Consider the following 72,089-nt stretch of genomic DNA (forward strand, 5'->3'; position numbering starts at 1 on the left):
AATAAGTGTCTTGTTGGGTATCTGTGCACAACAGTGGTGTGTGTTTGTGTGTGCGTGCTCAGTCCTGCCTTACCCTTTTCAACCCCGTGGACTGTACCCACCAGGCTCCTGTGTCCATGGAATTTTCTAGGCAAGAATACTGGAGTGGGTTGCCATTTCCTTCTCCAGGGGGTCTTCCTGACTCAGGGATCAAACCCACATCTCCTGCATCCCCTGCATTGGCAGACAGATTCTTTGCCACTGAGCCACCTGAGAAGTCCTCAACAGGGGTAGTGCTATGAAAGAGAAACTAAGTTTTGCTCAATACATAACCAGTGTTTTTTGCAGGAAGAAAGTCATAGTATTGGAATTGCAAGGGACTTTCATTGCAAGGGAGAAGTTGAGAATTAACCAGTGAAAGGAATAATGAAAGGCATAGCAGATAGAAAGTGTTGAGCATCTGAAGGAGCAAGCAAGAGAAGGGAAGTTAAAACCACTGGGAAGAAAGCAAGAGATGTAGTTCGTAATCTCTGACTTTTAGTCCTCTGTTCCAAATCTGTTCTCTGTTTCCAAGGATACCTTAAGATAAATTTATCTCATTTCCAATAGATATCACTCATCTAGCGTCCATAAGGAAAGACAGGGCTGTTATTTTGGCTGGGTGACCACAATTGTTATTTTCAAGAATGAACAAAGTGTGAGTAGTAACTTTTGTTTTTTAATTGAGCAAAGGAAAGTGGGAATTTGTGTCTGAAATGTCTATACATTCCAGACTTTCTGAAATGCTCCCATCTGGATACCCAGATGGAAGTGTCACAGAAATGGTGGGGAAGGGGGAAGGGTTAGTGATTTTTTTTTTTCTTCTGGGGGTTAATGTGAAATTACAAAGGAATGAAACTCTCTCCCAGCACTGTCAGAGGTTCTGAGCACTAGGAGCCATTGAAGTTAGAGGGTCAGAGATAAAATAAGTTCTCCAGTGACGTTTATTCTCAACACATTAGGTTCAGTGCATCCTTGAGCTCCGAGCTAAAATTTTTATTGGCTCTTTCATCTCAGCTGAATCACTTATTCCCCCTAGAATCCTGATGTTCATACCTGGAACAGCCTCTTCCTTTGCTGGAAAAAAAAAAAAAAAAGGTGCCAAGAGACTGCATATTTTAGATTGCTAATCAGAGAGGAGCTGCACTGTTCCCAGCTTCCATCAGGAAAGTGTGCTCATGTGTGTTCCAGACGTCCTGTCGCCATCTCCACTCAGCCCTGGACCACATGAAGGTCGTTAAACCTTCCATGTATGGCAGCCTATTCCATCCAGACTCCTTCTTTTGCTCTGTGATTCAGTCCAGCTAATGAACAACCCTTCTGGGTGAAGAGAAGAGAGGACATTTTTCCTGAAACTTAAGAAACCTAAAACAAATAAATTCCCCAGCCATTTTTCCCCCCTCTTCATTAAGAACCAGTTAGACCATCTCTATTTTACTCCCCAACTCAAATGAATCCCAGTTGGGATTTATTAACAAACATTTAAAAGCGCTTAGGACAAAGGAAAAATCTTTTGTGGAAAGAGATGCTGTGTTATGATTAGTTTTTAAGTCTAGCTTCCTGAAAACTACATAAAGTAGTAAAAGGGTTCTGAGAACAAAGGAATAATGCTCTACTGCAGCCTTGAGTCTTTGGGTTTGACAGATAAGGTCAATTTAATTTCAAAAAAAAAAGACCAAAAACCTCTCATGACATATGAAAGCAAAAGAATCTGAGTCAATGTGTGATATTTTAGGTCAAAGCTTGGGCCTCATTCTTTTTATTATATTTCATATTTTTCTTTGCCATTTTGGCACTGGAAAGAATGCTCTCAATTTCCAAACCCCATAACAAAATAAATATGTATTTAGTATACTACTTGAAATTACAGTTCATGCTTTGATGTTTAATCTTTATTTTTAAACAAATAAGCAGTATCATGAGTCCTGATTTGAAAACAACCTAGGCCAGGAAGTGTAAAGAATGTGTGTTTGCTGAGGGCTATGGCAGGGGTGGGTGATGGGGCGGGGAAACTGTAATTTCCTTTGCAATCGAAGTCAACATTAATCTTCAAATTATTGCATAAATGCAATTCATGTTGCTTCAAATCTTGCTGAAGTTTTTGCTTATAGAGTAAACTGACTAGGAAATATTACAATTGACAATGATAAAGGATTAATACTTTTTTTTGTTTACTTCTGTGTCTCTAGCACTAAAATAGTGCCTGGCACATCATAAGTACTCAGTGAATATTTTTGTGAAAGGTTGTTGTGTAGAGGGGGCTGTATGCTTCACTCAATATTTCCATGAATAGGTGGTATCCTAGCTTCTTGAAACAGAGGATTACTTGGTGGTGTGATTTGCTTCTGAAAACTTCAGGCAAGACTACCATGTTGCATTTTTAATTACACAGTGGAAATGTGTAAGTCCAAGAAAAACTAAAGAAATGAAAGCCCTCCTAATTTTGACTTCCTCTTAGGGAATTAGAGAATGGAGAAATGGCCCACCCAAGAGTATCCTTTGGAAAGAAGGATCCAAAAACAAAATAAGCCTGAAAAGGTTTTTCCATGTGAATAAGCCTCAATTATTCTGTCTACATCATTGTAATTAACACTCCTTATGGAACTTCAGGCTTCCACTGGCGGCTCAGTGGTAAAGAATCTGCCTGCGATGCAGGAGACACACGTTCAATCTCTGGGTCAGGAAGACCCCCTGGAGAAGGAAATGGCAATCCACTCCAGTATTCTTGCCTGGAAAATCCCATGGACAGAGCAGCCTGGCGGTCTACAGTCCATGGGGTCCTGAAAGAGTCAGACATGACTTAGTGACTAAACAACAACAATATGGAACCTCAGCCACCACCCAAGCTACATAGACGTACAGACATTGCAAGTGGAATTTTGGAACTACAAAGCAAAATGATGATCTACCTCCAATATTTCTTGTACCCTAGTTGCTATTATTCTGGAGCTATAATGTTTACTATAAACACAACACTTGGGTTGACTTGGGTTGAGCAGGAGTTTTTTCCTATGACCCTCCTATCCCCATGGGCTAATATTGATAACTCAAAGATACAAAGGGCTTGTATGTCCTCGTAGCCCAAATTAAAAGTGATTCCCCACTTAAGTCTTGAATCACCAATCATCATCACATGCCTTTGAAGGCTATTTTGACAAATCTAAAACAGAAATGGTTTTGTTAAGAGCTAGCACATTGACCTGTTTTCTGATCAGTATCTGAGCTGACAGTTTGAAAAAGAATGGTATTGAAACTCAATTTCACAACATGTTTTACTGGTGGAGGAAATGAAAAGCAACCAAAAAAATTAGCAGCAGAATGAGGGGGAGGGCCTGCCCATAGAAATTTGACATCTTTTCTAGTATCTGTAGAAGGACTAGGGAATATGGTTTAAGAACTGACTGTGAAATAAGAACTTGAGATCATGTCAAGTAGTTGATGATCTAAAAGCTCAGCCAGTACCCACTTATATAATGCCAATTTTCATTCTAGACTGAACATCCTAATCTTTGAACACAACTAATACTAAATAAGGGATTCATTGTGGAAATGGAACCTGTTCTTTCAGTCATTATCACATAAGTTGGGTGAAGATAAATTATGCCATCAAACTCCCAGTCACTGGAACACCCCTATCTTTAGGGACTTAGAGCAGTAATAAATCAATTCCCTTAGCGGGCAAGTGTGGCCTCAATATTCTGCATATTTCTCTCAGTCTCTGATTTTCCTAGGACTTTCTCACTAGCTTCTCAGGCTCTTCGATGTTTTAAAGGAATTTTTAGAAATTGAAGTACAGGGGTCTGCCTGGTGGTTCAGTGCATAAGGCTCCACACTCCCAGTGCAGGGGGCCTGGGCTCGATCCCTGGTCGGGAAACGAGGTCCCACATGCCGCAACTAAGGCCTAGTCCAACCAAATAAATTAATAACAAATAAATAATTTTTAAAAATTGATGTATAGTTGATTTACAATGTTGTATTAGATGCTAGTGTACAACAAGTTCAGTTCAGTCACTCAGTCATGTCTGACTCTTTGTGACCTCATGGACTGCAGCACGCCAGGCTTCCCTGTCCATCACCAACTCCCAGAGCTTACTCAAACTCATGTCCATTGAGTCGGTGATGCCATCCAACCATCTCATCCTCTGTTGTCCCCTTCTCCTCCCACCTTCAATCTGCCCCAGCACCAGGGTCTTTTCTAATTAGTTGGCTCTACGCATCAGGTGGCCAAAGTATTGGAGTTTCAGTTTCAGCATCAGTCCTTCCAATGAATAGTCAGGACTGATTTCCTTTAGGATGGACTGGTTGGATCTCCTTGCAGTCCAAGGGACTCTCAAGAGTCCTCTCCAACACCACAGTTCAAAAGCATCAATTCTTCAGCACTCAGCTTTCTTTATAGCCCAACTCTCACATCCATACATGACTACTGGAAAAACCATAGATTTGATTAGGTGGACCTTTATTGGCAAAGTAATGTCTCTGCTTTTTAATATGCTGCTTTTTAATGATGTCTTTTTAATACACTGGTCATAACTTTTCTTCCAAGGAGCCAGCATCTTTTAATTTCATGGCTACAGTCACCATCTATAGTGATTTTGGAGCCCCCCAGAATAGTCTGTCACTGTTTCCATTGTTTCCCCATCTATTTACCATGAACTGATGGGACCAGATGTCATTATCTTAGTTTTCTGAATGTTGAGTTTTAAGTCAACTTTTTCACTCTCCTCTTTCACATTCATCAAGAGACTCTTAAGTTCTTCTTCACTTTTTGCCTTAAGTGTGGTGTCATCTGCATATCTGAGGTTATTGATATTTCTCCCAGAAATCTTGATTCCAGCTTGTGCTTCTTCCAGCCCAGCGTTTCTCATGATGTACTCTGCATATATGTTAAATAAGCAGGGTGACAATATACAGTCTTGACATACTCCTTTCCCAATTTGGAACCAGTCTGTTGTTCCACGTCCAGTTCTAACTGTTGCTTCTTGACCTGCATACAGATTTCTCAAGAGACAGGTCAGGTGGTCTGGTATTTCCATCTATTTAAGAATTTTCCACAGTTTGTTGTGATCCACACAGTCAAAGGCTTTGGCATAGTCAATAAAGCAGAAATAGAGTTTTTATGGAATGCTCTTGCTTTTTCGATGATCCAACGGATGTTGGCAATTTGATCTCTGGTTCCTCTGCCTTTTCTGAATCCAGCTTGAACATCTGGAAGTTCATGGTTCATGTACTGTTGAAGCCTGGCTTGGAGAATTTTGAGTATTACTTTGCTAGCATGTGAGATGAGTGCAATTGTGCAGTAGTTTGAGCATTCTTTGACATTGTCTTTCTTTGGGATTAGAATGAAAACTGACATTTTCCAGTCCTGTAGCCACTGTTGAGTTTTCAAAATTTGCTGGCATGTTGAGTGCAGCACTTTCACAGCATCATCTTTTAGGATTTGAAGTAACTCAACTGGAACTCCATCACCTCCACTAGCTTTGTTCGTAGTGATGTTTCCTAAGACCCACTTGACTTCACATTCCAGGATGTGCGGCTCTAGGTGAGTGATCACACCAGCATGATTATTTAGGTCATGAAGATCTTTTTTGTACAGTTCTTCTGTGTATTCCTGCCACCTCTTCTTAATATCTTCTGCTTCTGTTAGGTCCATACCATTTCTGTCCTTTATGGTGCCCATCTTTGCATGAAATGTTCCCTTGGTATCTCTAATTTTCTTGAAGAGATCTTTAGTCTCTCCCATTCTATTGTCTCCCTCTATTTCTTTGCATTGATCACTGAGGAAGGCTTCCAATTTGCCTTGATTCATGGACCTAACATTCCAGGTTCCTATGCAATATTGCTCTTTACAGCATCTGATGGTACTTCCATCACCTGTCACATCCACAACTGGGTATTGTTTTTTATTTGGTTCCATCTCTTCATTCTTTCTGGAGTTATTTCCCCATTGATCTCCAGTAGCATATTGGGCACATACAGACCTGGGGAGTTCATCTTTCCAGACCCATAAAGATATAGGGACTAACCTAAAGCCACATAATTTGGTGCAGTTTGAACAAGGAACTTCAGACTTTTCATCCAGCATGCTTTCTATCTCACCTTGATTATTTCTTTGTCCACATCCTCTGCAAAGATGTATCAAAGACCAATTGCATTGACTTTACTATGTCTTCCATGTGGGCTACAGTTGTTTCTCTTTTGGGTCATCTAAAATAACCCAGTGAAGTCACTGGAGTCTGGGACAGAGAGAAGAAAGAAAGGGGGCAGAAAAAAATGTTTGAAGAAATAATAGCCCCAAAGTTTCTAAAACTGACAAAAACTATAAATGCATAGATCCAGGAACTCAGTGAATCCAAGGCACGATAAATATGACTACAATTACACTGAGACACGTAGTCAAATTTCTTAAAACCAGTGATAAACAGAAAAGTATTAAAAGCTATCAGGGAAGCCCTAAAAGCAGCTAGAACATCTTTAAATTACTGAGAGAAAAATCTGTCAATCTAGAATTATATGAGCCAATAAAAATATCTTTCAAAGACTGAAGAAAAATATAGATTTCGCCAGACATTTGAAATCACAGAAAATTATCACCAGCAGATCTCAGTACAGGAAATGTTAAAAGAGGGGACTTCCCTGGTGGTCAGTGGTTAAGAATCCAACTTGCAATGCAGGGGATGCAGGCTCAATCCCTGGTTGGTGAGCTAAGATTCCACATGCCGAGGGGCAACTAAGTCTGCGCACCCACACTAGAGAGCCTGCATGCCACAACTACTGAAGCCTATGCTCTCTGCAGCCCACGTGCCAAAACTAAGACCTGAGGCAGCCAAGTAAATTTTAAAAAGAGAATAAATGTTAAAGGAAATCTTTAAGCATAAGAAGAAATATCCCAGGTGGATATATAGATATAAATGAAGGAATGAAGGAATAGTGAACACCAGAAATGGTAACTACATAGACTACATGATTGTCTATGGAGAAAATCCTATGGAATCTACAAAAAAAAAAAAAAAAAGTTACTAGAACTAAAAAGTGAGCTGAAGATTTCAGGATTCAAGATCAATGTACACAAATCTGTGATATTTCTATATACTAGCAGAAATTGGGAATTTTAAATTTATAAGTGAAGTGAAGTGAAGTCACTCGGTCGTGTCCAACTCTTTGCAACCCCATGGACTGTAGCCTAACAGGCTCCTCTGTCCATGGGGTTCTCCAGGCAAGAGCACTGGAGTGGGCTGCCATTGCCTTCTCCAGGGGATCTTCCCGACCCAGGGATTGAACCTGGGTCTCCCGCATTGCAGGCAGACGCTTTATCCTCTGAGCCATAGGAGCACCACAAATATGAAACACTTAGGAATATCTATCAAAAGATGTGCAAGACTAGTGCACTCAAAGCTACAAAATGTTGCTGAGAAAAAAAATAAAGAATGCCCTAATAAATAGAGAAATATGCCGTGTTTGTGAACTGGAAGACTCACCATTGTTAAGATGTCAGTTCTGTCAGGTTTCACCTCAAGATTCAATGTAATCCTAATCAAAATTCTAGAAAGCTATTTTGTAGAAATCAATAACCTACTTAGAAAACTCATATGAGATTCAAAGGACCTATAACAGACAAAACATTTTCAAAAAAAAAGAACAAAGTTAGAGGACTTACACTATCTGATTTCAGCTCTTATTTTAAAGCTGCAAGTAGTCAAGATAATGTGGTTTTGGAATAATGCTAGGTAAATAGATCAATGATACAGAATAAAAAGTCCATAAATAGTCCCCACATATATAGTCAATGGGTTTTTTGACAAAGGTGCAAAGTCTAATGGAGAAAGGAAAAGTTAAAAAAAAAAAAATTTTATTCCCATGCCAAAAAACAAAAAGAACTTTTGTCCATTCCCCACATAATATTAAAGAGAGATTATAAATCTAAATATTAGGCCTAAAGACCAACCTAGCCAGCATATTAAAAAGCAGAGACATTACTTTGCCAATAAAGGTCCACCTAATCAAATCTATGGTTTTTCCAGTAGTCATGTATGGATGTGAGAGTTGGACTATAAAGAAAGCTGAGTGCTGAAGAATTGATGCTTTTGAACTGTGGTGTTGGAGAGGACTCTTGAGAGTCCCTTGGACTGCAAGGAGATCCAACCAGTCCATCCTAAAGGAAATCAGTCCTGAATGTTCACTGGAAGGACTGATGCTGATGCTGAAACTCCAATACCTTGGGCACCTGATGCATAGAGTCAACTCATTAGAAAAGACCCTGGTGCTGGGGCAGATTGAAGGTGGGAGGAGAAGGAGACAACAGAGGATGAAATGGTTAGATGGCATCACCGATTCAATGGACATGAGTTTGAGTAAACTCTGGGAGTTGGTGATGGACAGGGAAGCCTGGTGTACTGCAGCCCATGGGGTTGCAAAGAGTTGGACATGACTGAGCGGCTGAACTGAACTGAAAGCTATAGAAACTTCCAGAAGAAACACAGAAAATCTTTGTGGCCTTGGGATAGGCAAAGATTGCTTAGATACAACACCAACAGCACAATCCGTTTTTAAAAAATAATCCATTAGATTTCACACAAATTAGGAACTTTTGCTCTTTAAAAGGCACCAGTGAATGAGTTTTTAAAAGCCATAGACTTGGAGAAAATATTTTCACTTTATAAATCTGACCAAACACTTGTATTCAGAATATATAAAGAATTGTTAAAACTTTAATCATAAGGAACAAAAACCCAGTTAATTAAGTAGCAAAAGATTTAAACAGATACCTCACCAAAGAGATACATACATATATATATATATATATATATATATATATGGCTAACAAGCATATGAAAAGATGTACAGCATTCATTAGTCATTGAGGAAATGCATGTTTATACCACAAGATACCACTCACACCCACCAGAATGTCTAAAATAAAGAGACTTACCCTATTAAGTGTTGGCAAGGATGTGGAACAGCCTGAACTCTCATACACTGCTATAGAGTATAAAATGGTACAATCACTGTGGAAAAGTTTTGTTTCCCAAAAAGTTAAACATATGCTATACATATGGTCCAGCCATTCTACTGCAAGGTATTTACCAAAGAAACATTAAAGCTATGTTCATACAAAAACATTGTTCATAAATGTTTATCACAGCTTGATTTGTAATAGCTGGAAAGTGGAAACAATCCAAATGTGCACCAGTAAATTGATGGGTAAGTGAAAGGCACTCAGCTGTGTCCGACTCTTTTCGACCCCATGGACTGTATAGTCCATGGAATTCTCCAGGCCAGAATACTGAAGTGGGTAGCCTTTCCCTTCTCCAGGGAATCGTCCCAACCCAGGGATTGAACCCAGGTCTCCCACATTGCAGGTGGATTCTTTACCAGCTGAGCCACAAGGGAAGCCCTGAAGGGTAAGTAACTTATGGTAAATACTCATCAATAAGCTATCAGTATATGTGCGTCAGTAGAGGTGAATCTCAATTATGCTGACTGAAAGGAGCTAGAGAAAAAAGAGTAATCCTCATGATTCCATTTATATAAAATTCTACAAAGTGCAAAATTAAAGCAGATAAGCAAGGGGAAGGCAAAGCAAAGAAGGGCAGTGCCAAAGAATGTTCAAACTACCACGCAATTGCGCTCATTTCACATGCTAGCAACGTAATGCTCAAAATCCTTCAAGCTAGGCTTCAATAGTATGTGAACAGAGAACTTTCAGATGTACAACTGGATTTAGAAAAGGAAGAGGAGCCAGAGATCAAATTGCCAACAAATGTTGGATCGTAGAGAAGACAAGGGAATTCCGAAAAACCATCTACTTCTGCTTCATTGACTACACTAAAGCCTTTGACTGTGTGGATGAAAATTCTTAAAGAGATGGGAGTACCAGACTGCCTTACCTGCCTCCTGAGAAACCTGTATGTGGGTCAAGAAACAACGTTAGAACCAGACACAGAACCATGGACTGGTTCAAAATTGGGAAAGGACTACGTCAAGGCTATATATTGTCACCCTGCTTATTTAACTTCTATGCAGAGTACATCATGTGAAATGCCAGGCTGAATGAAGCACAATCTGGAATCAAGATTGCAGAGAGAAATATCACAGCCTCAGATATGCAAATGATGCCACCCTAATGGTTAGAAAGTGAAGAGGAACTAAAGAGCCTCTTGATGAAGGTGAAAGAGGAGAGTGGGAAAAGCTGGCTTAAAACTCAACATTCAGAAAACTAAGATCATGACATCTGGTCTCATCACTTCATGGCAAATAGATGGGTGAAAAATGGCAACAGTGGCATATTTTATTTTCTTGGACTCCAAAATCACTGCAGATGATGATTGCAGCCATGAAATTAAAAGGTGCTTGCTCCTTGGAAGAAAAGCTATGACAAACATAGACCACATATTAAAATCAGAGACGTCACTTTGGCAACAAAGGTCCATATAGTCAAACCTCAGATATGCAAATGATGCCACCCTAATGGTTTTTCCAGTGGTCATGTATGAATATGAGAGTTGGACTACAAAGAAGGCTCAGAGCCAAAGAATTGATGCTTTCAAATTATGGTATTGAAGAAGACTCTTGAGAGTCCCTTGGACAGCAAGGAGATCAACCCTGAATATTCATTGGAAGGACTGAAGCTGAAGCTGAAGCGCCAATACTTTGACCACCTGATATGAAGAGCCAACTCATTGAAAAAGACCTTAATGCTGGGAAAGACTGAAGGCAAGTGGAAAAGGGGACAACAGAGAATGAGATGTTAGGATGCCATCACCAACTTAACAGACATGAGTCCATTTGAGCAAACTCTGGGAGATAGTCAAGGACAGGGAAGTCTGGTGTGCTGCAGTCCGTGGGGTCGCAAAGAGTCAGACACAACTCAGCAACTGAACAAGAAGAAGCAACAGGGTACTAGAAAGGGGCTAGGAGGGATTACACGTGGCTAGCAGAAGACATCTAGAAGTGATGGATATATTCATTATATCAATTGTGATGATGGTTTCATGGGTATATACATATGTAAAAACTTAACCAAACTGCACACTTTAAATATGTGAAGTTTATTTCATGTCAATTATACATCAATGTGGCTTCCCTGGTCATTCAGCACTAAAGAACCCACCTGCAATGCGGGAGACTCGAGTTCGATTCCTGAGTCAAGAAGATCCCCTGGAAAGGAAATGACACCCCACTCCAGTATTCTTGCCTCGGAAACCCCGTGGATAGAGGGACCTGGTGGGCTACAGTAAATGGGGTCGAGAAAGAGTCAGACGTGCCTTAGCCACTAAACAACACCAACAACAACATGCCTCAATAAAGCATCATGAAAAATGGAGGAAAAACATAAGCCAATGATCACATTGGTACATCTAATATAATATGAATAACATGAGATCAGGTGAATGAGATGCACTTTTGTGCATATGGGATTATGTAAATCTAAATAATGCAATATATGATATAACTGTACGTAAAGGTTAATAGATACACCGGAGAAGCCATAAATATGCATTTGAGATAACATATCACATTCTATGACATTTGTAGTGGGGCCTAGCATGGAAATGTAATGTGATTTTAGTAGAGGAAAACCAAAGAATACATTTTCATCCAATGAGCTTTAATTTTCTTCCTCCCTCCTGAACTAACAGTCCCAGCTCATGACATGAGTAACCTATTTCCTGCTGTGAACCACCTTGTCTTATTACTCACTTCGACCTCAATAAGAAAAACACAACAGTCAAGCCTCCATGGCTCTCAGATATAAGCTGGCAGCCTGTTCACCTGTTCACACAGCACACCATTTGTTCAGGGACATTGCAGGTTAAGTCAAGAGGATTACTCCCTGAAACAAAATACCTTCAATAAAGCCACAAAGGAGAAAACGCCACCTCTTAGAGAAGCACATTGGGTAAAAGATGTAGAATTTTTTTAAAAATTATTCTTTGCTTTTTGCAAGAGGCCAAGTCTAGGACTTGTGTTAGTGCAAACCCACAAGGAAGCAGAGATAGGTGATTCTCAACAATTCATTTGGACCTTGACTGATTTTTTTTTCAAGGTTAGTAAAACCGATCCTTAGAGAACCTTCCTGACATAATACAGGAAAAGACAGTTATATAAAATTGTGACAGTAATACGAGTCTTTTATACCATTCACTTTCCCTCCTTCCTTCTCCCTCTCCCTGCCTTCCTCCCCCCAGCTCACTCTCAGCACACACATTCTTTCTGCCACTCTTTCTTTCCTCCCTACCCACCCCAACACAGTAAATCTGTGAGAGAATACCTCTGGGCGACATTCCCTCATCTGTAAAATGAAGAGTTGCACTATCTCTGAGGCCTGTGAGAGAGCATCCAGCTTGCAAATGCTCTGAGATATACTGTTCAGTTGATCACTGGGGTTCTAGCAAAGGCCATATATTGAAGCACAGGCTAAAAACTTCCAAGAGATTGTGCTGTGTGATGTCAGAAAGTTGAAGAATTTAAAAAATTTAGTAACTCAACCTGTCTTTAAGATCTGAATGACATCAGCTGGTTTAACTGACTTTTTTCAATGGATTAAAATCATATCTGCATAAATGAGTCTCAACCCTGCCTGTCCATTAGAATCCTCTGGGGATTTAGTTAGTCTGATGGCAGGGCTGTGAAGGGTTTTGTCATTCTTTCTGTTGCTCATATTCTTAGGCATTCAGGGCAAGTCTAATGTGTGGTCAGGGCTGATAACCCTTCATTTATACTTCACCAAATATCAGGTTAAAAACAGGCCACAGTCCAACTCTCAGAAACGAATATTTGGATCTTGCTGGCTTTGTGTAGATCCAGCCTGAATCTGAGACAACACCTGGGAGTTTTGACTATTTCTTTGTTGAAACCCAGGCCTGTCATCCCCTGGATGAGTCACGCAGGCCACTGTGTAAATCAAAAAGTCAGTTTGTGCAAAGCAAGTATCTTTTCAATATTTTTAAAATTTCACAGATACTTCTTGCTCTTTGTATTAGTTCAAATAACTCAGGGGTAAATAAATTTATTTATTTATTTGTTTCAACGTAGCGCCCATAGAAATTTCTTCAGTGATCTAGATGGAAGAAAGGGTCAGCAGGGCTGTTGATTGTACCTCTTTTCTTGTCCCTATTTTTGCTAAAAACAAACAAACAAAAAAAAAGTGCTAGTTTCTGATTCATTGTCCACTGCTCAGCAAAGCACTTCCAAGATTTATTTATTTTATTTTGGCTATCCCATGTGGTATGTGGGATCCTAGTTCCCTCACCAGGGATTGAACCTGCACTTCCTAAATTGGAAGCACAGAGTCTTAACCACTGGATCACCAGGGAAGTACCAAGGGGCAAATAAATTTTGAAATAATAGTGTTCCCCCTCCTCTCTAACACAACTTCCCTGGTATAACTAATAACTAATGTCAGTGGCAGGGAGTTATTGAAATTCACACACAAGCACATACAAATATATGAATTCATGTATTGCGGTTTTGTTCTTTTTTCTTTCTCCCTTTGTCATATACAGAAAAGAGACATCTTTGTATTTTTTCCCCTGCTGTGCCTTATTCACTTAATCTATATCCTGAGAGTTCAGTAAAACCTGGTGGATTAAATACCCTCCTGCAACCTCACTTAAAATGGCAGCAGAGGGACTGAAAGGGACATGAGCTGCAAGGATAAAGGGACAGCAAAGGAGGCGAGAACAATAAAATCGCGGAGCTGGGAGGCAGATGGGGGAGCTGCAGCTGTTTCAGGAAACGGAGAGACGAGAACTGGGCCTTGGAGAGAAGCCCCCAAACCCTGCTGCTTTCCAATACAAAACCCGAGGCCACAGAATCGGGAGCCCGGATCCTTCTGCACGTGGGTGTGCAGGTGATGCTGAAAACTGGAAGCCTGGTGGGGAGTCTGCACAAGGAGCTCTGGATGCTCAGCTTCCCTTCCCACCCTGAACAAGGTAGTGGAACAACGCCTTCAGAATTCTGAGGAAAAAATCGTTACCAGCCTAGAATTCCACCCAGCATAAGGATAAACTAACGAAGGGTTGAAATCCATCAGCTAATGCCCAGGTGAATGAAGAATATGCATAGTTTATTCTGAAAGTCTATAACACCAGGCATTTTTTTAAGGCAAGAGCGTAAATTATGCTCACACTGAAGCTGGCTGCCCAACCAGTAACCTTCACATTTCGGGGTTGTTGTTTTCCGTCTTCATGTAGCCAGTGTTTCTCACCAAGCGAAGAATAACTGTTAAATTGTGAACGTAATGCTGAAAAAGAAAGCCCACAGCCAGCAGTGGCGTTGTATACAGCTGGAGAATCCAGGCGTCAGATTAAACAGCCTGTGTTCAAACCCTGGCTTTATCTCTACCAGTCTTGTAACTTGGGGCCAATTACCTCACTGCTGATGTTTAATTTCCTCTCCTGTTTGTTGTCACTCAGTCACTCAGTCATGTCTGACTCTTTTCGACCCCTTGGACTGCAGCGCCAGGCTTCCCTGTCCTTCACCATCTCCCGGAGCTTGCTCAAACTCATGTCCATTGAGTTGGTCATGCCATGAAACCATCTCATCCTCTGTCGTCCCCTTCTCCTTTCTTCAGTCTTTCCCAGCATCAGGGTCTTTTCTAATGAGTCACCTCTTCACATCAGGTGGTTAAAGTATTGGAGCTTCAGCTTCAGCATCAGTCCTTCCAATGAATATTCAGGACTGATTTATTTTAGGATGTACCTGTCGGATCTCCTTGCAGTCCAAGGGACTCTCAAGAGTCTTCTCCAACACCACAGTTCAAAAGCATCAATTCTTCTACACTCAGCCTTCTTTATGGTCCAACTCTCACATCTATACATGACTACCGGAAAAACCATAGCTTTGACTAGACAGACCTTTGTTGGCAAAGTAATGTCTCTGCTTTTTAATATGCTATCTAGGTTTGTCATAGCTTTTCTTCCAAGGAGTAAGCGTCTTTTCTTTTTTTTTTTTCCCACGGGGGCGCTTTGACTATTCTTCAGCATCTGTTACACTGACAATCTGTACATCACGTGACCGGCTCACCCCTGTGCAGAGCCACACTCAATAGAGGCAGAAACATGGACTCCAGTGTGATGTCTTGCCGTCACTGTCTCTTTGGGGCTCCTATCCCACTCTTACTTTCTAACTGCCCAGGGACCAAGGCCGAGGCCTAGAAAGGTGGCGGCCCAGGGGAGGAGGGCTGGCTGGTGGGCAGGCCTCCCAATCTGTACATGGGGCCGCAGGCAGGCTCTCAGCGGGCAGCCCAGCCCTGGGGGAAGGTGTCCAGTTCAGGGTTGGACCAACAAGGGCTCAGTGACTGACTGACACATGACGGAAGAGATTTTAAAAATAGGCTTCCTCCTTGGGTGGCCAAACCATAGGAATTTCAGTGTACTTAGGAGGCATACTTGTTTTTCCTTGAAAATTATTAAGTTGACTCCCAGTTCCAGTAAGTTTGACCCCCATGATCTCATTTCCCTGGAACCAGGTACCTGAATAAGACAGTGTCGAGCCCCCAGTCCCCTGAGCAGGAGGGCAGAGAGCAGGAATTCTGGGAGGAGCTCATTTTGATTGCTCACCTCCCCCAGTGAGCCCATCCAGTCCAGGGAGGCTCCATGCTGGGGGCAGAAGCTGTCACAGTCTGACAGGCAGCGCCCAGGCTGAGAGGGGAAACCCAGCTTCCTTCAGCCACTCTGAGCAGAGTCCTGGAACTTTGTCCCTTAGCTGAAAAAGATCTCCCTGACGTATTTTAGCTCGTCCTGGTCTTCCTCGAGGCTTCTGCTGCAGGCCGCGTCAGAACCCACGGGCCCTGAGGCAGGCCCGTCGGCCCCACAGCCCTCTTCCTCACTGTCCTCACTTCCGCTCCAGGGGGGATTTGGGGATGGTGGCGCTGGGCTGGCCGGGGAGCGCTCTGGCCTATCAGCGCCTGCCAGAGGTGGCAGCTCCAACGGCTTTTCCTGTTTTTGGTCCTCCTCAACAAGGATCCCCAGGGCAGCGTCGACAATTTCGGCTTCATTCATGCAGTGCACGGTCCTCACGGCAGGAAATCTGGCTGCAGCCGCTGGCACCGTGGCTGGTCTCCAGTTGGGGGTCTTCACCTGCGCCGCCCTCTTTTCAGACACCTGGGCTGTCATCCATGTGGGCAGCACCTGCTTTCTAGTCTCAGACTTTAAGGCTTCCATCTCTTCAGTCTCTCATGAAGAAGAACCAGGGTCCAAGCTTAGTGACTTCAGGACATCAAATCCCATTGTCTTATCACACACCAGGAACTGTAGGTCCGTTTGTCGTCAACAGGAGTCCAGCTTTAATTCCTCTGGGCCCGCGCCCTCTCCCTGGCTTCTGGGGAGGGCCCGGGAGGCGGATCCAGACGGTGGTCGGGAGCGGGAGCCCCGCCTGGCCACGGCCCCACACGCGCCGCGGCCTGCCCCGCGCTCCCCTACGTTCCCGCACTTCCCGCGTCTTTGCATTTCATGGTTGCAGTCACCATCTGCAGCCTCTCCTGTTAAGAGCTTACTAATTAACATCATCTCACTGGGTTGTTTCAGGGGTTAGATGAAATACTCTCCGTTTGTACCAGAGCATGGTACCTGGTAAAGAGCAGCAATAATAGTAATTAGTAGTAGTAGTAGTGGTAATACTAAACTAGTATTACTGGTACTAGTAGTAGTAGCGGTAGCAGTAGTGGTAACCACAAAAACGAAGAGATCTGATAAACTGGTATCGTTGACCAGTTTGGTGACTCATAAATGTCAAGGACTTGTACATGTTCGGTGTTCAGTTTGCCCTTTATTATACCAATACTCTGTCAAAAAAGAATCCTATTTCTTATTTTTCTTTCATCCATGGTGAGATGGATTTTTCATTCTACACATGGCCTTTTGGGAAAAGGCCTAATAGCTTATATCTCTATCTGTAACTATTTCTGAAACACAGCTTCAAGGTTTGAAAGCCTTCTCTTGTCTACTTCTCATTGTTAACATCACATTTAATGGTGTCTGGAAAAGATTCGAGTTCACAGTTTATAGGGGTGATCTGTCTATTCCAGGCATGTATAGTACAGGGCAGAGAGGGGGCCTGGGTTCAGAAGAGGGTACCATACATTCACGGCAATTCATGGCTCTGGGGCTTGTCCTTTACTGCATTGCAACACTGAAAATATTGTGAACCAAATACCTGGTTAATGTCGGGAAAGCAATTCAGATACAAAGTCTGTTGTCAAGAGATAAGAAAAATACCCCAGATAAGAGTGGTCACATGGAAGCACGTGGTTTTCTATTGGCTTAGCATCCCTGGTGTAAGAAGAGGATTCCACCTCTGCCAGACCAGAGGCACATTCTGAGATGGCTGTGGCAGGACATAGCTATTATCCTCATGGAGTCAGGGTCTGAGAGACTGGGAATGGTGACAGAGGAGAGAGGTGATATTCCTGCTTTTTTACCATTTTACCATTATCCTTACTCCATAGAGGGAGACAGAAAGGCTGCCTCTGGGGGTCTGTGCATGGGCTTGTCCATGTGGCTTTAGCATTGCCACTCTGCCTACTTATCTATCCTCTCCTCAGAAAACATCCACCAAGCATCACTCCCAGTCTCAAATGATCATCCTAAAAGACAGACACTCAACAAAAACTGCTGAAAGGAACACACACACACGCACACACCTCTTCTAACTCAATCATGTTTATGAGTGCTCAGCTCTTTGTGACCCCATAGGCTGTATGTAGCCCACCAGGCTGCTCTGTCCATGAGATTCTTCAGGCAAGATACTGGAGTGGATTGCCATTTCCTTCTCCAGGGGCTCTCCCCTGACCCAGGGATCAAACTTGAGTCTCCTGCACTGGCAGACAGATTCTTTATGACTGCGTCACCTGGGAAGTTCCTCTAACTCACAGACAGCACTTTAAAACATACGTGGGATTTTCATAGATGTTTTGCTGTTTGATACCAGTAACAACCCTGCATAGGGTACTTTCTTAGAGTTGAAGAAACCAAAGAGATAAATAGCTGAATGAGATCTCATAATTAGTAAGTTGTGGAGCCAGCATTTGAAGCCACATCTCTAGAGATGACATATCTTTTCCATGATGCCATGCTGCTATTCTAAAGTAATAAGAATAAGTGCATATATAAATATTTATTAAGCACTTACTGTGTGCCAAGTATATGGCTCTAAGCACTTCATATATATTAAGTTATTTAATCCTTAAAACAATCCAGTTTTACAGAGAAGGTAACTGGGGCATGGAGGAATAAAATTTTTCTTCTTCAAAATAATAGATGACTGTCCAGGGAGGTTATGTCACATTCTAAAGGGGTTCAGTACTCTTAAAGACCCCACTTTGAGTTTGTTTTCTACTAAAAGCCAAAGTATTCTGCCAAATTATTTATGTCATTTCAGTAGGTGAAAGACCTGTTAGCAGACGCCAACCAGATGCTTCTCTGGATGTTTCCAAGGCTGTGTGGGGCTCTTGAAAGAAGCAACTCCAGAGAGGAGTGACCCCTCTGTACAGTGCTCCCCTGACCTTTGTAGAAGGGGTGAGGCAGAGATGAGACTCCCCAGGTCTTCTCAAAGTGATGGATGTGCTCATTTTTGCCTCTGTACATACATCTTCTTCCTGCCGTACGAACTGTTTACTGCATCCTCACGTCCCTGTCCTCGAGGTCTCAGGGACACCTGTGATCCCAGTGCTTCCTGCCCCACACCTCAGTCTGTGCACACATGTCCTACATTATTTCAGAGACTTCCTCCCTGTGCCCTGGGGCCTCCACCTTCTAAGCCAGGTCCCTAACTTGTTCTGTCTCTCTTTCTGCAGGAAGCACTTCGACTCCTTGCCTATTTGGTTGGCTTCTTTGAGATACCCTTCAGCTCCCTGGCCTTTCGCCCACAGTTCCCGCAGCCAGAGCGGCACCGAGCACTTCTGTAAAGGTCAGTGTTGAATCCCGTTTCTGCTGGGTGAGCTCGTCTTCGTCCTGAGCTCGGTAGACACCATTTTCCTTTGTGCTCAGAGAGAGTCTTCGCTGAGAACAAGTCCAACCCTCTCTCTATTTGACCAAAGGTGTAATTGCCTGCCATAGCATCTATCTATCTTTTCCTTCGGGCCAGTGCTCCCCTGCCCACCCTCATAGATTCACTCGTTAATTTAGGAGACGATGGGCAGGGCACCCTGCGAGGAGCTAGAAATACAGGGATGGGTAAGACAGTGACTGCCATTGTCTCCCAGGGGGCTGAGCAGCAGAGAGTTCAAACACAGTGTGCGTCGTGTGGTTGGTGGACACATGCAAGGGGATGAGAGGCCCGGAAGAGGAGCACCCAGCTTATACTGGGGCGCCGCAAAGACTGCTAGAACAGCAGCCCTCAACCTTGTTGGCACCGGGAACCAGTTTCGTGGAAGAAAGTTTTTCCACAGATGAGGCAGGGGATGATTCTCTTAAGGAGCACACAACCTAAATCCCTCGGAAATCCATCGCATGCGCAGTTCACACTAGGGTTCAAGATCCTATGAGAATCTAATGCCGCCGCGGATCTGACAGGAGGCGGAGCTCAGATGATGATTTGAGCAATGGGGACTGGCTGTAAATACAGAGGAAGCTTCACTGCTCACTCACCCGCCACTCACCTCCTGCTGTGTGGCCACGTTCCTAACAGGTCTAAGCGCAGTACTGGTCCGTGGCCCCAGGGGGTGGGGACCCCTGTTCTAGAGAACACACAAAGTAGAGAGTGAAGGAGAGGAAGTGTTAGGAGGTCAAATGTGCTTGAGTGAGTGGCTATGAGGAGGAAGGAGGTGAGGGCAGAAGAGGCATTACACGCACATGCGCACGTGTGCATGCACAGGACTGGTACAGCCATGAAACTACAAGGCCGGATGGGGAATACATGTAAATCCATGGCTAATTCAATGTATGACAAAAACCACTGCAATGCTGTAAAGTAATTAGCCTCCAACTAATAAAAATAAATGGAAAAAAAAAAAAAAGAAACTACAAGGCCCTCCTAAGGTCAGAAGCAGAACATTCAAAGGACGTGTCCAAAAATGAGGCCGCAAAGATAAACAGAAGTCAGATCATGCAAAGCCTTTTGAGCCATGATAAGGCAACCGGACTCTTCTGAGGGCCCTGGGAAGCCGTGAAAGGGTTTTAGGCAGGATGGCGATCTTGGGATCAGATTTGCCTTTTGAAAAGGTCACTGGCTGAAAAACGAGGAGGGGTCTGGGGTGGAGGTAGGGGACGAGGGGCCAGCTGCACCAACAAATGAAGGCCGTGCCACATGTGTGCGCCCCTAGGGGGCCCCCAAGGGTCACTCAGCTGCTTGGGGAGGTGGCCGACCTCAGCCCTCAGCCCAGTCCCTGTCTGGGAAGAGTCACCTCTCCCCAGAGCCACGCTGCTCCTCCGGGGTAGCCACGTCAGACGGCTGACTGAGGGGACGGCATCGAGGCTCAGGCCCGGTCCCTGCAGGACGACCCTGAAGCGCGTCCCGGCCCCAGAGCGTCTCTGGTGCAGCCATGTCCCAGTTCAGGGTCCTCATCCTTCCTTCCCCACCCCCAGGCTCCCCGGGAAACTTCCTGCCTGCTCCACTCAGCATCTCAGAGCCTGTTTCCCGGGAAAGAGCTGGGATCAGGGGTGGTCCGGGGAAGACCTCCATCCCCACCCCCAGGTGGCTGGCCTGAGGCGTTCACAGGTGGTGGCACTCTGCCGGCCCTGGTGAGCTGTGGTCCTGCAGCTGTGAAGGCTTGTGGCTGGTGAAGGGGGCTGGGGGGGGGGGGGGGGGGTGTCCTGGCAGGTCCAATGAATAGCTCAGCTTTTGAGAGGTCAAGGGCATGAGATAATATTATAACGAAATGAATGAGCCCAACGAAATGAGATGCTTTCTAATGAGTGCCATTGATGCCTCGGAGAAAGACTATACAAAGCCAACTGTGAAATTCAGAGTGCCTTCAAAACAGTATATAAGGAGACTCTTATCTCCTGCATCCAGAAGGTAGGAGAAGCCAGGCCCGGGACTTCACGTGGCAGTAGCCCCAGTCCTCCAGAGCACAGTGGATTCTCAGCCCCAGCAAGTCTGCTGTGTCAGCGCAAGCCCTGAGTCAGAAAGCGTGGGACCCTGAGGACTGAGATGGGGTCATCCAGGCAGATGCACTTGAAAGCCCTGCAGCCCCAGACCCCTGGAAACCCCCCACCCTGCAGCTGTGGCCCACGGCTTTGCTTAGAGGCTAGCTGGGAAACCACACAGAAGGCTCAGCCTTTCAAGACAGTGTGTGCCCGCTCCCTAGGATGTGCCCTCCCCTCCCCGCTGGGCACCAGGCCAACCTCAGGGGCCAAGTCCTAACACAGCCCATCTGAGGAAGCACGGGGCCTGCTCGGGGATGAAGGGGACTGTCCCCCTAGAGGAAGGGGCTATGGGACTAGATCCGGGGGGAGCTGACAGGGGAGGGGACATCAGACTGGAAGAGGGAGAGCTTGCTGATGTGAAAACATGCCTACAGGCGCTCTGCACTCAACACCCCGGCAAGGACCCCTAGTGAAGGTGCCAGCATGCTAGCGGGACACGTCTTGGGAGCTCAGAGGAAAGAAGGAGTGCGCATTCAGTGAGGTAGGAATACCTGAGTGTTATGGCAGGTGTGGGAGAACAGCCCAAAAGGCACAGAAGTTCACACTGCCCAGTAGACTTCCTGCAGCAGAAACCCAACGTCAGACCAGAGGCTTCAGATAGCTAAGAAGGCATGTTCATGTCAATAGCTTACAATGAATTCATTCCACTTTTGCAGGGAAAGGTTTGTTTTTTTATTTGACTCTGCTGGGTCTTAGTGGCAGCACGCAGGATTTTGTTGCCATGTGCTGGATCTTTATTGTGGCATGTGGAATCCTTTTTTTTTTTTTTTTAAGTTGTGACGGGTGGGATCTAGTTCCTTGACCAAGGATTCAGCCCAGGACCCTTGCATTGGGAGGACAATCTTAGCCACTGGACCACCAGGGAAGTCCCAAAACTTTTTAATTTATAAGAAACCTTCTCAGTTCACTTGAGGAAAAATGCCCCTCAGTTCACTTGAGGAAAAATGCCTTTTGTGGCTCATGATCATTTTGAATATGAAGTATTTACTAAAGGAAATTTTCTTTCCTAAGAGGTCTCAGAATGCAGATTGTTCAGTTTTTCTTTTTCAGAGAAAGCTCTCTGCTGTATCTTTCTCGAGAACAAATTTGCTCAATTCTTATCTTCCTGGCTGGTGAATAGGTTTACCCTGGATAGCATTACTGCTTGGCTTTCATTATTCTATTTTCCTGGCTGTGCTGTGTAATTTCTCTCCTTGTAATTTTCCTTGGTATGCCGTGTGAATCACATACGAAGCTTGCTTTGAGTCATTTGCCATTAGTTCGGCTTCTGGGTAACATTTTCATTTTACCAGTCGTGTCTTAGACCGTGTCAAACAATAATATTGACGCAACAACACTGCAGTGACAACTGATACTGAGTGAATACTTACTCTGCATTAGGCACTGTTCCAGGGTTTTCCATAATCGACTCACTTCATCTGCACATTGACCTTGTCTCTAGTCCCCTACCCTTTTAAGAAACCTCTCATGACATAAAGTAGACAGATTGGGAGGCTTCATCTCCAGGTTACAGATGGAGACACAGAGGTCATCCTGCCTGTATGTGAGCCCTTCCTATGATGGGCGGCTCAGCCTTTCTCAGTCCCAATAAGGTGGGGCTTGGTGTCAACACTCTGAAGGTTTGGTACTCAGAAATCTCACAATACCCACTGCCTGCCCCCAACAAATAATGAGTTAGGCTGTGTGGGGTTGCCAACCATGGATGGAAATTTAGGTAACCAGGCCTCTAGTCCTGCCCTAGGAACAGGTAACATTTCCCCTGGGACTCAGTCTCTCTGTCTATCAAATGAAGGGCTAGACCAGATCAGAAATTGCATATTGGTGGCATGAGGGACACTTGGTACCCAGAGATGTGTTTTGTTAGGCTACCCATTTCATTTTGCTTTGATTTGGTTTTTCAGGGTGAGGGGGTGAATTCCTTTAAGAGGTAGCCAGTTCAGACTGTGCTCCATGACACCTTATGGTCTTAAACAAGTCGGAATTACACATTTATATACTTGCCTGGTCCCTATAGACTTTTGAGATTATAAATGCAAATGTGGGATTAAATTATCTCTGAGACTCACCAGGTCGATCTTGTATATTTCCCTCTGGAGTCCCTGAGCCAAGGAGATGGGAGACCTGCCAAGTGGTGGGGGGTGTAAACGAGGGAGCAGGAGCGGTTGCTGGCCTTCCACATTCTTAGTGTCCTGGGGTCTGAGATGCCCGGCCGGCCTTGCCTGGTGCTGCCCACTCCGCAGCACCAAAGAGGACAACGCAGCGGCGTGTCCTGGCTGGGACGCTGGAGAGGTGTGCGATGCCCTGCTCTCATGTATGGCAGGTTGGTGACAGGTGGCAGGCCTCAGCAACAAACCGAGACACTGTCTGGCAGCACCTGCAGTTGCTGGGACCCCTGCCCCGGGGCATGTGGGAGCCGCCTGCAGTCTTCAAACCACATGAGGCTGTGCGAACTGTCCCAGTGGGTGCTGGCCAGCCTCACCTGTGTTCCATCGGCCTTGACAGATACAGCTCACCTCTGGCTTTTGCTCTCTGTGGTTGTCATAGCTACAAGATTTCATTGTCCGCAATTCCTCCTCTTCGTGGTGGAGGGGCTCAAACCCACTTCCGACCAGGGGCAAACACTGAGGTCACCCCAAGATTGCACTGGTAACACCAGTTTGGCCCCATACTTCCTGGAACATAGTAAGGGCCCCATTTCTTTAACACGCATGAATGACCTTGACTTTATCTTAGAGTCTGTCTTCACTTATTCCATGCCCAGCTCTGTGACTGACACAATCAGAGCTGGTATTATCTCTCAAGCAAGATGACATTTCAAAACACGCAGGCCTCAGGTGGACGGAGATAATGTCAGGGGAGCTCAGTAGGTTTCCTCTCAGGCACTAATGAGAAACACAAAGGAGCAAATCATGGAGACTCTCTATAGAGCCCTTTGGCGAGTGCAGGAAGAGAGGGGAGGAGAAAAGAACCTCGCAGTAATAACAGCCTTTTTGAGAGGAGCTAGTGTTACTCATCTGCTCTCGAGGCCAGATCGAGCTCGGTGGGTGAGAGAACACCGTTCTCTCTTGGTGGATTTCTCCATGTGAGCTTTGGGAAAGCATTTCAAGCCGAAGAGAATTAGATCAGCCAAAGACGGTGTGCACCTATACCCCTGGCACAGGAGCCCATGAGTAAATTCTGTTCCTTTGTTTTGGCTCTCAGCTAGAATACCATGTTTAAATTAATGCTTTTAACAGCATTATTTAAGCTCTGCCAACATTTTACAAGCTGGTCTTGAGGTCGGAACTTTGCTTTAATTGTTCGTTTCCACAGAACCGCTTTGAGGTGCAGTTGTATATAGGGGAAACTGAGTCCTGCAGATACAATGTGTAAGCTGATTTAAAAAACTGTGTATTTTTACATTATTGTGGCATAAAATACTTGAGAAGCCAAGGGTCCTTGATAAAGTGTTTTTTTCTTTTCTCATAAACCTTGTAGCACTGAGCATTATGCCTTATACATACATAGTAGGCGCTCGGTGGATGTAAGTAGAATTGAGTTTATCAAATATTTATTATGTCTTCTACATTTAATTATACAGTTTTGCTAGAGTAGGAATCCTACTCTAATAGCTTCATTCCAATTCAAGTTTTGCAGGGCAGACTTAATTTGCTTAATTTATCGCAAATAGCTTGAAAAATTATGAAATGTTTTGTCATTAGCATAAGTCACTGGGAACTAGACCTAGGCTGAACATTTTTCTTACACAATGCAGTTGGTACGTAGTTTAAAGTTAAGCCAGCAGAATCCTTAAACAGGTTTTTGTAAACAGCCTTCTCCTTGATTATTGAATAGCATTAGTCTGATCCTTTAGAGTCCCAGCCATCTTAGAGCTCAAAATAAGTGTGTGACCACTGCAAAGCAAAAGAAGAAAAAAAGAAAAAAGAAGCTCACCATCTCACCAGCCGCGTGAAGAGGAGCTCCATTCCCACTTGTCGGCGTCCAGTTGCACCTTTATGAACTGCCAATGCCACATACCCAGGGGGAACTGGATGAAAGACCGGCAGGAGAGGCCTTACGGATCTCCTTAGACAGGCGCTCTTCACACCTCTGCAGCTTATCTGAGGCTCACTCCACAGAGTCGTGGAAGGAGCTCTGCCCTTCCTGAAGCACACGACGTCAAATAAACCCGGAGCTGAAAAAATGAGATGTGCAGATTCAAACCCCACATTGTGGGAATGACAGACAGAAGGTGGACAGTAAGTCTTTTTTTTTGTTATTATTAAAAGCCTGTGTATTGGGGGGATTTCCCTGGTGGTGCAATGGATAAAGTTCCACCTGCCGGTGCAGGAGACCACAGGTTCAATCCCTGGTCTGGGAAGATTCCACATGCCGCAGAGCAACTAAGCCTGTGGGCCACAACTATCAAGCCTGTGGTCTAGAGCCCAGAAACTGCAACTATTGAGCCCAGATGCCCTACAGCCCATGCTCTGCAACAAGAGAAGTCACTGCAAAGCCTGCTTACTGCAACTTGAGAAAGGAACGAAGACCCAGTTGCAGCCATAAATAAATAAATGTGAATAAAATTTTTAAAAATCCTTTGTATTTGGCATTCACTGTTTTCAGCAGAAGCCATCATCATTCACTCACTCATGTGTTCATTCACTCATTTATTCATCCCATTTAGGTGGTGCACCTACTTTGGGCATGCCAGGAGTGTAAGTGGTCTCTGACAGGGCTGTTGGAATGACTCCCTAGCCTGCAAGTCTATGAGGGACCCTGGAGGTATGAATAGTGTGTGGACCCACCTCACTGATTCACACCTTGTATATTTGGAAATATAAAGTCTTTAATTCAGTTTGCCTAATCGTCCCAGAGACTTTAGGTGAGGGTGTATGTGTTAACCAAAGGAAAGTCTCACTTGGACTAACATTATTTGTGATTCAAATTCTTTTTAAAAATAAATCTTAAAATTTCAGAAGGAGACTGTTATGGTCTGAATTGTGTCCTCCAAAATTTGTATGTTGAAGCCCTAATTCCCAATGTGACTGTATTTGGAGATAGGGCCTTTACAGAGGTAATAAGATTAGGAGCAATCATAAGGGTAGGACCCTAATCTGATGGGACCTATGTCCTTATAAGAAGAGGGAAAGACACCAGGGAGCTCTGTGAGGGCGAAGGGAAGGTAGCCTTCTCCAAGCCAGCATGGGAGCTTTACCAGAAACCAATCTGCTGGCACCTTGATCTTGGAATTCTAGCCCCTACAACCATGAGAAAACAAATATCTGTTGTTTAAGCTCCCCACTCTGTGATACTTTATGGCAGCCCTAGCAGACTAATGTAGAAACCTTGCAAAAATCCACTAAGCTCTTTTCACAGGATTGTGACACTTAGTGCAATGCTGAGCACACAGGGTGGACAATAAGCACTCGCCCAGTAAGGGGTGAAAATAGAAGCAGTGACCGATTTCTATTTTCTTGGGCTCCAAAATCACTGTGGATGGTTTCTAGAGCCACAAAATTAAAAGACACTTGCTCCTTGGAAGGAAAGCTATGACAAACCTAGACAGCGTATTAAAAAGCAGAGATATCACTTTGCCAACAAAGGTCCATTATAGTCAAAGCTATGGTTTTTCCAGTAGGCAGGTACAGATGTGAGAGTTGGACCATAAAGAAAGCTGAGTGTCGAAGAATTGATGGTTTTGAACTGTGGTGTTGGAGAAGACTCTTGAGAGTCCCTTGGACTGCAAGGAGATCAAATCAGTCAATCCTAAAGGACATCAATCCTGAATATTCATTGGAAGGGCTGATGCTGAAGCTGAAGCTCCAATACTTTGACCACCTGATGGGAAGAGCCAACTCATTGAAAAAGGCCCTGATGCTGGGAAAGATTGAAGGTAAAAGGAGAAGAGGGTGACAGAGAATGAGATGGTTAGGTAGCATCACCAACTCAATGGACATGAATTTGAGCAAACTCTGAGAGAGTGGAGGACAAAGGAGCCTAGCGTTCTGCAGTCCACGGGGTCACAAAGAGTTGGACACAACATGGTGACTGAACAAAGCGAGCACGAAGGGAGAACTCAGGGCACAGCTCTCCGACAGAACTCAGAGAACCTGGTCCACGAGGCCCTTCTGTAGGTGGGGAGACAGGAACAGTGACCCAGTGATGGAGCTTCATGCTTCGTCTCCCCTTGCTGGAAACCAGTTGCTCATCCATCTCTACTTTATGGGAAGACTCCAAAAAAGGCTGGATGATGACCCTAAAATAGCTTAAATTTGAAAACAAAAAGAAATTAAACAATTGATCTCTAGCTCCATGCACTCTCCCCTGCCTGCTTCCTCCTTTTGCTGAAGAGTAAAGAGCAGAATGACAAGTCTGGGTCACGCGCATTTCTTCACCCGTGTGTTCTTGGCCGCCCCCTCTTACAGGAAGATGCTCTGTCAGTCCTTTGGTGCTGCATGAGTTATACATAGTGATCTCTTTGGATATCAAAAAGATAAAGGCAAGACTATAAAGATGGCTTTGCTGGTCTTCTCCGTCCTACCCCTCAAACTGTGCCAACTGCTCCCAGGTTACCTGATGTCCCTCAGCACATTGATCTGACAAAAGAATCCTCATAAGGTCTTAGAGATTAAGATTAGCTAACACTTGCCACGCTATAGGTTGGGTTTGACAAAGTTTACACACAGAAGCTATTTCTTTCTTTCTACGTTTCATACCTGAAATTTGGAACACTTCCAGCAGATAAAAAATAAATAAATAATGATGCTTAATCTAGAGACATGGTCCAACTGGCCAGAATTTCTGAATAAAAAGTCCACACACAAGAAAACCCCAAATTAGCATGTTTTTCCACCCAGTTGAATGATTTCTATTAAAATAGGATTCATTAAAGTGATCAGTCTATTCATTAATTGTCATATTACTAATATTACCATGATTACACCCCACCCTCCAACTCCCCTCACTAGAACCTTGCCTCTGGAAACAATGAGATTTTATAGCGTATCATCTCTCTGAGCTGAGAGCCACTACCATAACCAGGCGTGACTCTTTCATCTTGGTGATGCTATCTGGTGTTACAGTGATTTGTGAACTTGGCTTTGAGGAGTGTCTTCTGGCTGAGCCGTGTGGCTTAAGGCAGGCTGGCTGGCCATCAAACCACAAAGAGGCTGCTTGGACATAGCCTCAGAGCTTTCACTGGGGTGCACTGCTCAGCCGCACACTGCGGCCCTCCCGAGGAACTTTTCTGGGGTCTCAGAGGGGATCAGGCTCAGGCCTCTCTCTCTTAACCATTCACAAGACTGATGTGGAAAGCCAGCATGATCATTTATGAGGAGAAATCAAACTAATAATATTAACACAGGCCCAACCAGCTCCTTCTCTCTGATCAGCACACTATATAGGGAGCTAAACTATAAGGGCAAGGTGGCTTAGAGAGCCAGGAGCCAGAGCAGAAGGGAGCAGTTAAACCTGTTCTGCAATTAGAGCCTTCACCCACATCAGGTTCTGTGTATGAGTCAGGTTTCCAGACCGTGATGCTGTGTAACACAGCTCCGTGACCTAAAAACAACAGCGTTCATCTTCCATTCACATGTTTTCACGTAGACTCCAGAGCTTTTATTTCTTCAGGCTGCAGGCAATGTTCAGGTCATCTCCATGTGTATCTTACTCTGGAACCAGACTAAAAGGGTTACAGGGGGGAACTCTTCTGGCAAATAACAGGAGCATAAGAGGCAGGCAAGTCGCATGAGGCTGTTGAAGGCCCTGCTCACATCACGCCCTAGCATTCCATTGGTTGGTCAGGGTCAAAGATCAAAGACAACCAGTGGGGAGTAGATGCCCTCTCAGGGAAGCCACAGTTAAGGGCAGAAAAGGAAGGATGAGCTGTGCACATATAATGCCACCTGCCCCCCGAGGTAGCCCAGGAAGTGCCTCTGAGCCACAAGAAGTCCCTGCACTGGGGACTAAGCCAGGGTGTCACTGAATCGCCAGGCAGTGCCGGGGCGGGTGGGGGAGGGGGTCCTCTCGGGTGACTTTCCTTCTGCTCAACACAGTCCTTCCTTATAGACGTTATGCATTAAATTCAATTACAGTCCTGCTGACTGACGACCGTCTCTTAAGGTGACTTTGCCTCCTCAGCTCTGACGCAGGAGGTCTCGAGTCCATAATTCAGCTCCAAGGTGAACCTTCTTTCCCTCCCTGTCCAGCTGCTTTGGGGTGCTTCACTACTGCCCCGCTGGCTCCTCCATGAGACAGCTGGACCTCGAGGGCAGGGACCATGGATTATTCATCTTAGAATTTGCTGTGGAGACCCGGGTTCGATCCCTGGGTCATGAAGATTCCCCTGGAGAAGGGAATGGCTACCCACCCCAGTATTCTTGACTGGAGAATTCCATATACAGAGGAGCCTGGTGGGCTACAGTCCATAGGGTTGCTAAGAGTCAGACACGACTGAGCTACTAAGACACACATGGTTTGGTTGGTTATGTCCACCCCAAATTCATATGTTGAGACCTTTCAACCAGAGGCAGTGTCATTAGAAGATGTCATTAGGAGCCTTTGGGAGGTGATTAGGTCATGAGGACGGAGCCTGGATACATGAGACTTTTGCCCTAATAAAAGAGACCCCACAGAGCACCCAGCCCCTTCCACCAAGCGAAGAGCCGGGGAGAAGGTGCCGTCTGGGAACCAGGAAGCTCTCACTAAACACCAGATCTGTTGGCACCATGATCCCAGAGTTCTCAGCTTCCAGAACTATAAGAAAGATACGTTTGTTGTTCATAAGGCTCCCAATCTACAGTATCTTATCATAACAGCCCAAATGGACTAAGACAGGATTTTTCCAATGATCTCACCACATCCATGTGGAACTGAGTACTGGCTTCCAGGAGCTTCAGGAAAAGTAATGTGACAGCACCCGTCTTCACTGTCTGTGTCCCCACGAAGCGCCGGGAGAAGGACGATGTCTCGACTGCCAGGGCGTCTGCAGTGCCTAGAACTGTGCTTGTCACAGAGAAAAGTTTACTCATGACTGCGAACCAGTGGATTGTTCCTCTGCTCCTCCCATTGTGAGCTGACAGCGACTCCCTCCCTTCTCTCAGCCTGACAGTCTGAGAATTCTCAAGGGCATCTCCTGTATCACTATCCCCGCCAGGACTGGAAACAGGCCCTTCTCACCGAGTGCAGAACAGGACGTTCTCTCCCCGACACCTTCTTCCATTGATTTCCCCACTTGCCTCCCTCAGACTCAACAATGGCTGATTCAAGGCCGTGAGTCACGCCAGCCCCGAGCGTGAATTCACGGGGGCCGGTGTGCGGACGTCACAGGACTCGCACCCGGCAACGAGGTGGGTGCTCTCTCTATCTGCTTGGAGACCACCAAAGAAAAGCTCTTCTGGCTGTCTGGGCGGCCAGAACTCCAGCTCCAGCGCCCTCCCCCGTCCCCGGCCGATCGCCCACCCAGCACCCCGCCTTCCTCCCCCGGCACATCTGCAAAGGCTGCTCCCCACCTCCCGAGGAGGCCGCGGTGTCCCACTCATCTCTGAAGACAGTGCTGTGTCCGTGAGCAGACGTTGTGCCCGCTGCCTGAGCACCATTCAGAAGCGAACACTTGAGCCTCCACTGACTGTTCTGTTCGGCTATTACTCATTTTTTTTCTGTTTTTTTTCTTTTTTTGCTATGCATTCAATAATCGAGCAGAATGTGCCCTCTTCATCTCCAAGTCCCTGGTGGGGAGGGGACAGGGGGGAATCCATCTCGCTGTGGTGCATTCCCCTTCCCGCTCCCATTTCTGAGGTTAATTGGTATCCACCCGGGTCTGCTGGAGCATTTTCAACAGCATTTTACTGGTCAGAGGGCATCTTTTGATCACAGGAAATCAGATAGAAATGAGAAACAACTTTCACCTCCTGGGCGGCCCTTGGGGTCTCAGCTGCTCCTCCAGCAAAGCGGTCAAGGGGACCACAATGGACCACACATGGGCTGAGTGGCCTGGCTCCTGCCATCAAGCTGTTCACTGTCTTTGGCTACGAGAGAGACAGGGACCCAGTGAACTGCCCCCAGGTGGGAGCCCTTAATGCAGTTCTGGAGGAAGCAGGAGATTCCTTGGCCTTTCAGTTTCACTTTTTAAAATAATTTTATGAATTTATTTATTTCGTTTGTGATTGCTGGGTCTCCGTTGTCGCGAGGGCTTTTTCTCTAGTTTCAGCGAGCAGGGCTACTCTCTAGCGGTGGTGTGCAGGCTTGTCATTGCAGTGGCTTCTCTTCTTGCAGAGCACGGGTTCTAGGCCAGGCAGGTTTCGGTAGTCATGGCACGTGGGCTCAGTAGCTGCAGCTCCCAGGCTCTAGAGCACAGGCTCAGTACTTGGGGCGCATGGGCTCAGTTGCTCCGCGACATGTGGGAATCTTCCCAGATCAGAGATCAAACCCGTGTCTCCTGCATTGGCAGGCGGATTCTTTACCGCTGAGCCACCAGGGAAGCCCTCAGTCTCGCCTTTTCAGGAAGGTGGAAGAATTCTGATTCAGGCCGAGAAAGGCTGTCAGAACACCCTCGGGACTCTGGTGACTGGGCCAGGAGGAGAAGACACTGCTGGGAATCAGAAGAACTCTCGGCTCCCTTGGACTCTCCCCACTCCTTTCTTCTTCCCAAAGGTGCCCTGGACACCGCACAGCAGATAGCAGCCAAGAACAGCGGTACAGCAGACGCCAGAGCACTGTACAGCTTCTAACCTCACATGTTACCTTGTTTAATCCTCACTACCGATTAACACAGGGCGTGATGTAAATGCGTTGTTACTGTGCCCATTCTATAGATGAGAAAACTGAGGCTCACTGAGGGTAACAGATCTGTCCAAAGCTAATGAGCAGGGAAGTCAAGACCCAGCTTGGTCTTGGGTCAGCCTGTCATGTGCAGATCATTTGCATCGTCCCCGATGCAGGAGGAAGGGTGATGCTGGGATCATGAAGCCAAGCTCATCCATAGCCCTGTGGGGGAGGTTCCTCCCAGCTGTGAACTGAGGGGCACACACCACCGATGGGAGGAGCAAGCCATACAATGGGCGCTTGGGAACCAAGACCTCAGCTTCTCAGGGCAGGGAGGCACCCCTGGGCCTTCCACGAAGCCGTGCTCAGGCTGGTTGACAAGGGCACAGCTGATTATTCTGCTCCAGCAGCTCAATAATCCCCATTAACTTGGCTACCTGGCAAGTGTGCCCCCAGCCTCCCACCAGAGAGGTCCCCTCCACCTCCCCCAAAGTTTTTCCTTATTTCCGAATTAATCCATATCCTGTAACTGCTGCAGTAATTGGGGGGCAAACACTTCAAAACCTTACACTGTGTGAAGATGGCACATTTTTTAAAAAATTGCTTCTCCAACCAATGGTGCCCATAATGGAGTTAGAAAAATGAGCTCCTCTCACTAGCCTCTCAGATCCGTCTCCCAGCGCTCGGCTTCTTTGTCAGAGTCGTCTTGTTGCTGTTGAGTGTGTCTTGTCAAACACCCAGCCAGGGCTTGGGGGCAGGGAAGGAGTCGGGCAGAAATAAAGAGATCTGGGCTCCTTTGTGCTAAGCAGACGGATGCCTGAGAACTTCCCAGTGCCGATGAAAGGAAAGTCTATCTGGTCACGAGGCTAGTCTATTAATTTCGTCAAGCCTACAAAGCAAGTTCCTCATCCGACTGTTTTCTTCTTTTCTGATAATTGCTGCAGCGCCTGGCTCTGACAGAAAGAAACTACCACTCCGCCTTAGAAATAGTTGTGGTGCCAGTGTCCTAATGACACAAGGGTGGCAGCCTTCGTGGAGAAGAGGAGACAAATGTCAATTAGCACAGACTCTTGAATGCGAGCCAGCAGTGTCTCAAAGCCAAGGCCAGCAGCCGTGGATCAAGGGATCCTCCAAAACACAGTTTTGTTTTGCCTTCTCTTAAATTAGCCGACCTAAATATATATATATACATATAAATTGGAGCCAGTACACCCCCACCCCTGCCATCAATTAGTGGTGCCTCTGGAACACAAGATCTAGGATATCTCAAAGCCAGTGTGACCTCCAAACCTCACCAAAGTAGTTAACGATTTTTAAAAACGATTGTCCCCGCTTCAGTTCCTCATCTCTGGCCTGAACTCTTTCCTCTCCCTCCCCTGAACAGAGCAGGCCTGCCCCAATGGATTCTACTGGGAATTTCCTGGTCTTTAGGATCACAACGGGAGGAATGCAGTTTGGACCCCACTCCCTTCAAGGACCTCGGAGGTCCTGGCTAACGCCACCAAAGTCACATCCTTATTTGCCTCCCCCTGCTCCAGTGCCCCATGTTTCTCTCCCCCCCACGCCTCTTGTAGGTACTTCCCTGCCTGGGTGAGTGGGGGGAGTAAGGAGGTGGGGTAGGGGCCCTCGCTCTGTTGATTGCCACAGAAACCAACATTAACTGAGTGCACTGGATTTCAATTCTGACATTGGCAGCGTGTCTCAGCAGTGGTCTTTGGCAATAGTTCGCGGGTGGCATGACTTTCTCAAATAAAGAATGCCTGTGGTCTGCCCTGCTCCATCCAGCGCTTCCTTCCCTGTGCATCGTCTCAAGATTTTCCCTAGTGTGTTACAAACCCTCCAGGAAGTGGTCCACTCTACCCTGGGCAGGATCTAATAAACCGCTCGAAAGGGAAGCGTCCGCTGTTGTCTGAGACACGAAGTCTACTTGGGTTTAAATTCTCCCCCAGGCACTGGGCTGTCTTTCCTGCCAGCAAAACTGAGCTAAAACACAAAGAAGCGAAGCCACTCAGAGAACCAGGAAGTCCTCATGCCTCACCTGGTTTTGGTAAGATGTTCACACACTAACTGACTCTACCTAAGCATTTACAGTGTGGACCAGACAGGACGAGTAAGTGAAAATGCTGCCAGTTAGTTACGATGCAGTGAGGAAATGTGAGGAATCCTGTGATGACTTGAGGACAGGACACATGTCCTGCTCTTCACTCATTCATTCATTCACCCATCTACCCATCCAACCCTCTATCCAGGGTGCGTGATTAGCCCCTTCAGCAATTAGCATAAAGTCAAGTCCACAGTGGGGGTTAATTATGCTGGTAAATGAAGAACCTGCCAAACATACTGTGGACGGAGTACCTGCCAGAGCCTCAAGGACCCTCAGACGCATGCCTCTCGTCTCGCTGGCATTATTAAAGGGGCAAGCCAAACCTCTACTTAGTATGCGTCTGATGAGGTGTCAGAGAAACTACACAGAGTACAACTGACGCGGGCAAGCCAGATGTTACTGCATATTTTCACTGGAAGAAGAATTCTCACCGCTGATCCCCACCATCCCTTGAATTCCAGATTGTCTTTCGGGAACAGACTTTGAGGTCTGACTGAGGCTGGAGCTAAACAGATCCTGGTGCTCTGGACACGCGGAGGCCCTGGGGAAGGATCCCAGGCGGTCCCGCCCCTCAGTCCTGTCCGCCCCATGGTCAATGCAAGCCCTCTGCCACTGCCTCTGCTTTATTTCCACTGAGCTCACCAGTCACCAAAGCGGAAGACTTGAATCAGCCGCCCCACCGGGCCGGGTGCATGCTTCTTGCTGTCTAACGCACACTGTCTGAACACCCAAGCCGTGCCTGTCACTCCCGAGGGCCAGCACCAGCTCCCTTCGACCGAAGCACAGGTGCATCAGCGTGTTGGTGCTGGTGTCACGTTGGAGAACAGTCCTCCGCTGTGTGAGTTAATTACATTGTGTAAAACCCCCTGACCCTATTTTGTAATTAAGCTCACTTGTTTTTTTTTGTTGTTGTTGTTCTGCATATAAGTGATATCATATGATATTTGTCTTTCTTTGACTTAATTCACTCAGTACAGCATCTCTAGGTCCGGGTCCATCCATGTTGCTGCAAATGGCATTATTTCATTCTTTTTTATGGTTGAATAACATTCCATTGTGTATATGCATGCATGTTAAGTCTCTCCAGTCGTGTCCAACTCTGGGCGACCCCATGGACTGTCGCCTACAAGCCTCCTCTGTCCATGCGATTCTCCAGGCAAGAATACTGGGATGGGTTGCCATGCCCTCCTCCAGGGGATCTTCCCGACCCAGGGATCAAATCCACATCTCTTACATGTGCTGCATTGGCAGGCGGCTTCTTCATCACTAGTGTCACGTGGGAGGCCCTGTGCACATACACCACGTCTTCTCTATCCATGCCTCTGTTGATGGACATCTAGGTTGCTTCCCTGTCTTGGCTGTTGTAAACAACTGCAATGAACATTGGGGCGCATGTATCCTTTCGGACCATGTTTTTCTCTGAATATATGTCCAGGTGTGGGATTGCTGGATCATATGGTAGCCCAATTTTCACTTTTTTGAGGAACCTCCATACTGTTTTCCACAGTGGCTGCACCAGTTTACATTCCCACCCACCAGTGTAGGAGGGCTCCCTTCTCGCCACACCCTCTCCAGCATTTGTTGTTTGTGAATTTTTTTGATAACAGTCATTCTGACGGGTGAGGTGATATCTCATTGTAGTTTTGATTTGCATTTCTCTAACAATTAGTGATGTTGAACATCTTTTCATGTGGCTCTTGGCCATCTGTAGGTCTTCTTTGGAGAAATGTCTGTTTAGGTCTTCTTCCCATTTTTTGTTGGGGTTGTTTGTTTTTATGATATTAAGCGGCATGAGCTATTTGTAAATTTTGGAGACTAATCCCTTGTCTGTCATGTCATTCACAAATACTATTTATAAAACAGAAACAGACTCACAGGCTTAGAAAACGAACTTGTGGTTACCAAGGGCGGGGGGGTAAGAGGGATAGTCAGGGAGTTTGGGATTGACCTGAACGCACTTCTGGATCCAAAATGGATAACCAACAAGGCCTACTGCACAGCACAAGGAACTTTGCTCAATATTATATAGCAACCTGAATGGGAAAAGACTTTTAAAAAGAATAGATACATGTATATGTATAACTGAATCATTTTGCTATACACCTGAAAGTAACACAACATTGTTAATCACTTATACTCCAGTTAAAAAAAGTAACTGTCAGAAACAAAAAGCACCCCACCTGACCCGATGTCTGGTGGTCCTGCCCCCAGGGCAGAAAGGGGGGGGAAGGGCAGTCAGGAGACCACATCGTGTCCCGCACATGCTTCAGGTGAAGCAGCGCGGCCGCTTCTGTCATGGAGAGAATCACCTGGAGAAGTGAACTCCCATAGCAAAGCCTCCCTCTTCTCCCTCAAGAGAAGCATCACTTCCCTTGGTTTCTAAGGAGGCAGCCTACAGGGCCATTCCTGTCCTGGGGGTCCGTGGGGTGACGTGGGTCAGAAAGCCATGTCCCCGATGTCACAGCAACCTGAAGCACGCAGACGTGTGATTACAATAGCCGCTGCCGTGTCGTGCTCACGTGGCGTATGCCAGGCTCCAGCTAAGCTCATCATCTCAGTTAACTCTCGAGACAGCCTTGTGATAGAGACCGTTCTCCCCATGCCAGACCAGGAAATGAGGCTCGGTTCGGTAACTTGCCATCCTTGTCAGCCCAGGCTGTCAGTGCTTGGAAGCTATAACTGCCTCTCACGGGAAGAGACTGGAAGGGAGCGTGCAAAATAGAAAATGGTGGTGTGCCAACTCCCACGTCCCCGTCCCTTTCTGCAGGTGTGCTGTGCCCTCCGGACGCTCCTGGGTGACCCAAGTGCGCCTCAACTCTGAACCTTCATCTCTCCTCCCAAGCTCATCTCCCGCACCTTTGTCCTCTAACTGAATTTTCTAAGCCAGATACAAATGCTTTGAAGGCGACCTTGCCTCTTGCCACCGAGGCCTTCAAGGCCCAGCCTCAGTTTACCCTATAGTCTTATTTACTACCACGGCCCCTCCCTGTCCACACACCACCTGTCCCCCTCCCTTCCCACTGCACCTCCGTTCCTCAACAATGGCAAGCCCTTTCAGAGCTCAGCAACCACACCCCGCCCCAAATGGCCAAGCTTCCCAAGCTTCTCTCTACCAGGTGCACCTCCAAACACCTCCCCTCCCCAACTTGACCCCAGAAGATAGGGGCCACCACCCGTCTTTGCCCTCCGCCCCCCACTGCCTGGCTCAGAGAGTGACTGCCGCCTGGATAAATGAATGCAGCAATCAAGAGGAGTCTGTGGGCACTCCCTGAGCCAGGCCCTGGGTGAACTTGAACCAGTTCCAGGCAGTAAAGCAGAAAATGCACAGAACAGCCTGGGGCTCAGAATTAACTAACAGCCTTCTCTTTGTCTGCACCTGATGAAAGTGGAGTTGATGTGCCCTCGGGGTTGGAGGAGGCTGGGTGCCAAGTTGAACGCCTTGTCAAGCACTCTGGGCACCCGAGTCTCCTTACCTGGGTGAGTTGTCCTTGGACCACAACTGCCCACAGCCTGGTGCTGCCGGCTCCAGGAGCACCAGGCAGAGGCACACACCTTCCCTTCCTCCCACCTGCCCAAGGGCCCCTGTGCCTGAACTAATTAGGCAATTACAGACCCTGGTGCAGGCTCTGTTCCTGACTGCACAGTTCTGCCAGGATTGAGAAAAATGTCCTCCAGAAACCACTGAGGACATCAAGTCCTTTGAGAGCCTCTTCATTTGGTTGTTTCCTTCCCTAAGAGGCCAGAAACGCGCTCGTGCATCCAATCAGCAGCTGTTCTGCTTCGGTGACTATGCAGAGCTGTTCGCTCAGTCCCGTGAACGTGGAAAACCAGCCGTGAGCATCCCTGGGGGCTCTGCTGGCTACCCAGCAGCATCCCCCGCCCAAGCGCAACAGGACCAGAATCCCATGAAACATCAAGCTGGCCACCTTTGCATGGGGCCAGCTTTGGCCATCCAGACAGTCAGGGTGACCTCATCCCCCATGCCTCCGTGACTGTTCCAGGTGACCCAGGGCTCAGTGGGTCAGCCCAACACAGTCCTGATTTTGTCTTGGGAATGGAGGAATGACATAATTTGGAGCAATGACACAGGAAATTTTGCTAGGAAATTCCTAGAAAGGGAAAAAGTTTCCTTGCTTTTCTGAAAGAGTCTGAAGAGGAGACATAGCAGCAGTTGTGAGGGTTGGAACCTGGGAGGCCTTTTTGGCCCCATGAGGGAAGCTGCTAGTAGTCCAAGCTTCTGTACTATTTTGGGAGGCAAAGACTGAATGAAAACAAGGTGCCTGATAGCATTGTTGAGCTGCTGAATAAAACCAACCCTGAAACCCGTCCTCTCTCTAAATCTTCCCAGTACATGAGCCAGTCAATCCCCCTCAGTGGTGGAGCTAGAATAAGGTGAGTTTTCTTTTTCTGACAGTCCTAACAGATTCAATCCAATGGAAGATGCTGGGAAATGGCTTCCTACAGAGGTGGGAGCTCTGTACCAAGAGACAAAAATCTGTGTCCCCCTGCACCACAGTCTGCCTGTCAATGAAAGAGGTAATGCCTCAACCTGATGGCTTCCCTGGTGGCTCAGTGGTAAAGAATCCACCTTCCAGTGCAGGAGATTCAGGTTCAATCCCTGGGTGGGGAAGATCCCCTGGAGAAGGGAATGGCAACCTCCTCCAGTATTCTTGCCTAGAGAATCCCATGGACGGAGGGCCAGTGGAATGGGAGTACAGATATGATCATTGAAAAGTTCCTAGCACATAGTAGGAACTATGTAGATGCTCAAGAAATGATATTCCCTTCCCTTGCCACTTCAAGCGTCAATGATTCCAGGATTTCATTATAAAACAGCAATTGTGATTTTTGCCTTCCTTTCCTGAAATAGTTGCATTTAGGGTCAAATAAAGAGATGTGAAAGCACAGAGAAATACAGACGCCTCCACCTGATTAAGGCACAAAATACGGTAGACTCAAAGGCACTCATGGCTGTGATCCTCCTAGGTTTTTGCCATCCCTGCTGCCACCTCTGTGAAGCCGAGCTCCCACAGCCCCGGTCATTCTCCTTTGACCCTCCTCACAGGCACAGGAACTGCACATTACATGTCTGAATCCTTGCCAGACCCTATGTGAACAAGGACTGCATCTGCCTCTGCCCTCCACGCATCCATTTAGTATGTAGGACAGAGGCTGGCCCTCAGTGAAGGACTCAGAGAGAGAGAGAGAGAGAGAGAGAGACTCCTAAGGTCACTGCATATGGCGCCTCTGGGAAATCAGAACAATGCACCACTCTTGACAGCTGTAGGTCAGTGGGCGGTGTTCTGGCCAGCAGATAGCTCTCCCAGCTGCCTGGCCAAAGTCCTGGTAAGATCCTTGTTGACACACCAGCAAGTGGCTTCCTGCTGTCATTCTCCACGTGTGACCACGCCTTTCTTTTTGATTCCTCCCTCACACACACACAGCACATCTCAGTTTCTGCTGCATGTCTCTTCTGGTTCTCTCCCCGCCTCTCCATATCCCCCACTCCAAATGCCACAGGGATGGGGAGGGGGCTCTGGGGGGTTGAACACCACCAGGCCTCCCCACCCTGCCTCTTGCTTCTGTTTCCCTTCACACATCAGCTTCTTCCCCTCCCACTGTGATGAGCTTTTTCATTCTAAAAGGAATGTGCTCACCCACAGCAGCTCAGAACTCACACTCTCACAGCTTAGCAGCCCAAGAGGAAGGAATACACCTGCTCTGGCTCCACATTCAGAATCCTAGGGAAGCACTCTGATTGGCCTAGGTTGAGTCATGTGACTGCCCCTTGAGCCAATCCTTGAGCTGAGGTGCAATGATTGGCAGCTCCTCTAGAATGCCCTGTGGGTGTGATCTGTTTACTCGGGGCTGCTCCCACTTAGCTTGACAGGCACCTGTCCCTCTCCCATCTCATGTCCCTGCCCCTTCCCTCACACAGCAGCCCTCAGTTGAGGAAAGGAATCAGTGAGTGGCATCATCTGTCTTTTCTGATGCCCTCTTCTCACAGGACCACCTCTCAGCCCAGCATTGGCTTATTTCTGTTCTTACTCCCAGATTCTCTTGCTCAGCACCCCCCTAGGCTTAGAAAGGCTGCAGACCCCTCCTTGCCTGCAAGAAGTGAGCCCCTTCCCTCCAGAGACACAGATTGCACACAGAGAGATGCAAAAAGCAAATTGAAGAAGAAAAAAAGCAAACTGAGACACAGAGGGGTCTGAAGGCCCAGCAGGGGCTCGGGAATTACAGTGTCATCCTCTCTCTGGGGCCCAGCCTCTGTGACAGCAGAGTCACTGTGAACTGTTGTTAGGTTTCTGTCCCAAGCCTCTCCCCCAGTGCCCACGGCGAGGCCCCTTTTCATCCTTGGTCAAAATCCTGTTCTGTATCTTTTCTGGGGATGTCAAGGCGCTGCACCAATTGGTAGTCTGTAATAACTTAGTGTGTGTTATCTAGTTTCTTACTTTAGGCGGCAGGAGAGCCCAAGCTCTCCTCCCGACAGGTAGGCAACTCGGGATGCTGTTAAGTGTGAAGAAAAAGGCTCTCCCGGGAGAAGAGGTCCTAGGTCCCCAGTGGGGATTCTGAGCAGCCAGAAAGCATTGTGAAGACCTGGGCACTGGGAAGGAGGAGGCTGGGGAGAGAGCACTTCTGTTGGAAATACTTGTGGCGTGCTAAAGAAAGCTTGAATTTGTTTAAGATTTAAAAGAAAAATAAAGGCAAGAAGTAGCCTGTGCCCACAAGTCCAGATCATTTCAAGTTTACAGACTGTAGGAACTGAAGCAACGCTGTGTAATCTCCAAAAACTCTCTTATCAAACACCCAGACTTCCCATGATGGGACCTTGGGCAGAGTAAACAGGACCCCTCTTGATAGTAAAGGTCAGTGGCCACTGAGAGTCGGGGCCCCCATGGGCTTTGGGTGAAGAAAATGCTCACAGTCAATCTCTGCTGAGCTGTGGAAGAAGAACAAGTCAGACTCTGGTGGTGACTCACAAGGGTCTGACTGCAGGACTACCTGACCACCCCCCCCTCCATTTCCATTGTTGTTTTAGTCATTCAGTCATGTCCAACTCCATGCAACCCCATGGAGTGCCAGGCTCCTCTGTCCATGGGATTCTCCAGGCAAGAATACTGGAGTGGGCTGCCATTTCCTTCTCCAGGGGATCTTTCCAACCCAGGGATCAAACCTGCATCTCCCGCATTGCCAGCAGATTCTTCACTGCTGAGCCACCAGGGAAGCCCATTTCCACCCTTCCCTAAACCTTCCTGATCACATTGCCCCTTCTCAGCTCCTGTGATGAATGAAGAAACGGTGGCTATCATTGCTATTCTTGTTAATTTTGTTGAAAGGCATAGTTTGTAGAAAATAGGTGGAGATGGCCGCAGTAAAGGGTTAGTTGATGCTTTCAGTTAGTGAGGCCTGGGCAAACCCAGTCACGTGTGCGCAGGCTACCGGTGACCAGTTACTGGACACATGCCTCGAGGGGGCACTCTCACCCTCCCAAGGTTACAGATAAGGAAATAGGCTCCATTGGTCCAGGTCTTCTGGGGATTTGACCCCCATCTTCTGGAGGTGCCTACAGCAGAGTTTTTCAATAGCATAAGCATTTATTTGCCCTCCCACCCCTACGTCCCCTCAAAAAAAAAAGGGCAAACCCAAGAGGAGGATGGCAGGCAGGTTTTCTAGCATGTGCTGTGAACTGCTGTCAAACTTTCAAGTCTCATTAGCCACCTGCCCCACCTACCTCCCTCGTACCTATGGCATCTCTGCTGGGTGCGGGCTCATCACTCCCAGAGTCAGCCCCCATCACCCCCACCCCCTAACCCTGGCCTCTGGGCACCAACTCTGATGAGCAATTACCAGGTTCCTGGCCATTTGCAGTCACTGCTAATATCAAGTCTCCTCAGTGACCACGGTTCCAGGAAGCCGCAGAGAGCTCCGTCCCCCGCCGCCTGGAATTTCATTTGGCTCTGGCGCCCAGACAATCTAGAAGGGATACAGCCGCGTGCCCAGGCGCTTAAGCCATTTGTGGTAAAAGGATCCGGATGTGCAAATGGCTGAGTTCCCTGTTATTGGATTGTTTTCTCCACTAGATGAAAAACAGATTTTTTTTTTTTCCCCCAACTGGCTGCAGCTCCATTCAAGTTACTATGAAAAGAACTTATGGCAGCACATTACATACGCAGGAAGTCTTTAAAGGGAAGGCCTTCCTTGGTGTGAGGCCCAGTGCGGTGGACACGGGATGGCTGACATTTTTGCTCAGTGGTTACCAAGCTCCCTTCTCTGCGAGGCACCGTGGCAGGCGGCAGGGTAGGGGCTGAGCCAAAGATGAAACAAGAGGAAGGAAGACTGCGAGGCCCGGAGAGGGTCCGGGCACCCCACGTCCAGGAGGCCTTGAAGATCCATGGCAAGGAGGATGTTGGAGGAAGAGGGGATCACAGAATGCAAGCAACGCAGAGGATTCCTGGGGGCCAGGCTAGATCTGGGAGCTGGAAATAAGTGTCCTCTCAGGTCACCTGTTACCCGAGCCATGACGCAGGTGATGGGCTAAGTAGGCAGGTGAAAAGGGGCGAGGCCCGAGAAGGAAGGAAGGTTAGGAGGTTTCCTTGTCAAACATTCATTAAGCTCCTACTGTGTGCTGACAACATACCCGGTCTGGAGGTGTGACAGAGAAAAAATACAGACCAGATTCCTGCCTATCCAAGGCTTCCTTCCATTCTTGGGTGATATGAGACTCGAGGAAACAGACGTTTATGCTTCAAAAAGAAAACAAACAGAGCAGAGGCAGGAGGCAGCAGCGAGGAGCTGGCCGTGCGGGGTGTTGGCGTTGCTCCAGCCGGCAGTGCACACAGTGAGATTAAGACCTTCAAAGGGATTTAGATCCATCGCTGAAAGCATGCACTTCCCTTTCAGAGGGTGTGCAAGCCCTGGAGGACTGGGCAGTCCAGAAACACACATTCGGCCCTTCAGGCCCATTTGCACCATTCCCTCTGGGCTGTGTGGTAAAAGGAATCGAGGATCTCACTGTCTCTTCTATGATGGAAGACCTTCCGAGTGAGGTCTGAACATTTCCCTGTGCCTTTTTTTTTTTTAAAGCTCACACTCCTAATGGGAAACCTGGCCCATGTGGGTACCCCACATGGGCAGAGGTGTTTTAAATGCAATGTAGACAGAGCCATGTCTCGATGTTGTATTTTTTTAGCCACACAAAAAGAACAGGGCTTCAACGGTGCTGTGGGTGATTAGGCCTCAAATAAGTTAGACCTGAGAGCTCAGCAGCTGCTAAGGCAAGTCACCACCCAGTTAGATAGAAACTCTACAAAGAAGAGCACTGCCGGGATCTGTGACCTCAGCCTGCGTCCACACGCTCACCCCCGATCACAATGAAGACCCCAGCAGACACACTCACTCAGGGCTCCTCTGCCGCTCGGGAAAGGCTATTGCGTTCATTTGTGCCTTTGGTTTCTGGGCCGTTTGGTGGTTCGGGGCACCTTGAGTTGAGGACATAAGAAGCAATTGGTCTTTTCAGGCCAAGGGTTCCCTCTAAAGCCTGCTTATCCCCAGCATGGGGGTCAGTTGTGCAAAACAAAGCCCTCTGGCCACACCAGCCCTATCGGCAGAGAGGATCAGGAGCTCCCAGCTCCTTTCTGGACTAAGTGAGGTGGTATTTTCCCTGCTGGGGACGGGGAGACCTCTTGGGTGTACTGCAGTTCAGCTCTGGCTAGCCCTGGGGGGTTGGCACCGATTCTGTAAGTAAAGGGCTTCCCCAAAGCCACCCTAATTTCAGATACCAGCCACACACTTCTAGGGGTCCCCAGCCACCTGTACTTCTGACCAACTGGCTACAAATTCAGGGATTATCACAACCCCCTCGGGTTCAATAATTCCATAGAATGTCTCACAGTACTCAGTGAGTTATTGAGTTACCTGTTCTCTTGAGGTCTTATCCACCCAGCTGGGCTGGCAATGGCCCAAGGCCATGAGCAGCCTCTGAGAATTATCTCATGATCATTCCACCAAAACCCAAGTAAAGAGCTTCTATGATTGTCTCCATAATAGAAGGAGGAGTTACATTCTATAAACAAGATAATGTGTATAAAGCATTTGGCACTGGGTCTCACACATTGTAAGCACTAGGAAAAAAATATATATATATATTTAGGAAACTGGAGCCCAGAGAGGTTAAGTAACATCCCCAAAATCACACAGCTATGAAGAGGCAGAACTCGGGTTTGAATACCAGTAGGTGTGACTACAAAGGCCATACTCTTAACTACGATTAATTGGCATCTACACCGAGTCACACAGGTTCCTGCTCTTGGGAATCTTAAATGGAGCACTGGAGACAGAAACTCAGGCGTGATTCGAAGCAAACTGCAATAGGAGGTATTGCAGAGCTGGTGAGGACTGGGAGGGAAGCGACAGAGATGGCACATGAGGTGGGCCTTGAAGAACGGGTACGAAGCTGATAGAGACTGCAGGGAAAGGCATCAGAGTGGCTGGACCAACACATGCAAAGGCACCGAGACAGATGACGCAGTGTATGAGCCAGGATGGGGAGTCGTCCGCTGCGGCAGACGTAACGGCCAGGCAGGAGGTGCAGCCGGGACTAGGGCACAGGGCAGGCGCCTCCAGATCACGAGGATGCTGGCCATCGGGCTGAGGCATCTGCTCTGCATCACGGAGGCCCTGGAGGAGCAGCCCCTTCTCCAAATGTGGCAGATATCTGATCCAGATGCTGACGTGCTCACAGCTACTTCATCGAGAAAACCCGGACCCAAAGCGCAGTATGCTCAGCCAACAGCCACGTCCAACCAGGGTGGGCGACTGGCCCTGCTCAGGGGGGAGCCGATGCCTACCAGCTCTGATGCCATCTGGCCTATAGCCCTAGGTCCCCTCTTGCTTTAGGAACAGAAGCCACCCAGTTACAAATGCACTGTTGCTTGGATTCCCTGAATAAAACCACAAGCACAGAAGGGCTGTTATTTTATTTTGTAGAGGCAGTCAGGTAGGTAGGTAGTATGACTGCCAAGGGCATGAAGCCAACATTCAACATCATTGCCTGACATCACACCAGAAAAGAAGAGAAAATGACCTTTCTTATTAATACTAAAGCATGAGGCACAAACATGGTGAACCTGTGCTCATCGCTGGGAAGCTGCAATCTTCTACCCCGTGATCGTATTTACTGTCGCCTGGGTCCTCAGCCACAGGCTACTCGTACTCTTCCGCATGTCCAGCAAGTGGCTCCATCTCTCTTGACGAGATTGGAAAGACTTACACCTGCCTTGAAATTCCAAAGTGTCCACGTTCTGCCCCCCAAAATCCAAGGAGCCGCCGGAGTTGATATGGAGATCTCCTCACATTTTATATGATCAAGAAAAGAGTTGGTCCCCAGCTTGCATTTAATTCTGCCTTCTTGGGTTGTCAGCTATTAAAACTTTATAGAATCCTTTCACGGCCTTCCCCTGGGACCTTCCCCTGCTGGCAGGTGCTACACTTCAGAATTTATGCTCTTTCCTTTCTCAAATTGAAGATTTCATGTCTCTCGTTACCGCACCTCACTCGGGCCAGAGTAGAACAAATTACCTGGGCAAAATATGTCCTTACCAACTGATCACACTGCAGGAGAGAAACTAAATCCACACTTGAAATAAATCTGAGCAGAATAGTTTGAGGATCATCCAAATATTGTGCTTCTGACTAACCTATTACACAGAAAGAGCTGCATCAGGGTTCATACAGTCTTCTTCCTCCAACAGCAAAGGATCTCGGGGTGAGGACTCACCCCACAAAGGCATTGCACAAGCCGCAGGAGGAAGAGTTAGGGCTTGGGAATGCTTCAGTCCTGCAGCTGGTTGTTTTGAAAAATGAAGTTGAACTAATCCAAACCTCCAATGGTTGATTCTAGACTTTTCTTCCCCCAAAACAGGTCAAGAAAGAGGCACCTGGCCCAAATTCAGCTGGCTTTACTTTCAAAGTAGCCTTGGTCTGTAGACATGATCTCAGACCCTGAAATCAAAACCTCTGATGGGAAGGCAGAAGAAAGCCAGGAAGAGAGGCAGGGAACGTCCCAGGGCAGCAAGTATCCAGCAGTCTCCAAGGTGTGACCAGTGCCCTCACATTTCTAAGGCACCTTCTCCTCAGCTAACCCCCAAGATGTCCATCAGGAAGGCAGCCAGGTCAAACAGACAAGGAAACTGAGGTTAAGGCTTTTTGAATTCTGTTCCTCCTTCATCACAGTATACGAGGTGCATGTGGCTTTAAAGTCCTTCAGCTCTTTCGTGGATGCCCCCTTCAGACTTGCTGCAAGTTCATTTGTTCTGCCGGGGCTCTTCCCAGTCCACTCCATGAAGAAACTGTGGGATAATGGAAGGAACCGATTGTAACCTCAGAGATCTAGGATGACACTCAGGTGTCCCGGGCACTTCCCCAAGACTTTAACATTTGGAACAAAGACATGCTCATGGGAAGAGGCAATTTCAGATTCTTCACAACTCAGAGACACCTCCCTCCAAAAGGACATCTTAAACTTTTTTGGAAAATAGCTAAATGAGAAGAGACAAAATCCTTGCCTGGAACTGAATTTGTGGGGTAGGGGGTAGGTGTAGCAGCTCTATCACGAATCCTACTAATTCTACTCTAAAATTACACTTGACCCCTCCAGCAGTCAATCCGATCGCATCCCTCTAGACCATGATTCAGCCCTTCTCAATGCTAAAAATGTCATTCTTCTCTCCGACAGCTTAAAACAAATTGATGTATTTATATCCTACCAATCTGTAAGTTCTCGGGGTGTGAATTGGTTGTTTACTTTAAAGAGCAGCTCACAGTAAGAAATGTGATTATGGTGGTTTTGCGGTGAGGGTTGACTGCCAAGAGCAGGCAGAGCTCCTGGGTTCCCATCTGATAACCACTTCGCCAGAGTTTGCAAGGGGAGAAGACACTCCTTGCCAGGAGTGATTCTGGGGGAGCCAAAGGCCCACCCCTGTGGCAGATACTTTCACATCTGTCTGTGTACTCGTCAGATGAGCGTGGACAGTAGTGACTGGCTTCCCGGAGTGCCCGCTGCGCGTGCCGGCCCTTCTCCTGGAAGCAGGCGTTTAATCCTCACAGCACAGCTTGAGGTGGCTGCTGGTGCCGTTCCAGGACGCCAAGGAGGAGCCTGGGGCTCAGAGAGGCTGAACTGGGGAGCGTGGGACAGAGCCCCTCCAGGCTCTCAGCCCCAGGCGCCGGTTCCCCAGCCGCCTCACGCCCAGACACTGTAACCTTTGTAAGAAGCTCACATGAGCTGATTCTGCTCCTAAGGAAAGATCGCTGCGCAGGAGGGCTGGCCTCATCTGGGTGCTGCAGGGCAGAGATGCTCACAGCAATGAGCGTACACAGACAAGGCCCTGCTTGCGGACTTCTCCCCCAAAGATGACACTCTGAACGAAGAACCGTTTCACTTACTTCTCTACAAGCTGAGTCATATCCAGAGTTGAATTACCATAAAATATTGGAATGGCTAGTTTCACTTTCACGCATGCGTTTAGGGTCCCTGCACTCTGATTGGTGAAGATTTGCCTTTTATTTTTCTCCCTCAGATGTTTTGGTCTCCCTCATTTAGTGAAAAAATGGACCTGTAACACTGAAAGTTTTATTTTTTAATAAAAGTGGATTTGTGATATGGGGCTTACTTGTGTTTACAACTGATGCTCGCAACGGTACAGTAATTTCTATGTTGGAAAACAGAGCTGCCCCCAGAGGCTACAGAGCTGGCTAGGAATGTCACACTCTGCTTACAGAACGCCAGACCGGGCCCCCTCGGGTGGCATTGCTCACCCGCACACAGGGCAGCCCAAGGACAACCAGGGCAGGCGCTGCGGAGGACGCCTGTCTCTCATGTGCAGAACCGGGAGCCTGACTGGGACTCTGGGTTCAGCCACTGCCGGAGCCCAGGGCCCCAGGGCCCCCAGGCAGGGCTGGCAGAAAGTCCTGACTGTAGACCAGGGGGGCAGCCGCCACGAGAGGGTCCCAACCCTCCTGGTCCCGCTCCCTTCCCTGCAAGCCCATGGCGGAGCTCTGGGAACGTGCGCGATGCCAGACGTCTGCCCACAAGGGCTGTTCGGTGGTTGAACAGCATCCTCCTAAATTCACGGCCACCCAGTACCTCAGAACATGACCTCACTTGGAACCAGGATCTTTGAAGGTGTCATTAAGATAAGGTTGTCCTGGCTCAGAATGGGCTCCTCTATAGCAGCAAGTGTCTTCAAAAGGTGAGATGCTGCGGGAGACACCCTGAAGAAAGCCATGAGGCTTCCCAGGTGTCTCGGCGGTAAAGAATCTACCTGCCAATGCGGAAGACGTGGGTTCTATTCCTGGATCGGGAAGATCCCCGGGAGAAGGGGATGGCAACCCCCTCCAGTATTCTTGCCTGGGAAATCCCTGGAGAGAGGAGCCTGGCTGGCTACAGTCCATGGGGGTCTCAAAGAGTCGTACACAACTTAGCGACTAAACAACAAACAGAGATTGTGGAGTGATATGTCCACTGGCCAAGGAATGCAGGAGCCCCCAGAAGCTTGTAGAGGTGAGGAAGGCTCTCCCCCAGAACGAGTGCAGGGGGTGGGGTCCTGCCAGCACCCTGACTTTGGACTTCCAGTCTTCAGAACTAGGAGGGAAGTTTCAGTTGCTTTCAGCCACCCGGCTGGTGGAACTTTGTTACAGTCACCTCAGGAGGCTGATGCAGCTGACGAGGCGGTCACTCCACCTGGACAGGCGCGAGCATGCCGACTGTCCCCACCTCTTCAGAGGCCACAGAGGGGGACGGCAGGGCTGGGCAGGCTTGCCCTGAGTGCAACCAGCATGGGAACCAGGTGGCCCGGGGCCCAGGTCAGAGCAGCGGGCGATTCCAACAGTCTGATAATAGTTTCCACACCGCCTCAGCTCTCCCATCAAGGGAGGAAGAATGCTCACTAAAGTGTGAGCAGCGAAGCACATCCTAAACAGAGATGTGCTGAGTACAGGAGGGCCGGGCAGATGGGTCCCCAGCATCTTCTTATTTACCAAACACCTGTTACCAGGCAGGCAGCTGCTTGCTTGGCGCGGGGAATGTAAACTTGCCCAGGGATGCAGGCACCTGAAGGCTCCAGGCCTGTGTGTGGCAGGCTCAGTCACCTTCAGCCAAATGGACTTACAAATGAGCGACTGAGCGAGCCTAGTAGAGGAACCCAGATCTAGACATCTAAATGTAGTCAGGGTAGAAAAGGGATCTGAGCTTCAGAGAAGAGGGCAGTGCATTCCATCTGTGAGCAATCTGGTAAGGCTGCCTGGAGGCGGTGGCACTTGGTCCAAGCCTGAAAAATTGAGTAGAGTTTTAAGGACTGGAGGAGGCCACAAAGCAATAGATGTATGGATACCCAGAAGCAGGGGTGATGTTTCTGAGAAGGTTGTACAAGGCCAAACATAATCAGATTCTAGAACACTGAGGCATTTTTATATATTTCAGAAGGGTACACCAGATACATGTCCCAGAAGGGAGCCCTGCAGGGGAGGTGGGCTGAGGGCATAGCTCAGCTTATTTGTCCTGGAGTAGCTGTCGTGGTCCGTGCATGCGTTGGAAAAGAATCTCCAGACATGAGGCAGAATAAAGCTTATTAGAGAGGGAGAAGCTGTTAGAACAATGGGCCGGTTTAAGGAAGAGCTGAAGCCTTTGGCTGGCTAGTAGCCAATTTTTATAGCCTCAATACGGAGAAAATTCCTAGAGGAATGGGGGCATTGGGTGATTGGTTAGGATGCTATAGGGTGGGTCATATGGGGTCAGGGAACTGGCAGGTTTATATCTGGAGGCCCATGGCACCAGTTGCTATGGGATTTGGTCAGTTCCAGAGATTTTTATCCCGTGACCTTGGCCCAGGGCTCCACGCCTGTGACCTTGGTATAGGACTCCACAGTAGCCTCAGCTCAGGACCAGGCCTGTGTGAGGGAGGTGTTCCCCCTGGGGTCACACAAGCCCACTGGGATTGCCCCACCTTCATCAGGGTTGTAGTCACGTGGATAAATAAACTAAATTAGGCATTTCGGGGCCGGTGGGGATTTGGGGGTGAAATATGATTGTGTCATGTTTCTGCCTGCAGCCAGAGTACTGTGGAGGCTTTCTCCAACCCACATGGGCTCGGGGGCTGGCACTCTTGGGAAGGCCGGGACTCAGCTCAGGGATGCACCCACAGAGTCCCTCCGTGTGGGCCGTGTCGCCACCTGTCACTCAGCGCTTCCCAGGTAAGGGTTTGCTCGTTGGGGGGGGGGGGGAGGTAGGGAAGGTGGTGGAGGGAGTCTGCTTTTGCTCCAATGCTGCAAGCTCCAACGTCACAGGAAAACTTAACTCATCATGAGAATATGCAAAGACACTCAGCAACTGTCAACCAAAAAATTAATCAGCAGTAGACCTAAGAAAGAAATGGAAAATTTTATTCCAGCCTACCTGAGGACTGTAACCCAGGAGACAGTCTTTCAGAAAGCTCTGAGGACCGTTCTGCCTGTTAGAGGGCAAAGCCCAGTTACCTAAGTTTTTATAGGTTTATACATCAAATGACTTATTACTGACAGTTTACCCAGCCCAGATCTGCACTTACAAAGCAAGTTGTGGGTTATGGTTCTCATGGCCTCTTACAGGATCAAGCAGCGAGATTATCTCCTTAAGAGTTGTAGCGCTTGATGAGATTAAGAAGGAATGTTCGGTCCTTAGGAGGCCTGGTGAGTGCGCCCGCAGAGTCCACGCAAACGGGGAGAGAGGAGGCCCAAACAGGCAAAGAAGAGTTTTGTTTAGATCTTTCTCATCTCGCCATAAAATATCATTTTTATTTCGTCAAATCTATTGACATCTTGAAAAGGATACTTTTTAAGGTAAAATAACGACTCTCATACAACTATAAAATGAACACCTGCCAAATCGCTTATTTAGCTCATTAATTAATGAGGAAACCAGTAAAATGTTACCAGTGGTTTAAAGGAGAATTGAAATAATCACAGAAAGGAACTCTGAAATGAATTTCCAGATAGATGCAAAACCCATCTGGCCACGGGGCTGTAATAAATTGCTTTCCAGGAGTCACGCTTCATTTGCATTTTGATGGACAGGAATCATTTGCATCGTTATCAGTGTTTTACAACTTACCTGCACTGTAAAAAAAAAGGACAAAAGCAGAGATAACTGAAGGATGTGCTGGTCCGGCCACTTATCCTCTTTTTTATTTCCCTGACAAGCCAGGCCCATAAACTTTGCCTTTTCCACGGGTGGACCATCCATCCGGGAGTTTCTGAGCCAGGTCTTCCTTTGGACACCAGACTGTGCCTTCCACCAACCCCGGTCCTCACTCCAGCAACAGCCCCCCTCTCTCCTGTGGCGTCATCACTTTCATGATGGCTCTCGGATCATTCCCAGCTTTGTAAAAACAAGCTGTTCTGTCTCCTGTCTGGGAGAAAAAAAAGAAGACATTTTTAAAGGAAAGAGAAACCCCTGATCCCATTTCTTCTGAAAGCTACCACTCTGTCTTTGCTCTTTACAGTAAAACTGCGCTCACTTCAGCACCACATATACTATAGTAAAACTCTGACAAGTTCTCCACACCCTCACATCTGCCTCCCTCTCTTCCCGTGGTCCCTTAAGTCCACCCATCTGGGGTTTGCCCACCACTCCTCTGATGATGCTTGAGTTCGTCTACTCCAGTCACCATGACAAAGCACATCAGATTAGCGGGCTTAAACAACAGAAGTGTATTTCTCAACAGTTCTGGAGGCAGGAGGGCCAAGATCAGGGTGGTAGCGGGCTTGGGACTTGCTGCGGCTCCTCTCCTTGGCGTGTAGATTGCCGTCATCTCCCGGTGTCCTCGTGGTCTGTGTCCTGACTTCCACTCGTAGAGAGACACCAGTCGTGCTGGAGTAGGGCCACCTCCGATGACCTCACTTCATCAAAATTGCCCCTTTAGACTCCCTTCTTTAAATGTGGTCACGCTTTGCGGTCCTGGAGTGGGGCTTCAATATGTGAACTGGGAGGGTGGGGGAAGGACTCAATTCAGCCCATCGTGGTGCTCTTGTCAAGGTCAGCAGTGACCCCTGGCAGCTTCGCAGCCCTCTGGGCTGGTTCCTTCTCTTCTGTTTGACTACCTGACTTCAGAGGACTCCAGGGCTCAGACCTAGGTCCTCCTCTCCTCTCCATATGCCCCCGTCCTCCTTCGGTCTCACGGCTCTGAGTTCCATCCTAGACTGATGGCTGCCAGTTGTACATCACTAGCCGGAATCTTCCTCCCAAACTCTGGACTCATATCCTGCTGCCTCCAGAGCATCTCCATGGAATAGAGGATCTCCACGTCTAGTAGATATCCACACCCAGTCAGTCCAAAACCGAACCCCTGATCTCCTGTCTAAAACCTGCTCCTCACCTGGTCTTCCCCATCCTTGTTGATGGCAGCCCCATTCTTCAAGGATCCCTCCTTCTGCGCCACAGCCTGGAGCCATCCTGGACTCCTCTCTTTCCCTCACACCCCACATTCAACCACCTCTCACCGCTCCCGGCAACCACCCTGGTCCTGGTCACTGTCATCTCACATGTGGGTTACTCTAGTCACTTGCTAACTGAATGACCCTCTCTGCCCTCACCGCACTCAGAGCACACAATGTCATTCCTTTTAGCAAAACCCTGCAGTGCCTCTCATCTCATTCAAACTGAAAACCAGGGTTCTTCAATGGTTTTTCACTCAGCTTCCACCGGGCACACTCCAGCCTCCGGACCTTTGCACTGAGCCTCTTCCCCCAGATCTCCACTTGGCTACTTATGTCCTTCAAGTCTTTGCTCAAAGGTCACCTCCCCTCACAGGCCTGGCCTTATTGGATATTGCAGCCCTACCCCCCGCCTGGCTGCACGCTCAGCCTTGGCCCCACACAGCTTTTCCTTTCCCCATAACACGGGGCACCCCAGCCTGCTACAGGATCTTGTGTTCTGCTTTTTGTTTACAGCCTCTCCCACTGCAGTATAAGCCAAGATAACATATTTCCTTTCCTTTCAGTGGTGGCCACTGAAAGCAGAGCGCACGCCAAAGCCTCAGCGCCACCATGGACTCAGGACAGAGGCTGCCAGGCAGGGAGAGGGAGGGCTGCCGGGTGGTTGTCCGGTGAGGGGCCGGGAGCCGGGGCCCCGGGCTGGCATTCCAATGGTGTGACGGCAAGGGGAAGGGTGGAGCGGCCATTAAAACAGGCTGGTGGGTCACATGCGGCTTAAACCATTCAGCTCAGGTGAGCGTCCCAGAGGAGCGTGCTGTGCTCCCCTCAACACTAAGGTGGAGCAATTCCAGGCCCAGGGGCCCTCCTGGAGCTGAGAGAAGGAAGGCATTTGGCCCCGAGTGTGTCCCTGGGCGTCTTGCCTTGTTCCCTCTCAGTCACCTCCCCACGGCCCCATGCCGTGGCCTCATCTCCCGGGGCGGGCTGCTGAGGCTGGGCCAGGCCAAGTGAGACACCCAAGGTCACCACGCCATGCCAGTGGCATGAGAAGCAAGAATTCGAACCCAGGACTCTCTGACCCCACACCTGCAGTCTTCCCCCAAGAGACGAGCAGGCCTCAGAGCAGCGTCTGGGTCAGGGGCGTCAGGTCTGCTGGTGCCTCTTGCTTGTCCTCGTCTCCCACCATCACCACCCCCCGCCCCCTGCAGAACTGGGCGGCCGAGCCCCGACATTCAGGTTGAACTGCAGGGCACCGATGTCGACAGAGGTTCACACTTTACCAGGAAAGTCAGGCCACCGTCACTGCAGGGAAAATTAACCTCTGGGCCGCCTGCTCTTGTCCACGACAATGCAACCCAATCAGCTGTGCTGTGCTAGGTCACTTCACAGAGTGAGTCGTGTCCGACTCTCTGCAACCCTGTGGACTGTAGCCCGCCAGGCTCCTCTGTCCAGGCTCCTGCATCCTCCGGTTTCTCCAGGCAAGGATACTGGAGTGGGTTGCCATGCCCTCCTCCAGGGGATCTTCCCCACCCAATCAGACTCTGGCCCAATTAACCTTGCCAGTCCACAGCACCCAATGCGAGATTTGGGAACGCTGGCAGCAGCGGCATAATCCCATCCAGAAAAAGGAGAAGATGCAGAAGAAAGAAAAACACCCTGAGGAAGCCAACAACCATGGAACAGCCTCTCCCGAGAGGGTGGATCCATCCTGGCATGCTTATCACTCGGGGAGCAGATGAGGGGCTTCCAGGGCCATGCCAGGGAGTCCTGATGAAGCACCTTCAACCAGGTGAGGCCACGTGCCACCCGGGTGGATGTGCCCCGTGAGAGACACAAAGTGGTCCTCAGATGTGGCTGAATGATGGCCCAACACTCGTTCACTCCAGACTCTCAGTTCAGGTCCAAGGCGGACACTGTGTGCTGCTGGATGCCGGCCTCATGTGAAGGATCCAAGTGTATTTGGACAAAGAATCCCTTGAGCTCATTTCTAGTTACTATGGGGCCAGAGATTTGCCAAAGGCAAAAGAGAGGGGGTCTGTCTTAACCTCTGACAGGTCTGTCGGGTCCCCTGCTCACGGCCGGTGCGTGCTGCTGCCCCCTGCTGGCCACAAGCGGTGAGACAGTCATGAAATGGTTCACAAAATCCGGTTGCCCCTGACGAGCCGCCAAGCAAGCCGGAAAATGAGAGACCATCTTCACGGGGGCAGGAGATGCGTAGGTTGGCTTCACCTGAGAGCCGGTTCAGCTTCACCATTTAAAAGATGACTTGAAACTCCCCAAATTGCCCCTGGGGTGAGCAATGGTTTTAAAGCCAAGATGGAATCGTCCGGAACATCTATAAAGGGAACCCAGAAAGGCCCAGGCAAGCCATCATAGGCAGATCGTGGGCAGGTTCCCTTTGTAGACTATCTGCCCGGGGCGGCTCTGGCTGCCAACCTCAAGCCTGTTTGGCGTCTTGAGACCTGTTTAAGATGCTGAAGTGATGATGTGGTCTTCCCGTTGCAGAGACAGACTGAGTAAAGGAGAGAAATAAAGAGAAGAGAGAAATGTACCCACGAGGGATGGTCATCAGTGAATGAGGAAGTTCAGCAGTTTTCTGGAAGACAAGAAAGTGGATGGGGCCACACGGAGCCGTGAAATGAAGCAGGGGAGTGATGAAGGAGACAAGATTCAGAGGAGCAGGAGAGCCCCGGGCCTTTGAGAGGTGGATGGCTGGAGCACGAGGGGGACTGGGCGGGCGATGGTTATGAAACATCCGCCCTGCAGTCCACTGGGCCCTCAGGATGGAGGGATCACGCCCCAGAGCTGCCTACCCCCAGTGGGGACTCAGGGCACCTGGGCACCTCCCACCCACCCCCAAAGGAAGCCCAGCTGTTGGCATGCCCCACCTGGTGTGAAGAGACCCCCCCACCTCTCGCATTCAGGGAACCAACATAGGGAAGAAAAAGAACATACCTGTCCCTCACTGGGGGAGGAGGAGAAGAGGGTGGTGTAAGTCAATTAAATCCTCATGGACCCCAGCAAGGACAGCAGTCACTCCCTAGCTGGACAAGTGAAGAAGCAGAGGAAGAAGCATGTCATCTAGGCTTCCGGCCACGGCCACCGGAGCACCTCAGGCAGGGAATGTTGAGAAAGGTTGTCTAGGAGCGCGCAGGATGGGAGGTGGGGTGCAGGGCATGTGTAAGGAGACGGCTGCTCTTCATCCGGAGTTCTTCCATTCAGTTTGGTTTATAACTGAGCACCTCCATTATGGTGAAATTGTTTTTATACATTTAAAAAAAAAGAAGAAGAACATTTTCACGAGCCTGAGGGGACCTGCGTGCCAATCACAAAGTGAACACCAGCTTTCCATTAGCTCTCCACCATCGCCAACTGCTTCACGGCAAGTGAGTTCCTAAGCCAGTTTGGATAGAAAAGAGGGAGAAAGGCTGAGCAGAGGAGCAGAAAAAAACATTTGGAACTTGTAGCATCACCATATATTTATTTAAAAAAAACAACAAAAAGGGCACTGCTGGCCCAGCAGCCCTGAGGGCTTACGGGATGAGTGTCCAAAAAAGACATCTCCGTGAATGCAGACGGAATCCAGAGGTGCTTCTAAGATGTATTCTGGAACTGTCTTTACACCACGGGAGCTAAAGCAGGGTTCCCCAGCCCCCAGGCCTGTTAGGAACCAGGCTGCACAGCAGGAGGTGAGCAGCGGACAAATCTCCATTGCTCTGCATAGCTTGCATTACTGCCTGAACCAAACCATCTACCTCACCCCATCTGGGGAAAAATTGTCTTCCACGAAGCCAGACCCTGGCCCAAAAAGGTTGGGGACCACTGGGCTAAAGAATTGATCCCCCGCGCTAAGGGGCACCAAAAGGGAAGAAAGATTACACATTCACAAGTCAAAATTCTGTGTTCTGTTTCTATTATAAAGGAAAGATCTTTTTTTTTTTTAAACCAAAAGTAAGAACTTTGCTACCAATTCCTGTGTGAGTCCTCAAGCTGAGCAAGTCTCCAGGTCTGTAGGAGCGGCTGCCTTTATTATAATCACAGCACCTAATTTAATCAGACAAGAATTAGTAAGTGAGAACAGAGGTGCGAGAAATGTCTTTGCTGATTGCCTTTCCCGCGCAGGCCTGCATCCTGTTGTTGGGCTTTCAGCTACATTCACACCAGTCCTAAGATGACCTTGACTTCAGGCCTGTGAAACCAGAGAGGTGAAGCCATCCCTTTTCTTCTCCCGCCCAGCCTGCGTTGTCAGGTAGGAGCCCCCGGGAGAGAGAGCACACCCAGTTGAGCCCGCCCCTTGCACGGGGTGTCCCTAAACCCGAGCTGATGTCTACCCTGGTGGGGGGCCTGGGGCCATGGTTGGTCAGCAGGGCCAGTGGCTGGGAGGTGAGCTGGACCCGATGCAGAGGGGACTGGGCTGGTGGTACCCACCCTCAGCGTCACAAGTATAAGGCTGCACGGGCTTCTGAGAGTAGTGGCTGCAGCCTTCCCGCTGCCTTCCAGATCTGACGCAAGGCCCGCTCACACCCGCCTTTGACCTGAAGTCGCTCAGAGGCGGAGAGCTGGGGGACGGGGTGCCCGGCCTTAGCCAGCCGGGACAGCACCCGCTGTCCTGTGACCGCCGGGTGTGGCTGAGCGCCCCCCACCTCAGAGACAGCGCTCCCGGCTCAGCGGCCCCTGCTGACCCCAGGTGGCAGAGGACCGTCCCGTGACGGGAGGGAGTCGCATGGAGGCAAGTCCAGTGCGATTCTGGGACTTCGGCTCCTGGGCTCCAGGCTGGTAGGAGCCCTCAGCTCCCAGCCTCACTTGACCTTCAGCCCCCAGGAATGTGTCATGGTTTCAGGGCCGACCGCCTGCTGGGCGACTTCCGCGTCCCCAGCTTGGTCCCGAGTTCCTGCATGGCCTCCTGAAGACAGCTGGGGATGGCATGCCCTCTCCCCACACCTTGGGGGCGTCCCAAGCTCTGCTCCCCCTGGGTCACCTCACCTGCACCACAGCTATCCAGCACAGCCCGAGAAAGGCCGTTGTGCTTAGGGATGGCACCTGGGCACGTGCCAGGCCTGAGGGGACCAAGCTCTTCGTGTGCAGGTGACTCTGAGCCAGTTGCAGAGTGATGTGCAGACTTCAGTGAAAAGCAAAGAAGCCTCGACTTCTGTCTTACGTGGCATCCGAGTCTCCCCACAACTGTCACAAATAAAACTCTTCCCCGGCCACCTTCCAAACCTCCTTTTTTAAAATATAACATCTATTAATATTTTTTAGTATTTAAAGAAAATTCAAAATTCACCTACCTATTGACATCTTTAACAATAAAAGTAAATAAAAATGATAAAATATATATACGGTAAAGGAAAATATAGAAAAGTTTAAAATATATACACACATGCATATGTAAGATTTGGAAAAGATAGAATAGTCGACAGGGGTACTACACTGGTCACCTACTATAGTAACAGTGCCGTGTCACAAGTAATGTCTCAGCCTCAGTGGCTGGCAGTGAGCGTTCTCTCCTCTACGGCTCTGCGGGTTGGCTGGAGCAGCCCTTCTCCAGTCTGTGGGTCTCCAGGTCTCTCTGACGAGGACCAGTGATCACTCAGAGCCTGTTCTTGTCGCGCCAGTATCAGAAGCACAGGATATCAAGCCGAAGCACAAAAGTGTGCATAAAGCCTGTTTGTACATTTGCTTACATCTTTTGGCTAAAGCAAATCACACGACCAAACCCAAACAGGGGAGTCTAGTTCACCCCAAAAGGAAGAGGGAGGGAAGTGAATATTTACTGCACAACAGTTCAGTCTCACAGGAACAAAGTTAAGACATTAAGTAAAATCTTCCTTCCCACTCCCATACTGAAATACACAGGTGTTGTGCAAATATCCACGTACAACCACATATACTTGTTTTTAAATACAGAAAGGAGTCTTTTTGTACACATGCTATTTGTTCCTTTTAGAGAACTTTTCGGTAGAATTCGTCTATTGATTTGTTTAATAAACACTCTGTGCCAGACACTGTTTTATAAATATAATTCAAATATTGGTGCAGAAATATCCTGGGGCATGTTATCTGGAGAAACTTGAGGTTGTGCTTTTAGGATAACTGCTCAGAAGTGGGATTGCTGTGAGTATTTTTAATTCTCATAATTATTCCCTAATTGTCTTCTGGAAAGCGTACACTGATTTACGCTCCAACCTACTGGGTAGAAAAGTGTCTACTTCTCCATCATCGCCAGCCCTAGGGCATCACAGTTTTCCACTTTTACAAATCTGATAACCACACAACACATTTCGCTGTTGTTTGTTTTAGATTTCCTTCATTAAGAATGAAGCTGGGCAGCTTTCCCACATTTATTGGCCATTTGTATTTATTTTTCAGTAAATTGCCCGTTCACATCCTTTGCCCATTTTTCTATTGGGTTATTTTTTCTTATTGATTTATGTGAACTCCGTGAGGCTGCGAAATTGGCCTGTCACATTTGTCTGCCACAGATGTTGCAAATATGTTTTCCCAGATTTTTATCTGTGTCTTGGCTCTGTTATGGTCTATTCTATCAAACAGAAGTCTTATTTTTATGTAGCTCAATTTATTGATTCTTTCCTTTCTGAGTTCTAAGTGACTTTTTTTCCGTGCATGTTCTCTGTAATTTTTATGCCTTTCTTGTTTTTAATTTTTTATTCTGAAACAATCAATCATAGATTCACAGGTAGTTGCAAGGATAGAGCAGGGAGGTCCCTGTCATCTCCCATCTCCCCTCTGTTGTCAGACCCATCTTCCTTTCCCCCATCACCTCTAACCCTGCACAACCTTTAATCTGTCTCTATCTCTATAGTTTTATCCTTGTAAAAACTTCATATAAGTGAAATCATACAGTATGTGAAGTCTTGAGGTTGGCTTTTTTCACTCAACATAATACCCTTGAGACCTTCATAATGCCTATACCAAGAGTTCATTCCTTTTTACTACTGAGTAGTATTCCTTGGCGTGGCCATTCCACAATTTAACTGTTTACCCACCTATCATAGGGCATTTGGGTTTTTTCCAACTTGGGGCTATTATCCACAAAGCTTCTATGAGCAATCAGGCTTATTTGTGAACACAAGTTTGATTTCTCTGGGATAAATACCAGGAGTGCAATTGCTTGGTCATAAGCTAAGTGTATGTTTGATTTTTAAAACAATTGCCAAATTATCTTCCAGTGCAGCTGTTTTCTAGTTTACTTTGCCAATCTCTTTTAATTGGTATAATTAGACCATTTACACTTAATGCAATTATTGATATATTAGTGCTAAAGTCTGACATTTTATTTTTTGTTTTGTGTTCATTCTCTCTGTTTCTCATTTCTTTGTGTGTGTGGTTTTTTGTTGGTTTTTGTTGGGGGTTTTTTGCCTTTCTATAAGTTACTTGAACATTTTTTAGAATTCCATTTTGATTTATAAATAGCATTTTTGAATGTGTCTTTTTCTATACTTTTTTAGGAATCTGATTATACATACATATCAGATCATAGTCTGCTGATGTCAACATTCAATCAGTTCAAATGAAGTATGGAACCCTTACTTCCCTTTATGTCCCTTCACATTCTCCACTTAAAATTGTCATAAATATGTCCTCTACATATATTGAGTACTTCATCAGAAAGTATTATAATTTTTGCTTTGTCACCAAACATCATTTAGAACACTCAAGAGAAAGGAGTCTATGTATTTACCCAAATTTTCACTCTTTCTATTGTCTTTTCTTCCTCCTGGTATTTCAAGATTCCTTCTATCATTTTATTTCTGTTTCAAGAATTTTCTTTAGCCATTCTTTTACAATAGGTCAGCTAGTGACAAATTCTCCTGGTTTTCCTTCAGCTGAGGTGTTCTTAATTTCCCCTTCATTACTGAAGGATATTTTCATGGAATTCTGGATTGACAGTTATTTTCTATAAGCTTTTAAAAAATATTGTGCTGTTCTAGTTTTTTATAAGAAATCTACGGTAATTCTAATTATTTTCCTCATATACATAAGGTGTTGTTTTACTGCATTCAAGATACTTTATTTACCTTTAGTTCTTAGAAGTTCTCTTTTGATGTGTCTTGGCATGAATTTTTGTGTGTGCAACCTGGTTGGGGTTTAATCCGTTTCTTGCATCCATAGATGTGTGTCTCTTGCCAGATTTGGGGAGTTTTCAGCCCTTATGTGTTTGAATAATTTTTAGCCCCATCCTTTCTTCCCTCCCCTCCCAGAACTCCTATGAGGTGAGTGCTAGATCTTTTGTCATCATCCCTCTCTTCCCCAAGGTTCTGTTATTTCGTTGTTGTTGCTGCTGCTGTTTTTCAGTCTGGTTTCTCTCTGTGGTCCAGACCAGGTCATTTCTATTGTTCTCTCATCAAATTCACTGATTTCCTCTGTCTCATCATTTTGCTGTCGAACTTCTCCATCAAGCGTTTGTTTTGATTGTTATATTTTTCAGTTGTAAATTTTCTACTTCGTCCTTTTTTATTATTATTAATGTATTCTATCTCTTTGCTGGGACTTTCTATTTCTTTGCTAAGATGTTTTATATTTTCATTTGTTTCAAGGGCATTCATTATGGCTTGTTGAAGCATTTTTTAATTTTTTATTTGATGAAAGTATAGATGATTTACAACGTGTGCTAATTTATGCTACACAGCGAAGTGACTCAGGTATACATACATATTCTTTTTCATATTCTTTTCCATCATGTTTTATCACAGGCTATTGAGTGTAGTCCCCTGTGCCATACAGTAGACCTTGTTGTTTATCCATCTTACATGTAATAGTTGGCATCTGCTAATTCCAGACTCCCACTTAGCAACCGCAAGTCTGTTCTCTGAGTCTAATGCCGCTGTTTCTGTTTTGTAGAGAAGTTCATTTGTGTCATGTTTTAGAGTCCACATACAAGTGAGATCATATGGCATTTGCCTTTCTCTTTCTGACTGACTTCACTTAGTATGATGATCTCTAGGTTCATCCTTTGAAGCATTTTCATGATGGCTGCTTAAAAACCTTGGATGATTCTAACATCTGTGCCATCTCAGTGTTGGTGCCTGTTGATTGCTTTATCTCGTTCAAGTTGAGATATTCCTGGATTTTGGTATGATAAGTGCTTTTTCTGTGGAGACCTGGCTATTTTTGGTATTGTGTTTTGAGACTCTTGGGTATTATTTAAATCTTCTGTTTGCCAGGCCTCCTCTGACATGACTCTGGAAGGAGAAGGAGTTGATGCCACTTCGTTACTTCAAGGTGAGGATGGAAGTTCAGGTTCCCCTCCAGACCTCCCCCTGACAGCTCCCCAGCAGGAAGAAGGAGGAGCCGCTTGTTACCCCTATGTGAAGCTCACCCCCAGCACACAGTCTTCACCAGACCCACAGAGGGAGGGGTCTCCTTACCACCAGTAGGGATGAAAGGCTCTTCTAGGGGCTTCTCTGCCACCACCCCAGGGAACGGGGTGGATTGGGGTGTCTCATTACAACCCAGCAGGCTCCTCACTCAGCCTTTGCTGGCAGGGTGGGGTGGGACTGCAGTGTTTTCTGCAGTGTTTGGCAGGATTGGAGCAATTATTGTCTAAAAATTCCCACTTTGCTAGGCTGCCCCTTTCCTAGTTCTTTTGTCTAGAGAGAGAACAGATTTTTCTCAGGGTGTTTTTAGTCTGCACCTGTTGGCATTTCTAGGTTGCTGGCTCTCCAGCACCCAGTCTGGGATATTTGAAGCCACAAGAAAACAGGTTAACTCACCACCATACCATTCTCTCCACCTTTCATTGGCTTCTTATGTTTGTTTTCCATATAGCATTCAAGTGTTTTAGCTGTATTTATTACAAACAAGAAAATGTGTGTCTGTTCCATTCTAGAAACTGTGGCTTTTTTTGTCTTAATAACACATCCAAGCCTCTGATCCATATAGAATTTATTTTCACATAAGGACTGTTGTCAGCTTCATCTTTCCAGACCAAGTTATCATAATTCCATTTATTAGAGAGTCTCACTCTCCCCCTCTTATTTGAAACACCGTGCACATTTCCACACAGAGGCCAGGCTGTCTCTGAATTTATTCTGTTCCATTAACCTCTGTGCTTCCTGAGAACTGGCTGCTCTGTCTATTGAAGCGTCACATGTAGGTGCTATTTTCTGGAGCTCATGACGTCCTTCTTCTTCTGCCCAAGGGACCCGAGAGCCCATCTCAGCAGATCCTCTCCATACACCCCCTGAAAAATCACTGTATTCGTCTCCTGTGGCTGCCACAGCAAAGTCCCCCAAACCAGGTCACTTAAAACAGCAGAAATATAGTTTGTTTGGGGGCCATGCGTCCAAAATGAAGGTGTCAGCAAGGCTGGCTCCTTCCTGGGGGCTCCGAAGGTGCCTCTGCTCCAGGCCTCTCTGCTGGCTTCTGGTGGCTGCCAGCCATCCCTGGCCTGTGGCTGCCTCACTCCAGTCTCCGTCTCCATGGGCCTATGGCCATCACCCATCCGCGTCTCTGTCTCCTCCTCTCACGGTACGCATCCCAGTCATAGCGGATGAAGGCCCCTCCTCCAGTGACCTCAACTATTTACATCTGCAGTGACTGGATTCCCAAGTAAGGTCACATCCTGAGGTTTGGAGAAGGACGTGAATTCTGATGAGACCCTATTCATCTTAGTACAGTCTCCACCAGGCCACGTTTGTCCAGACCCCTCCGCCTAGAGCCTCTCTTCCACCCCCAGGTGGTGGTCACTCTATACCCAATAAGCCCATCAAACCGTCTCTCCCAACGTGCTCACTCCCCACTACACCCCAATGGGGCCTTCTTAGATGTGCAAGAGGGATGGCCCATTGGGGGTTCACTCATGGGGAACTCCTCGGTCTGCACAACTGGTCACAGCTCCTGGGGTGCAGGATCCTGGACAAATGGGCACCAGCAGGGGGCATGGTTAGGAGCTCCCTCGTCAGGACAGACAGGGTCCCCGGCTCTCAGAAGTGCTGCACAGTAGGGACAGACATCCATGGAAATGCTTTTCTGCTTGCCACCTCGTTCAAAATTCATGGGATCCTACTCATCAGAGAGGCTACTCTGTGTTGAAAACCAACTCAACATCAGGCACATCACACAGACTGTTCCTCCTCCTCAAGAAGGCCATGTGATGGATACGCTGCTCCCACTTTACAGAAGAGAAAACTGAGGCCTGGCGGGAGTTAAGTAACCTGCCATGATCCCACGTGAGGAAGATGCAGACAGATTTGAACCAGTTCCATCTGGCTCCTCCATCCCCCTCTGGATGCCCCCGGGGCCTTTGAGAGCTAGTCTGGGCTTCCCCAGTGGCTCAGCGGTAAGGAGAACGCCTGCAGTGCAGGAGATGCGGCAGGAGCTGCGAGTTCAATTCCTGGGTCAGGAAGATCCTCTGGAGAAGGTAAATGGCAACCCACACCAGTATTCCTGCCTGGGGAAATCCCATGGTCAGCCCATGGGGTGGCACGACTTAGCGACTCAACTGTTTTGCTGGATCCGCCCTATATTGCTTATTGCACACAAGGCTACCTGGCACAACCTTGAGACAAGAAGTTCCTGTCAATGACCTTCACCTTCAAACAAGGGGAACCCAGAAGCAGTTAGGAAATTTGTCTGACCAGCATGAGGGAAAGGAGTATCTTACCACAACGTTACTTTGATAGAGATCAGAGTTGTAACGTTCTCCCTCCTGAATTTGGGGGGTTTCCGTTTAAGCTCTTTTGTACCCTTTGTTTTTCAGAACCATTAGCACTAGATGGAGGCCCCACTGGGACCTTGCCAGCCATCAGCCATGGCTGAGTGTCATCATCAGTCCCAGACAGGGAGCAAAATGCCCCTGTCACTGCCCCCGTGTCACCAGCTCTCCTCGGTCTCTAGAGAAGAGACCAAGAATCTTGGTGGCTCAGAGGGAGGCTTGGGTGTCAGACTCCAGGGCTCAAATCCAGGCTCTGCTACCTGCCAGCACTGTGAACGTGCATAGGTAAGAAATTTAACTTCTTTGAGTCTCCGTGCATCATTGAGGACATGGGCAGCGACAGCGGGCACTCCGAGGGCCTGGCATCGCCTGGATGCAGCGTACACACGGCATCCGGCACAGCATCCAGCCATGGACCGTTCCACATAAACACAAACTGTCAGTATTGCCGACGTGGATCTTACTCTTATTCCTATTATTCAGGGTCATCCTTGTCGCTATTGTTTCTATTACTCAAGCCGGACCATGACTGCTTGCTAGTCTAAGATGGGACCAACCTGGATCAGGATATGTTTGTCATAATTTAGACCAGTGTTGCCGTGAGGAGTTGAGTTGTGATCATCAGCTTGTGAGCGGGGCCTGTGTCCACTAATAACCGCTTGACATTTACACCACATACAAAGCTTCCCTGTGTCCACTGGAGCGTGAGGCCTTTACTGCATCCCTGGAAGAGGCTGGAGCGGCAGCTGTCAGTCACGCGGGCCGGCCGCAGAGAGGATTCTTCTGAGGCCACACGTGTGCGCAGTGCAGACTTTCTCACTTTCCACTCCACCATGCCTGTACAGAAGAATCTGGGACCCTCTCTGGGGACATCTCCTTAATCCTTGGTTCCCATGTTCTGATATTTCCTGGGGAGAGCGTACGTAGGCTTTTTCTTTTTTTTTGGTTTGCTATTGATTTGTTTTTCCTTTTGTCACCTGTGACTCAATTTCATGAAAAGCCTTTGGCTAGCAGTTCAGGGAGGGGGCTGTGCTGTCTTGCCTTGTGACCATCACCAGAGGGGGACATTGCCCACAGCGTGCCTGGCCTCCCTCCAGCCTGAAGCAGCACCCGCATTGTGGGTGCTTTCCTGTCCCCCAAGAGTATTCCCCTCCACATTGTCATCCACCTGTATGTCACGGAAGGACTGTCAGCTGAGGGCCCTAGCTCTGGGCCTCCTACTCCTGGATTCGGATGTATGTGGGTGTATGGATGGATGGATTTGGATGGATGGTCAGACCACAATCACCCAAACAATTCACAGCTTTGTTCCTTTCACCAAGTTGTAGTGAGCATTCACAGTGGGCTTTCTGCCCGGGAAACACAGCTGAGAGGAGCTCAGAAGTCCCCTGCCCTCATGGAGACATAGATGATAAACTCCAAACAAGAAACGTGGGAAGATACGAGGTGTGAGGCACATGTGCAGGGTCATAGAAGGCGACCCCACTGTAGATGGGGTTGTCAGGGAAGGTCAACATTAAGACAGCCTCCAGGGCTTCCTTGGTAGCTCAGTGGTAAAGAATCCACCTGCCAATAATGTTCAGGAGACACGAGTTCAATCCCTAGTCTGGGAAGATCCCACATGCTGTGGAGCAACTAAGCCTGTGCCTGACAACTATTGAGCCTGTGCTCTAGAGCCCGGGAGCCGCAATTGTTGAGTTCAGGCATCGCAGCTATTGAAGCCTGTGTGTCCTGCAGCCCGTGATCTGCCGGAAGAGAAGCCACTACAATGAGGAGCTTGCACACCACAACTAGAGAGTAGCCCCCACTCGCCGCAACTAGAGAAAAGCCCACAGCAATGAAGACCCAGCACAGCCAAAGACAAATAAATGAATGAATTAAAAAAAAGGTAGCATCCATAATGTAAATGGGACGGCTAAGGAGCCAGTCACGCAAACGTCAAGGAGATGAACACTCCAGGCAGTGAGAACCACCTGTGCAAAGGTCCTGAGGCAGGAATGGACTCGCCGTCATCGGTGCTGACACACGGAGGCAAGTGTGGGGACAAACCTGACCCCAGAAGGCAGGAGGCCGGGTTCTAAGATCATCCCTTGCCAAGCTGCCATTGGGCAGGCCGCTACCCCCGCCAAGCCCCACGCAGCCCCGACAGGGAATCTGGACTCTGCCCACATGCCTAGGTCACTGAGCATTGGAACTCCCCAGAGTCCCTCGCTGGACAGGCATCTTGGTTGGTTGACAGCAGTGGGACATGCCGGGTCCTTTGAGGCCCAGGCACACTTCTTCATGCTATAATCTGCAGGGACCCCTGCCTGTGAGTTCTTCCCCATAGTGTACAGAGAGTCCGTGGGTTACGGGTTCTGTCCCCCCCTCCATGGTCAACTCATGGCAGCCCAGCCTGCCTCTCCATCCCCTCCCACCGTCACCACCATAAGGGAAGCTGCCCTCCGTGAGCTATCATTTCTACATTTTAGGAGTACATTTGGATGAGACCTCCCGTCTCAATCAGATATCCTGCTTAATGGAGCATCACATCCGTACCTTCCACACATCTCCCTTTCTCAAAGAATTATAAAGCGATCAAGTGCATTTGGCACAAAAACCTCAGTAACCATAATTTAATCTGGCTCCAACAAACACAGAGTCTCGCCAGAAACTTCTGTTGCCTGGGGGTCATAATTATGAGTATCAGTTACTATATGTACCGTCAATGTGCAGACCTGCTGACTAATAGACATTCCTGGCAAAGAAAATGCTGTATCGACCGTCTCTTACGATCTATCCTCTGTGCTGGCCTTGAGAAGTGACACATCAGATGAAGACTGTTTTCTAGTTTCCACAAACACCTGTCTTAATGAGGATGTATGTCACCCTATTACCTGCCCTCGTTCCCTCCAGAGCTTGCATTCTCAGTGTATGACGTCCATTTTCAGAACCTCCAAAATGCCGGTGCCCTCGGCTCAGGGGAGACCTGCAGCCACACGTCAGGGAGCTGAATGCTGCTTACAGATCAGCAGGCTCCTGTGGTCCCTTCTGCCCTTGCCAGTCGACGCACTGGTACCAGTTTCCGCCACCAGGCCCCAGCAACTAGACCCTGTTCAAATGCTATCTTAGATGGATACAGCAAAGTCTTTCAAAAGCCCAAATTAATCACAGAGAAAAGGGATGTCATGCCGTCCAGGATGATATTAATGTCAGCAAGAGGCAGTAAATTTTATTTTTATTAATCCACATAGATGGATGTTCTCATTATACCTATCACACTGGCAGATGATAAAAAGCAAGGGTAAAAGCACTGGTTTTCCATACGGGAGATCTTATCAACTGTATTGAGAATGTGATCATTATACTTACGTATTTTATAGAGCTGTTTTCTTAACAGCCAAAAGCACTTTCATTTAATATTAATAATAAAAAAAAAAGTTTGGCTGAAAGTAGTTGGGAGCCATGTGGCTTTTGAGCCATGTGGCTTTTATACATTCACAAGCAACAGCGTCTCCAACCACACTGTTCTCTAAGTGATGGACATCTCCCAGCCCAGAGGCTCAGCCTCCCAGCAGAAACTTGAGTTACCATAATCCCAGCCCCTCTCATCATCCTGCATGGCCTGAAATGCTGCTGTAGGCCAGGGAGAGTAGAAATCTGGGTCTAACTAGCTCAGGCCTGGAAGACAAGAAAGTCCGAGAAGATAGCACATTCTTTCTGCCACTTCTGTATCATCAGCCCTCCTCTGGTGCCAACTATAATTTTGAGTGTGATATTAGAAATAGCTATGGAACACACGACATTAGCACCAAAGTAAGTCATAGGGAACAACTTGTGGAGTAGTAGAGAAGGGCTTTCCCACAGAGCCATCCCTGTGAGTACTAGACGCCTCTGTGCAAACTCTGTTCCTGTGGCCACGCGACAGCATGCTTGTTCAGCTATCAGCCAGGACACTTCTCTCACCGTGATTAAAAAAAAAAAGTATTGGGTAAATTTCCCCTTGGCAATCTCTCGTTCAGACAGAGAGAGTTTTGAAATGTGTGGGGATGTTTCCTCCATGATCCCCTGGAAGATCCAGCGCTTGGCTCGTCCCAGGCAACACGCCCTATAAATAAAAGTGAAAACCCCACACCGGTAATTCAGAGCTGGACTGGCTTCCTTGACTTCCAGTCAGACAAGCCTCTCATTAGGAATGCCTCCCAGTACAAGCCAGGGAAAGAGTGGGAGATGAGAGCTCTGAAGGCTAAGTCGTGGAACCTGGTGGATTTATTTCTTGGCAGGGCGGCAATTCAGAAACACAGAGCAGTGGAGGTTAAAAGTCTCGGATGCTGCCTGGCTTTGAGGAAGAAGATGCTTGCAACACTGATCAAAACCAGGGCCCTGGAGCAGCCAGTCTTTTTGCCTGAGGAGTGGAAACGTTTCTGAAGACCCAACGACACGCCCCAGAAGTGGCCCTTGAGGTGTGCAGAATTGATGAATGGTTTGCTCTGCTATTCACAGGAAGCCACATTCAAAGCTTATTGCAGCCAGGGCTAAACCCATCCAAATGTGTTAGTCTGCACAAGGACCTCTAATCCACGGAGACGCTGAACCCTAGAGTCAATTGCCTGGATCACCTGGCGGGAACAGTATTTGGGAATCAGTTGTTTTATTTGACATGAAGCAGGGTGATGCATGCGTGACAGGAGCTCAGTAACGCCTCACGTGAGAGGCGGTGTGAAACAACGAACCGACGCAAGGACGCCCCAGATTTCCTGGGGGTGAAGGGCTGGTACTCCATGCAAAATATGTGTGTACACAGTCAAAACTGCCTCGGAGAAACCATTGCATGGACCAGAGGAACCAGGACAGATGCCACCCTGGCAGCGATTCATGGCCTCGTTCACAGGCCCTGCTGGGAGGTTTGCATCATCTCTCAAGGACTGGCTTTGCAACCTTGGCAGGACGGTCCCATATCCCTGGCTGCACCCACGCAGATGAAGCAGTGGGCTGGCTGGCGCTTGGGTGCCCAGCTGCACAGAGCCATCAGCATCAATGCCAGAATCCACTCTGCTCAGACGGAGGAATAAACACACTTCCCACCTCAAGCTGGGGCCTGTGGTCCCACACATTTCCATCAGTATTTTCCCCTCCTGCCACCCACCCCTCTTATTTTTATGCTGAGCGTGATGATTAAATTCTGGAATTTTAAGCAAGTACGTGAGGCCGTTGAGAGACAGAGCTGGCTGTCTGAAACCCCGACAGCTGTAAGCTTCCATCGCCCCAGGAATCGATTGGATTCCAGGCCCGGGACACGGGGCACCTGTCCACACCGCGTGCAGAGTCCACAGGCCAAGAGCTCCTCTCCCAGCTCCTGGAGAGGAGGGCATGTGGCTGGTGCCAGGAAGCCCTGGGCACTTCAAAGGAAGGATAGAAAATGATGCTTGCTCTCAAAAGGTAAGCGTGTCTCACCAGATAAATAATGGAATGATCTTCAATAATCCATCAGTTTATATTAAAAATTCTAAAATGATGTAAAATGTGAAGACGTGGAAAATGGTCACTCCGTGCTTCGGGAAAATCAAAGCAGACAGGAGGGAGCCTCCCTCCCCAAACCCTGGCGTCTCAGCCACAGGGGCACCAGCTCCTGCGCCCTCAACACCCAAACCTCGTCCCCGGCCCCGCTTCCCTGCCCAGCCCCCAGGATTCCCACCCGCTCCCCGACTCCTCTGCTGTGTTAACTTCTGGGCGGCCTGAACAAAGCCCCACCACACACTGGGTCCCTTAAAACAAGAGAACTTCTGCTCGGAAGGCCAGGAATCCAGAGCCACGGGGTCAGCAGGCTTGTTCCTGCTGGCAGCTCTGATAGATTATGTGGTCCAGCCCCCTCTCCTCTGGGCTGGCGGCGGCCAGCAGCCCTTGACAACCCTGCGTCACCCCAGGCTCGGCCTCCAGTCACGTGGCCTTCTTCCCTGGATGTCTTCTCCTCCTCTGGATTAGGGCCCACGCTAAATCCAGGGTGCGCTTATCTCAAGATCTTTTCCTTAATTCCATCTGAAAAGTCCCTTCTGCAAATGAGGTCATGTTCATAGGCACCAGGGACTGTATTTTGGAGGGGTCACCATTCCACCTGTGACATTCACCAGGACTGGGGCCATCAAGTTCCTGAATCCGACGTCAGTCGGTTCTCCATCTGCGTCTCATCTGACCCGTGGGCAGCACTCTTTTCTCCGTACCCCATCCCTTGGCCTCCAGGAACCACCCCCCTTGCTTTGGTTATCCTCTTGCCCCCTCCATCCCTCAGGCAGCCTTCCTCATCTGGGGGAAGATCACCTCTCCTCCTTGTTCAGGTCAAAAGTCCTGGCAGTGGCATTGATTCCTCTCCCTCTCCCACATCCAATCCAACAGGAAGTTCCATGGGCTCCATCTCCAGAAAAGACCCAGAATCCGCTCACATCTCACCACCTCCACCCGAATACCCATGTCTGTCCTTGGATAGCGTGCAGACCTCCTAAATGGTCTCCCTCCTTCTGCCCCCCCACCCCAAAATCCATTCTCAACAGCAGCCAGAGTGACCCTATGAGATCACATCACCTCTCTGCTCAGAATCCTCCAGGGGTGCCCATTTCCCTGGGAGAAAAGCCAGGTCCTGTGATGCTGACCCATCCCTCTGCAGGCTGGCCTCTGGTCACTTCTCTGACTGTTTCCCTCTCGCCCTCTTCCCTCCCCGCCCCGCCCCTCACTGTCGCAACACAGAGGCTCCTCCTGGCCCTCGAGCCCCCCCAGCGCACTCCCACCTCAGGGCCGTGCCCTGGCCATTCCTGCTTCCTGGGAGGTCTTCGCTAGAGACCCAAGTGGCACCCTCCCTCACCTCCTCCCGGTCTCCACTCCATCATCACCTTCTCAGTGAGCATCCCCTGACCATTCTGTGACAGTTACAAACTGCTCCCCGCAGGCCCCCATGAGCCTGCTCTCTCATCTCCACTCGAACACGTGCTCCCAGGGACGGGGTCTTTGTGCGTCGATCCCCAGTGAATCCTGATGCTGGGAACAGAGGAGGTGCTCAGCAAGTGTTTGTCACATAAACAAGGGAGGGGAAATGCCATTAAAAACAAGATGGTTTAACTGTAAACTGAACCATATGCCAAAAAGTAGATATCATCTTTATATGTCGTTTAAAAGAACACTACACACCCAGATACTCACTGTGCCTACCCACGTGCGTGTTCAGTCGCTCATTCATGTCCAGCCTCATAGCCTGCAGCCCACCAGGCTCCTCTGTCCATGGGATTTTCCAGGCTAGAATACTGGAGCAGATTGCCATTTCCTTCTCCAGAGGATCTTCCCGACCTCGGGATCGAACCCCTGTCTCTTGCGTCTCTCCTGCATTGGCAGGCGAATTCTTAACCACTGCGCCACCTGGGAAGCCTAAGTACCCACCACCCAGCTTAAAATACGAATATAACAACAACAGCAACAAAATACAAATATGGCCTGTTTGTGTTGAGTCCCCGTCTCTCCTCGCTGTCACAGCCCTCTCACTCCCTCCGTTAATCACTACCCTGATCTTTTCCTTTAAGTTTTCCTCAATACGTGTGTATCTCTAAATACATCTAACATGTATATTATACCTATAATAATATATACAATAAATTATAGATTTTTATGTTCAAAAAGCATGTTTATATATGTAGGAGGACTGACAGTTGTAGTCTCCAAATTATGGGTGACTGAATTTCCTTCTTGTCCTTTTCTGCATTTTCCAAGCTTAGAGAATGAACATATATTACTTCTGCCTTCAGAGAACAATGAAATACATGCCTGCAGATACCTCGGTGGTCTCATTGTGAAACAGGAAGCTTGTTTGCAAGGCAAATAAATAGCTTTTCTGCACTTATGTCAGTGTATGACTAACCGTAAAAAAAAAAAAAAAAAACTGGTTTGGATTTGTTGAATGTGGCAGAGAAGCAAGTATTGCTTAAATGAATCTCAAAAGCAACGTGCACAGAGTGGCCAACTAGGTGACCTGCGATGAAGC

At 47.9% G+C, this 72,089-nt stretch overlaps 1 pseudogene; it reads right to left on the reverse strand.

The window, feature by feature from the left end:
• Nucleotides 1-14,981: 14,981 nt before the first annotated feature.
• On the reverse strand, nucleotides 14,982-16,378 carry LOC139032814 (cell cycle regulator of non-homologous end joining pseudogene; annotated as a pseudogene).
• Between the last annotated feature and the right edge of the window lie 55,711 nt (nucleotides 16,379-72,089).

Source organism: Odocoileus virginianus, chromosome 33, assembly GCF_023699985.2.
Source record: "Odocoileus virginianus isolate 20LAN1187 ecotype Illinois chromosome 33, Ovbor_1.2, whole genome shotgun sequence".
NCBI classification, from domain to species: Eukaryota; Metazoa; Chordata; class Mammalia; order Artiodactyla; family Cervidae; genus Odocoileus; species Odocoileus virginianus.